This window comes from Macaca fascicularis, chromosome 1 (genome assembly GCF_037993035.2).
Source record: "Macaca fascicularis isolate 582-1 chromosome 1, T2T-MFA8v1.1".
In the NCBI taxonomy this organism is placed as follows: Eukaryota; Metazoa; Chordata; class Mammalia; order Primates; family Cercopithecidae; genus Macaca; species Macaca fascicularis.
This window is the reverse complement of record NC_088375.1, coordinates 108,837,322-108,909,410: the sequence shown is the minus strand read 5'-3', so window position 1 is coordinate 108,909,410 and position 72,089 is coordinate 108,837,322. Positions and strand designations below refer to the sequence as shown.

At 39.9% G+C, this 72,089-nt stretch overlaps 1 protein-coding gene across 1 annotated transcript; it reads right to left on the bottom strand.

The window, feature by feature from the left end:
- Positions 1-48,584: 48,584 nt before the first annotated feature.
- FLG (filaggrin) lies at positions 48,585-71,722 on the bottom strand. Its single transcript, XM_045363314.2, has 3 exons — positions 71,672-71,722; positions 61,761-61,919; positions 48,585-61,185 (listed from the first exon to the last, which is right to left on the bottom strand). Exons 2-3 carry the CDS (start codon positions 61,896-61,898, stop codon positions 49,144-49,146), a joined length of 12,180 nt encoding a protein of 4,059 aa, XP_045219249.2. The 5' UTR covers positions 61,899-61,919; positions 71,672-71,722; the 3' UTR covers positions 48,585-49,143.
- Between the last annotated feature and the right edge of the window lie 367 nt (positions 71,723-72,089).

The window sequence follows — 72,089 nt, the reverse complement described above, 5'->3', positions numbered from 1 at the left end:
TACTCTTTCTTCCAGTTGATTGAGTCAGTTACTGAAGCTTGTGCGTTTGTCACGTATTTCTCGTGTCATGTTTTTCATCTCTGTCCGTTCATTTATGGCTTTCTCTGCATTAATTATTCTGGTTATCAATTCTTCCACTCTTTTTTCAAGATTTTTAGTTTCTTTGCGCTGGGTACATAATTCCTCCTTTAGCTCTGAGAAGTTTGATGGACTGAAGCCTTCTTCTCTCATCTTGTCAAAGTCATTCTCCGTCCAGCTTTGATCCTTTGCTGGTGATGAGCTGTGTTCCTCAGTTGATAATGCAGAAATCACCTGTATTCTATGTCGCTCTCGCTGGGAGCTGGAGACTGGAGCTGTTCCTATTCGGCCGTGTTTCGCTTTTCATTTGTTTGAAGAAATTTTTTATTTCATGTTAATTTCTTTCATGACCCAATGGTCATTCAGGAGCATGTTGTTTAGTTTCCATGGATTTGTTCAGTTTCCCAAGTTCCTCTTCTTATTGATTTCTAGTTTTTTTCCTTTGTAGTCTGAAAATATACTTGATATGATTTTAGTTTTTAAAAATTTATTAAGACTTGTTTTTTGTCCTAACATACGATCCATCCTGGAGAATGTTTCTGGTGCCAATGAGAAGAATTTGTATTCTGTAGCTATTGGATGGAATGTTCTGTAAATGTCTTTTAGGTCCATATGATCTGGAGTGTAGCTTAACTCTGATGTTCATTGACTTTCTGTCTGAATGATCTGTCCATTACTGAAGGTAGCATGTTTAGGTTCCCCACTATTAGTGTATTGCAGCTAACCTCCCTTTTAAATGTATTAATACTTGACTTGTATATTTGGATGCTGTGGTGTTGGGTGTGTATATATTTACCATTGTTATATCGTTTTATTGTATTGACTCCTTTATATCATTATATAATGACCGTTTTTGTCTTTTTTCAAATTCATTCTTAATTTGAACCCTCTTTTATCTAAGTATAGCTACTCCTGCTCTCTTTTGATTTCCATTTGCATGAAGTACCTTTTTCCATCTCTTCACTTTCAGTCTGTGCATGTCTTTATAGATGAAATAAGTTTCTTATAGACAACCTATAGTTGGGTCATTTAAAAAAATCCATTCAGTCACTCTATGTCATTTAATTTTAGAAATTAATTCATTTATATTAAAAGTTATTAATGATAGGTAAAGGTTTACTATTGGCATTTTGTTACTTGTTTTCTAGTTGTTTGGTAGAATTTTCTCTCTATTCTTGCTTACCTTTGTGGTTAAGTGGTTTTCTCCCATAGTATGTTTTGATTTTGTGCTATTTATTTTTAGTGTATTTATGATAGGTTTTGCTTTTTGATTACCATGAAGCCTACAAAAACATCTTATGTTATTACAGGTTATCTTAAGCTGATAGTGACTTAACTTCATTGCAAAGAAAAGAAAAATAGCAACAACAACAAAAAACCCTCCGCACTTTAACAGTATTTCCTCCCCACTTTTTGACTTTTTGATGTTTCAATTTACATTTTTATATTACCTATCTCTTAACCAATTGTTTTAGTTATTATTTTAATAAATTTATCTGTTAGTCTTTATTCTTAAAATATAAGTGACTTACTTACGTCAATTACAGTTGAAGAAAGTAGACAATCTGAGTCCACCCATGGACATGTGTGATCCAGCACAGGAGAAAATCAAGGATCCTGCCATGGGCAGTCAAGGCATTTAGAGTATTCTGAATTTGTCTGTTTTTTTTTCTTTTAGCAGTGAGTTTAATAACTTCAGATGTTTTCTTGTACGTTAGCATCCATTTCTTTCAGATTGAAGAACTCCCTTTAGCATTCCTGTAAGACAGGTCTGCTGTTAAGGAATTCTCTCAGTTTTTGTTTGTCTGGAAATTATTTATCTCTTTTTTGTGTTTCTCTTTTTATAATGGTTATTAACCTGGAATATCAGACATATGCTGTACACTCTGCCTTGGTGAACCTTGAGACAGTATGTTTACTCCTATTATAGCACCACTAACTCTATGCAGGAGATTCTCATAGAGATTCTCACTAACTCTGTGCAGGAGATTCTCAACCCTAGACTTTTTTTTTTCTAGTCCTCTGTATCTCACTGCATATATAATCTCGCCACATGGATACTTAGATACTTAGATATCCCCATCATCTCATACTGGACCCATTATAATATTTTCCCCAGAGGTGTCTTTTCTTCTATTGTCTCCTGTCACGTATCAGTGGCATTCTTTTGTGTCTCAGACTAAGGACTGTGTAGTCATTCTTCATTTCTCCCCTTTCTTCACCCTCACACTCACATGACCACCACATTCTGTCAGTTTTACCATGATTATCTCCTGGATCTAAGCTTCCTCTCTGTCCTTGACATGGCTTATTTTATTCTGGCCCTGGCTACCTTGTGTCTGGATTATTTCCAGAATCTTTTAAATTAGTCTTTTGCTACCATCAAGATATCTTCATACCAGTCCTTCTTCTACATTGCTGCAAGATTCATTTCCTATAAACAAATATTATATCATTTTTCTTGCCTTAAAGCTCCTAGTAGCTCTCCTTTGTCTATAATAAATTCCAAATTTTTTAGCTAGGCATGCAAGCCTCCTGAAAATCAGGCATGAAACTTCACTTTTTAACCCTTCTCTACTACCCCTTGTCTTTTATGGGATTGTTCTTTGAATGTTAACAACAATCCTTGATCATTTCTTATCTAATTAATGTCATTGCACATCCTATTTCCTCTGCCATTTTTCTTCTCCACCAGACAAGGTCTCTTAAAAATCCTGTAAGATCTGCCTGGAAATGTCATCTCCTTTATGATGCTTTCTGTGACATTCTCTGCAGTTTAAGCAATTCCTTCTAGTGAAGTTATTTGCATTGAAGTAGGGCTCTCCCATAGCTCCTCTCACATTGTGTTATAATCGTTTTTGTTCATTTGCCTGTCAGCTACCCATCCTTATCACCTGGCCCCCATCTCTATGCCAATAGATATGGTTAATAGATATTTTGCAAGCAATAATCTCTAGTGGTTTGGGACCTTTAGGGAAGGCATAGATGGTCCTCCTCTTGGAGCCACAATGTACATTAGCCTATTAAAGGCTCTGACTCAGAAGCTCTGCAGAACCCAAGACCCTGTCTGTAACCAGGGTTTCCCAAATATTTTTAATCAGGGAACTCTTCTTTTGAATAACATATATTATAAGTCAAGGAATTCAGTAAGGGAAATGTTCTGTATCAAATACTCTCTGAAGCATTAAAAAATGGTAGATAAAAAGTCATGTTTTTGCTTCATTGTCAGCATTAGCGTCTTTATCTCCCTTTATTTCTTCTCTTTTCCAGAGGCTTCTATGACTTTATCACTCCAGCCACTTAGCTGAAAATGTGTGATACAGGTAATGCCCTCAGGGGACTGGTACCCTGGTTTCTGTCCTTACAATGGATAGGCTTCCAAATCTTACTGATTCATGGGTTGCTAACACAGCTTGCAGGGTGGTTAGCTATTATTTTGAAGGGCAATATCTTTGAATGTATATAGATCACCATTTTAATTGGTGACTTGAATGACAATGTGAATTGGTGGCAAATATGTTATGTATAAGATTCAGGATGCATGAAGAGGATTTTATAGGCTGGAACGAAATGGTGGGAAAATCTAGAAGAAATAATTTTAATAGTTGTATAAAAAAGTATCCTGAGCTGCGAACCTCTGTACAACTAGAATAATCAGTAAACTACAGTTCCAGAAGTCCTTCAAGTGTGGACTTGTGTCAGCAATGATGCACTTTTATGTTGAAGCCATAGATTTCTCAATCGATGCTGATCTTGTGGTGGTGAAGACTGGTTCAGTGTATCCATCAGCATTTTAATTCTTTTATTGGTGTGACCTGCTTTTACAATTTCCTATAGTTTTCCAGGAATTCATCTCTATTTTAGGATTCCCCAAACAACTTGGGGCAAAATCCTCCAAGGCTGGATCAGACATGTTAAATGGCATTCCCAGTAGTGGTAAGCATATCAGTGGAATTATGTGGAACACATACCTTTTGAGTTTTGACTGCTTCAGGGTGAATTTTTTTCTCCTATGGGGTACTTTTTGACAGGTTAGGGTATAGTCTTTGCTCTCTCCCTTTCTTCAGAATTTTTGATCTACATGCCCTGGAATCAAACTCTTTTTCCCACTTTTACGTTTCTTTGTTGGAACCCATTAGTACTCATGCAAAGTGACAGTACTTCTGTCAGTTAAAATAACGATCACTGAATTATGCATAACTCATTTGTAGTGTGGGTATATTTCAACTAATATTTGCATTTTTCTTTTGCAATTTTTATTTTTATTTTTTTTCAAAGTCAGATTTATTAAGGTATAATTTACATATTGTAAAATTCACCCTTTTTAAGTATACAGTCTGATGAATTTAATAAACATATATAATCATGTTAATAGTTTCACCACCTCTAAACATTCATGCCCCTTTATCATTAACCCTCCTTCCCCAGAAACAACACTTGGCAACCACTGACATGAATTAAGTTTCTGCAGTTTTGCTTATCCCATAATATCATATAAATGACTCATACATTATGTATTTTTTGATACCAGCTTCTTTCACCTGGCATAATGCATTTGTGATTAAGTCATATCATTGTGTGAATCAGAAGTTCATTTCTTAACATTGCTGAGTAACACTTAATTATGGATGTAGTAGTTTGTTTATCCATTTGCCATTTCAAAGACATTTGGGTTGCTTCCAATTGTTGATGATTAAGTTATACCTGATGTAAATGATGAGTTGATGGGTGCAGCACACCAACATGGCACAAGTATACATATGTAACAAACCTGCACGTTATGCACATGTACCCTACAACTTAAAGTATAATAATAATAAATAAATTAAAAAAAAAAGATGTAAACATTGAACTCATTGATGATAAGATATATATAACATATATAAGATAACAAATAAGCCCATAATAAGATGCTCAGCATTATTAAGTAGGGAAATGAAAATTAAAACTGGTATGACATATTACTAGATACCTATAAATGTGGCTAAAATAAAAAAATGTGACAATACCAAGTTTCTAGCAAGGATATGGCAAAACTGGGACTCTCATTCATTGCTGGCTAGAATGCAAACTGGCACAACCACTTTTGTCTGTTCTTTTATAAACTTTGACAGACATTTATTATATAATCCAATAATTCCACTCCAAAATTGACCGAGAACAACAAAAACTTGTGTTCATACACAACATAAAAATTGTATGCGGACATTTGCAATTTTTATTTTTTTAAAAAAACCTTTTAAAGTAAGTATATATGATTGGGTTGACTTAAATAACACAATGATCATTATATTGGTATGCTTCTTGAGTAGACCAGGTCACAAACCAGCCTGCAGCCATGTCAGCTTCAAAGGCCATTTGGAGTCTGGCTCACTTGAGTTTGCCTCCTGGCTCTTCCATTTACTGTTGTTGTATGACCTTGGGTAAATTACTTAGCCTTTCTGAGTCTGTTTCCTCATCATCAAAGTAAGGATAATAATGCCTATTGTAAAGGGCTGTTGAAGTATTAAGTAAGCTAATTATGTCAATTACATAGCACATTGTGTAACATTTTAGTTACATTAAAACTCATAGCTATTATTATGTAATTTTCAGTTTAGTTGTTATTCTAATATTGGCCATATTAATTGTGTGAACTTTTGTACTTGTATGTATTTTCAGTAAGAGAGGATCTGGGAATGTAAATGTCTTTTTCTTTTTCAGGGATTTTTCCTCTTAGGGATTATTTCCCTGGAGACCTCATGAAGAATGATGTGGGTTCTATAGGGTACAGTGTGATCTAGGTCCTGCCTAATCTCCTTTCTAAACTTCAGAAAATCATGGTAGGTTTTCATGTCTTATAGATAAAACAGAACTTCACGGAAATTGTGACTCACGAGTAGAGTTCCTTCAAATATTGTCTTTTGCTTTTTGATTTCCTATGTATTTTTATACCTGATGAATGGGAACCTTATTGGAAAAATGTAGCAAAAGGGCCAGGAACATGTTAAGAAGAAAGTAGTTAGGGGAATGGGATAGGGATGGGGGCAAATAGTGCTACTAAATGGTTAAAAACCAAAAAAAATTACATTTATCCCTTTCTCTTTTTGTACCCAGCTGACTTCAGGTGTACTATGTTCTGTGCTCTGTCTCCCTCAAATGAAGTATAATCTTCTATCTAATGTCACATTGTAAATATCAATATTTAATGTGATTTTATTTGGGAGGCATAGTTAGGGCCTTGGCCAGGGTTCTGGCTAGCTTGATCCTAGGGCTTGGAGCCTGCTCTGTAGCTTGAACACTAATCTTCCTTTTTTTTTCTGGCTATACTCTCTGGCAATACTTTCTGGTTCCTTTCTTTCTGGCTACACTCTCTTCCTTTTCTATCAAGACTTTCAGATGTCAAGGTTCCCAAGCTGAATTTCGAGGTGCCTTTTCTTCTCTTAGGCTTTCTCACCATGCTGGACTGTTCTCTTTCACTCCTAAAATTGTTTCATGATCTCACTGGGTTAATCCTTACTTTGTGCCCTAAACTTTCTGGCATCTTGAGGTCTTCAGCATTCGGGCACTGAAGCCTAATTTTGACATGTGGAACTGAAGACAGAATTAGAAAGTAATTATCAAAGTGTCCTCAAATGGTTAGAGGATGTATAGGAGAGCAAAGCATGGGGAAAATTACAAGTCAGCCTTTGGAGGGGATGGACAGTAGGACAGGGAGAGTAGGGAAGAAGCATAAGGTATTCTACTTTTGACTGGCTGTCTACATCCTCATCTGTATTTTTCTGTGAGTTTTTCATTGAAGTAATATATATAATACTTGATATATGTATGCATATATGTATATATACAGAAAAGTATACAAATCAGAAGTCTACAAATCGGTTAATTGTCTCAAACTGAGCCATCCATGTAACCAACTCCTAGATTAAAAAACATAATGTTACTAGCACCCCTAGAAGCCCCCACCTATTTTTCCTTCCAGGCACTCCCCACTCTCTCAAAGAGTAATAATTATCTTGACTTCTAACACCATAAATTAGTTTTACCTAATTTTGGGCTTTATATAAAAGGAATCATACAGTGCTTTTATGTTTGGCTTCTTTAACCTAACACCCACATCTATGCATGTAGCCACTGTTCATTCATTCTCATTGTTCTATTGTATTGCATTATATGAGTGTGGTACAAATGATACGTTCTTTCTCCTAGTGATGGCTATTTGGGTAATTTCCAGTTTTTGACTAGTAAAAATGGTGCTGTTATGTACATTGTTTTATGTGTCTTTTGATTAACATGTGTATGCATGTCTGTTCCCTTCTCTTTCTAGTGTGCTGACAGCTTTTAATCACAATTCAGTAATGAATTTTGTTATAACAATGAATATTTATTTGGTCATCAGCAAGTAGCTTGTAGAGTACATTTCCAAATGAATACATGGAAAGTGTGAGGCTAAGGCATAGAAGCAGTAAGTTATAATATTAACCATTGGTTATTTATCAGTGTTGTTAATATTAGCCATTGCTATTTATCAATGTTGTTAATATTCTTGCAAATCCAGTCATTTGAACTCATGACAACAGAGATCATGTCAATAAGTTCAAGAGTTTCTGAGTCCTGGAGGCCAGAGAATGGAGGTAGTCTATATTCCTAACCAGAAATCTCTTCATCATCCATGTATCACGTAAGGATGCAATACTGTGTAGTGGACAGGAATAGAAGCTTTGGCATTTTACTGCCTGGGAATAAAATCTGGTACCATTGGGAATGATTACTTTATTATGCTTTAATTTTCTCATCTCTAAAATATACATAATAATACCTACCTCAACATTATTAGAAGATTAAATTAGTTAATCCATGTAAAGTCCTCAGTAGAATACTTGGCATATAGTAAATAATCAACATTACATAAAACTCTATAGTGGAATATGCTACAAGGTGTACAGCAGCAGTTTTAGGTTCCAGAATTATAAATCTAGGCCTGTAGTTTTTAATTCTTTGGAGAATTGTGGCCAGCTTTTATAAAATTAATTTAAGATACCTGAAAAAGCAAGAAATTTTAGCTCAGAAATTAAAATAAAACCTTTAGCTGAATCTCAAATGAAATAAGTGTATGAGTTCCATCCAACTTGGGAAATGGTGGGCTTGGTCAGTATTAGTTTAATCTTATTTTTTCTCTCATTTTCTTCTATATTCCTCCAAGAAGCTCGGTACTTATAAAATGCCTAATGCCAAAGAATAAAGTTAAATTTTGGAATGAGCTAAAATTCTTTTTGTAAATAGCTGCAGTTTACATAAATAAAATAAGTATTGAATTCAGTGCAGTGCCCTAGGAGATGGCAAGCTCTTTAGCCCTTATATTCTATGGGATCCTGAGGTAAATCTAGGGACTTTATTCTCAAGGATTTTATTGACTCATCCGCAGTTGACTTTATTCCAAATTGGGAATTGAGTCTCAGTATCTTATAGCTTACTGTTTTTTTTCTTTGTAGTACCTTGGAGTTGTGGAAGCACGTTTAGAAGCAGATCTGAGCTTTGCCACACTGGAATTTATTTATTCATTGAACAAATATTTAACACCTACTACAGTTCTTAGCTGTAAATATTTGAAATTTATGATATGAGTTTGACCCAATTCCTGGTTTGGTTGCCACTGGTGAAATTTTGATTTGTTTGTACTCTGTTTTGTCTACTTTGTTAGATATGTAGATTGGGACATTTTGTAATGTGTCTTGGTTCTGCTATTTTTATCTTGAAGAATATCCTTCTTATACTTCATTCTTAACTTTTTCCCTCAAAGTCTCCCAACCAGGTCATCTGCACAGTATCTTCTTTTTTCTTTCCATCAGTAAAAACTGAGCTATATTTTCACCAGAAGAGGTGAAGTGAGAAGAGGGGTTGAAACTTCTGCTTTATACTCCTGAACATTCTTGGCTGTTCTAGGATGATCAGGAGACCCAGCAGTGCTATCTATAGACTTCCCAATCCATGGTATTTCTTCCTTCTCTCCAAGGGAAGTTTTTTGGTTGCTGTATAACAAACAATCCCAAACTTAGTGGTTAGAAATTCCAGTCATTCTACTGTATTTCAAGATTCTGTGGGTAAAACTTCTGGGTAAAACTTGGCTGGAGTCAGTAGTGTTCAGGCATGGGCTAGGCTGGACTTGACTCACATACTCAGAGCTCTGGCACAATGACTAGAAGGCTGGGCTTGGCTGAATATCTCCCCTTATCTATACATTCAGGAATTCTCCACATGATCTCTCCAGCAGGGTAGTCAGAATTTTTACATGGCAGCTCAGGGAACCAAGAGGGTTTAAAAATAAAGACCAACCAAATGAAAATAAGCAAATCCTATTTAGTCAGAGTTTACTATAGCAAAGGAGTCAGCTACTGTGACTTTAAAAGCCCATTCCTCCATTCTGTCAATCCAGCTGCTTCAGGATGATGGCGAACATGGTAAGACCAGTGAATTCCATGAGCATGAGCCCACTGCCACACTTCTTTAGCCGTAAAGTGAGTGCCTTGGTCGGAGGCAATGCTATATGTGATACTATGAGGATGGTAAGGCATTCTGTGAGTCCATGGATGGTAGTCTTGGCAGAAGCATTGCATGCAGGACAGGCAAACCCATATCCGGAGTGTCTGTTCTAGTGAGGACAAACTGCTTCCCTTTCCATGATGAGAGAGGTCCAATATAATCAACCTGCCACCAAATAGCTGGCTGATAACCCCGAGGAATGGTGCCATATTGAGGGCACAGTGTTGGCAAATTGCTGCTGGCAAATTGGGCACTCAGCAGTGGCCATAGCCAGGTCAGCCTTGATGAGTGGAAGTTCATGTTGCTGAGCTCATGTGTAACCTCCATCCTTGCCACCATGGACACTTCGTTCATGGGCCCATTGGGTGATGACAGGGGTGGCTGAGTAAAGAGGCTGAGTGGTGTCCATAGAATGAGTCATCTTATCCACTTGATTATTAAAATTCTCCTCTGCTGAGGTCATCCTTTGGTGAGCACTCACATTAGATACAAATATCTTTGCAGTTTTGGCCACTCAGAGAGGTCCATCCACATACCTCTTCCCCAAATTTGTCACCAATTTTCCAATCATGCTTCTTCCAAGTCCCTGACCATCCAGCCAAACCATTGGCTATGGTTCATGAATCAGTATATATTCATACATCTGGCCATTTCTCTTTCCAGGCAAAGTGTACAACCAGGTGCACTGTTCGAAGTTCTGCCCACTGGGAAGATTTTCCTCACTGCTGTCCTTCAGGATGCCCCAGAAAGGGGCTGCAGTGCTACAGCTGTCCACTTTCAGGTAGTGCCTGCATATTGTGCAGAGTCATCTGTAAACTAGGCCCTAGTCTTCTCTTTCTCTGTCAACTGATCATAGGGAGCTCCCCATGAGTCCATCAGTGCAGGCTTGGGGAGAGAAGGCAGGGTGGCAGGACTGGGGATGAGGAAACTTAGAATCATGGCAGAAGGGGAAGCAAACGCATCCTTCTTCACATGGCAGCAGCAAGGAAAAGAATGTGTTTGCTCCCCCTTCCACTGTGATTTTAAGTTTCCTGGGATCTCCCCAGCCATGCTGAACTGTGAGTCAATTAAACTGCTTTCCTTTATAAATTATCCAGTCATGGGTATGTCTTTATTAGCAGCATGAGAATGGACTAATAAAACAATAAATACTGCTCTGCTGTTTGCCTGGGTAGTGCAATGGTCTACCTAGTCTTCTTGCCACTGGTCTCATATCCTTCCTGTCTTGCTGCCAAAATATTTATCGTGTGACTTCTGATTAAAACCCTTTATTTCCTACTATCAGATTATAGAGACCTAACATCTTAGCATGGCTTATAAGGCTTCTTTTGATCTGGTTCTCATGTTTCTGGAGTCATTTTGTGCCATACCCCTCACACTCACCTCATATCTTGGCTATACCGAACTGCTACTGTCAGTTTCTTGAGCCCACCTTTGTTTTTCTTTGGGATTTTGCACAAGTAGTTTAATCCCCCTGGAATACTTTCCTTCCCAAATCAAGATGGCACATTTCCAGCCATTTCTAGAGTTTCCATGCCCATGTCTGTTAAACTCAGAAGTTTTATCTGAGCCATCTCTTCCTTACCACTAAACATGGTTAGCTGGTACCGCTATAATTTATACTACCACTGCATCTTAACAATATCTTTTTAAAATTACTTGTCACACTTTCCTCCCTGGTCAGTGAACTTCTGAAGGACAGATCTGTCTTTCCCATCTTTGTACATTCATCTAGTTTAGAGCCTGACAATTAAATGCTTAATACTTTCCTCCTAATGAAAGAATGAAGTAATATTGCATCAAGAGCCAGATATCCACATTATTTAGATTCATATTAATCTAAGCATTATTTTCAGCCTTCTATTTGAAGATATGTGGAAGTGTGTTTGGCACATAGCTAGAGCCCAGTCATGTATTGCTATGTCTTGTCCAGTCTTTCCTCACGTGATAGTGGATCAAGTATTTGAAGGGAAAGAGCAATAAAAACTGATGGCAATGTGGCCCAACTAAGAGCTAGGGACTGTGATGCTCATTTTTGTATGAAACTATTTAGATTATTTGTTAAATTGTAAACCACAATCTTATTGCCAATAGCTGAGTCACTTTTGCAATACCATAGGTGATGACTGTAAAGTTTTTTGTTTTAATACAATTTTATTTACAAAAGCAGATAACAAGCTGGATGGGCCTTTGGGCCATAGTTTGCCAACCCCTGTTCTAATCCATAAGCATGGTATCTCTCTCCATTTATTTAGGACTTCTTAATTTCTTTTAGCAATTTTTATACTTTTTGGTGTTGTGATCTTACACATTTTTTGGTAAAATTTATTCCTAGGAACTTTATGTTTTTTAAATTGACACATAATATTTACATATTTATGGGGTATGTGTGATGTTTTGTTACATGCATAAAATGTGTAATTTTCAAGTCAGGGTATTTGGGGTAGCTATCACCTTGAGTATTTATCATTTCTATGTTTTGGGGACATTTTGAGTTCTGTCTCCTAGCTACTTTAAAAAATATAATTCGTTATTGCTAACTATAGTCACCCTACTCTGCTATCAAACATTAGAACTTATATGTATATCTGTATATTTATACCCATTTACCAACATCACTTAATTCCCCCTCTCATCCATGCTTTTTTCTCAGACTCTAGTATCTATCATTCTACTCTCTGTCTTCGTGAGGTCAATGTTTTTACTTCCTACATATGAAGGAGAACTCATATTTGTCTTTCTGTGTCTGGCTTATTTAATGTAACATAATGATGTTTAGTTCTACCTATCTTGCTGCAAATGACATTATTTCATTCATTTTTATGGCTGAATAGAATTTCCTTGTATATTTATAAGTCAAGTTTCTCCAGAGGAACAGAACCAATAGTATACAAACATATATACATATGTATATGTATGTATATATGTATATTAGTATACATACATATATGCATACATATACATATACGTATGTATATATGTGTGTATATATGTGTATATCCTGCGTATATATGTATATATCTGTACATATATAATATACACATATATACATATGTACATATATGTATAATATACACATATATACATATGTACATATGTATATATGTATGTATACTATTGGTTTATTACAAAGCTATAGTAATCAAAACAGTACGGCATTGGTATAAAAACAGACACATAGACCAATGGAACAGAATAGAGAATCTGAATATATATATGCATGTATGTAATATATGTGTACATATATACATATATAACTACAAATACGTGTGTGTGTGTGTGTGTATGTATATATATATATAAAGGTGTTTATTAGTAAGAATTAGCTTAAACAACTACAAAGGCAAAGTCCCATGATAGGCCATTGGCAAGCTGGGGTTGAGAAAAGCTGCCAGCATGGCACAGTTGAACTCCCAAAAGCCTCAAACCCAGGGAAGCTGACAATGCAGCTCCCAGTCTGAGGCTAAAGGCCTGAGAACCCCCAGGCAGCTGCTAGCGCAAGTTCCAGTGTCTAAAGGCTGAAGAACCTGGAGTCTGATGTCCAAGGGCAGGAGGCAAAAAGGTGACTTGCTCTGCAAGAGAGAGAGAAAGATAAAGTCAAGCAAGCTGAATATCCTCCTCTTCTGCCTGCTTTGTTCTAGCCCCACCGGCAGTCAATTGGATGGTGTCTGCCCACACTAAAGGCAAGTCTTCTCTCCCAGTCTACTGTCATTCTCCTATGGAAACACCATAACACATATACCCAGAATAAATGCTTCACCTGCCATCTAGGCATCCTTCAATTCAGTCAAGCTGACATGTAATATTAACTATCACAGTATATATATATGTGTGTGTGTGTGTGTGTGTATGTATTTCACATTTTCTCTATCCATTTGTCCATTGATGGACACTTAGGTTGGTTTCATATCTTTGCTATTATGAATAGTGCTACAGTAAACATGTGAATGCAAGAATCTCTTTGATATACTGATTTCATTTCCCTTGGATAGATACCCAGTAGTGGGAATCCTGGATCATATGGTAGTTCTACTTTTAGTTTTTTGACAAGTGTTCCCTGCCCTGTGTCCAAGTGTTCTCATTGTTCAATTCCCACCTATGAGTGAGAACATGTGGTGTTTGGTTTTCTGTCCTTGTGATAGTTTGCTGAGAATGATGGTTTCCAGCTTCATCCATGTCCCTGCAAATGACATGAACTCATCTTTTTTATGGCTGCATAGTATTCCATGGTGTATATGGGCCACATTTTCTTAATCTGGTCTCTCATTGATGGACATTTGGGTTAGTTCCAAGTTTTTGCTGTTGTGAATAGTGCCACAATAAACATATGTGTGCATGTGTCTTTATAGTAGCATGATTTATAATCCTTTGGGTATATACCCAGTAATGGGATTGCTGGGTCAAATGGTATTTCTAGTTCTAGATCATTGAGGAATTGCTACACTGTCTTCCACAGTGGTTTAACTAATTTACACTCCCACCAACAGTGTAAATGTGTTCCTATTTCTCCACATCCTCTCCAGTACCTGTTGTTTCCTGACTTTTTAATGATCGCCATTCAGATGTGAGATGGTATATCTCATTGTGGTATTGATTTCCATTTCTCTGATGACTAGTGATAATGAGCATTTTTTCATGTGTCTGTTGGCTGGATGAATTTTTTTTTTTTTTTTTTTTTTTGAGATGGAGTCTCACTCTGTCGCCTAGGCTGGAGTGCGATCTTGGCTCACTGCAGGCTCCGCCTCCCAGGTTCACGCCATTCTCCTGCCTCAGCCTCCCGAGTAGCTGGGACTACAGGTGCTTACCACCACACCTGGCTAATTTTTTGTGTTTTTAGTAGAGATGGGGTTTTACCATGTTAGTTAGCCAGGATGCTCTCAATCTCCTGACCCTGTGATCCACCCGCCTTGGCCTCCCAAAGTGCTGGGATTATAGGCATGAGCCATCACACCCAGCCCTAAATGTCTTCCTTTGAGAAGTGTCTGTTCATATCCTTTGCCCAGTTTTTGATGGGGTTGTTTGTTTTTTTCTTGTAAATTTGTTTACGTTCTTTGTGGATTCTGGATATTAGCCCTTTGTCAGATGAGTAGATTGCAAAAATTTTCTCCCATTCTGTAGGTTGCCTGATCACTCTGATGGTAGTTCCTTTTGCTGTGCAAAAGCTCTTTAGTTTAATTAGATCCCATTTGTCAATTTTGGCTTTTGTTGCTATTGCTTTTTGTGTTTTAGTCATGAAGCCCTTGCCCATGCCTATGTCCTGAATGTTATTGTCTAGGTTTTCTTCTAGGGTTTTTATGGTTTTAGGTCTAACATTTAAGTCTTTAATCCATCTTGAATTAATTTTTGTATAAGGTGTAAGAAAGGGATCCAGTTTCAGCTTTCTACATATGGCTAGCCTGTTTTCCCAGCACCATTTATTAAATAGGAAACCCTTTCCCCATTTCTTGTTTTTGTCAGGTTTGTCAAAGATCAGATGGTTGTAGATGTGTGGTCTTATTTCTGAGGTCTCTGTTCTGTTCCATTGATCTATATCTCTGTTTTGATAGCAGTACCATGCTATTTTCATTACTGTAGACCTGTAGAATAGTTTAAAGTCAGGTAGCATGATGCCTCCAGCTTTGTTCTTTTTGCTTAGTATTGTCTTGGCAATGTGGGCTCTTTTTTGGTTCCATATGAACTTTAAAGTAGTTTTTTTTTCAATTCTGTGAAGACAGTCATTGGTAGCTTAATAGGGATGGCATTGAGTCTGTAAATTACCTTTGGCAGTATGGTGGCCATTTTCACGATGTTGATTCGTCCTATCCATGAGCATGGAAAGTTCTTCCATTTGTTTGTGTCCTCTTTTATGTCATTGATTAGTGGTTTATCATTCTCCTTGAAGAGGTCCTTCACATACCTTGTAAGTTGGATTCCTAGGTATTTTATTCTCTTTGTAGCAATTGTGAATGGAAGTTCACTCATGATTTGGCTGTCTGTCTGTTATTGGTGTGTAGGAATGCTTGTGATTTTTGCACATTGATTTTCTATCCTGAGACTTTGCTGAAGTTGCTTATCAGCTTAAGGAGATTTTGGGCTGAGACAATGGGGTTTTCTAAATATACAATCATGTCATCTGCAAACAGGGACAATTTGACTTCCTCTTTTCCTAATTTAATACCCTTTATTTCTTTGTCTTGCCTGATTTCCCCGGCCAGAGCTTCCAACACTATTTGAATAGGAGTGGTGAGAGAGGGCATTCTTGTCTTGTGCAGGTTTTCAAAGGGAATGCTTCCAGTTTTTGCCCATTCAGTATGATATTGGCTGTGGGTATGTCATAAATAGCTCTTATTATTTTGAGATACATTCCATCAATAACGAATTCATTGAGAGTTTTCAGCATGAAGGACTGCTGAATTTTGTTACAGGCCTTTTGTGCATCTGTTGAGATAATCATGTGGTTTTGTCGCTGATTCTGTTTATGTGATGGATTACCTTTATTGATTTGCATATGTTGAACCAGCCTTGCATCTCAGGGATGAAGCCAATTTGATCATGGTGGATAAACTTTTTGATGTGCTCCTGGATTTAGTTTGCCAGTATTTTATTGAGGATTTTTGCATCAATATTCATTAGGGATATTGGTCTAAAATTCTATTTTTTGTTGTGTCTCTGCCAGACTTTGGTATCAGGATGATGCTGGCCTCATAAAATGAGTTAGAGAGGATTCCCGCTTTTTCTATTGATTGGAATAGTTTCAGAAGGAATGGTGCCAGCTTCCTGTTTGTAACTCTGGTAGAATTTGGCTGTGAATCCATCTGGTCCTGGACTTTCTGTGGTTGGTAGGCTATTAATTATTGCCTCAATTTCTGAGCCTGTTATTGGTCTATTCAGAGATTCAACTTCTCCTGATTTAGTCTTGGGAGGGTGTATGTGTCCAGGAATTTATCCATTTCTTCTAAATTTCCTATTTTATTTGCATAGAGGTGTTTATAGTATTCTCTGATGGTAGTTTGTATTTCTGTGGGATCACTGGTGATACCATCTTCATCATTTTTTATTGTGTCTATTGGATTCTTCTCTCTTTTCTTCTTCATTATTCTGGCTAACAGTCTATTAATTTTGTTGGTCTCTTCAAAAAAACACCTCCTGGATTCATTGATTTTTTTGAAGGGTTTTTAGTGTCTCTATCTCCTTCAGTTCTGCTCTGATCTTAGTTATTTCTTGCCTTCTGCTAGCTTTTGAATTTGTTTGCTGTTGCTTCTCTAGTTCTTTTAATTGTGATGTTAGGGTGTCGATTTTAGGTCTTTCCTGCTTTCTCTTGTGGGCATTTAGTGCTATAAGTTTCCTGCTACATACTGCTTTATATACGTCCCAGAGATTCTGGTACATTGTGTCTTTGTTTTCATTGGTTTCAAAGAACATCTTTATTTCTGCCTTCATTTTGTTATTTACTCAGTAGTCATTCAGGAGCAAGTTATTCAGTTTCCATGTAGTTGTGTGGTTTTGAGTGAGTTTTTAAATCCTGAGTTCTAATTTGATTGCACTGTGGTCTGATAGACAGTTTGTTACAATTTCTGTTCTTTTACATTTGCTGAGGAGTGCTTTACTTCCAATTATGTGGTCAATTTTAGAATAAGTGCGATGTGGTGCTGACAAGTTTGAATATTCTGTTGATTTTGGGTGGAGAGTTCTTTCGATGTCTATTGGGTCCACTTGGTGCAGAGCTGAGTTCGAGTCCCAGATATTGTTGTTAATTTTCTGTCTCATCAATCTGTCTAATATTGACAGTGGGGTGTTAAAATCTCGCATTGTTATTGTGTGGGAGTCTAAAGGACTTGCTTTATGAATCTTTGTGCTCCTGTATTAGATTCATATATATTTAGGATAGTTACCTCTTCTTGTTGAATTGATCCCTTTATCATTCATTATGTAATGACTTTCTTTGTCTCTTTGATCTTTGTTGGTCTAAAATTTGTTTTATCCAAGACTAGGGTTGCAACCCCTGCTTTTTTTTTTTTTTGCTTTCCATTTGCTTGGTAGAGCTTCTTCCATCCCTTTATTTTGAACCTATATGTGTCTCTGCACGTGACATGGGTTTCCTGAATACAGCACACTGCTGGGTCTTGACTCTGTATCCAATTTGCCAATCTGTGTCTTTTAATTGAGGCATGTAGGCCATTACATTTAAGGTTAATATTGTTATGTATGAAATTGATCCTGTTATTATGATGTTAGTTATTTTGCCTGTTAATTGATGCAGTTTCTTCATTGCATCAATGGTCTTTACAGTTTGGCATGCTTTTGCAGTGGCTGGTACTAGTTGTTCCTTTCCATGTTTAGTGCTTCCTTCAGGAGCTCTTGTAAGGCAGGCCTGGTGGTGACAAAATGTCTCAGCATTTGCTTCTCCTTGTAAAGGATTTTATTTCTCCTTCACTTATAAAGCTTAGTTTGGTGGATATGAAATTCTGGATTGAAAATTCTTTTATTTAAAAATGTTGAATATTGGCCCACACTCTCTTCTGGCTTGGAGGGTTTCTGAAGAGAAACCTCCACTGTTTCTGATAGTCTGATAGTCTGATAGTCCACTGTTAGTCTGATAGGCTTCCCTTTGTGGGTAACCCAACCTTTCTTTCTGGCTGCGCTTAACAGTTTTTCCTTCATTTCGACCTTGGTGAATCTGACAATTATGTGTCTTGGGGTTGCTCTTCTTGAGGAGTATCTTAGTGGTGTTCTCTGTATTTCCTGAATTTGAATGTTGGCCTGCCTTGTTAGGTTGGGAAGTTCTCCTGGATGATACCTACACAAGCCTCAGCAGTGGCGGAAGCCCCTCCCTGCACCAGGCTGCAGCCTCACAGGTCGATCTCAGACTGCTGTGCTAGTAGTGAGCAAGGATCTGTGGGCATGGGACCTGCCGAGCCAGGCATGGGAGAGAATCTCCTGGTCTGCCAGTTGCTAAGACCATGGGAAAAGTGCAGTATTTGCACGAGAGTGTCCTGTTTTTCCAGGTGCAGTCTGTCACAGCTTCCCTTGGCTAGGAAAGGGAAATCCCCTGACCCCTTGTGCTTCCCGGGTTAGGTGATGTCCCACCCTGCTTCAGCTCACCCTCTGTGGGCTGCACCCACTGTCCAACCAGTCACAATGAGACAAGCCAGGTACCTCAGTTGGAAATGCAGAAATCACTCATCTTCTGCATCATCAGGCTGGGAGCTGCAGACTGGAGCTGTTCCTATTGGGCCATCTTGGAAAAGAGTCACATTTAAGTCTTTAATCCATCTTGAGTTAATTTCTATATATGGTACACCATAGAAGTCCAGTTTCATTCTTCTGCATATGGATATCTAATTTTCCAAGTACCACTTATTGAAGGGGTTGTCGTTTTCTCAATGTATGTTCTTGGTGTCTTAATTGAAATTCAATTGACTGTAAATATGTAGATTCATGTTGGATTCTCTATTCTGTTCCATTGGTCTATGTGTCTCTTTTTATACCAATGCCAAATTGTTTTGATTACTATAGCTTTGTAATATATTTTGAAGTCAGGCTGTGTGATGTTTCCAGCTTTGATCTTTTTGCTTAGGATTGTTTTGGCTATTTGTGTGGTTTTTTTTTTTCTTTTTGTTGTTGTTCCATACAAATATTAGTTTTTATTTTTTCTATTTCTGTGAAAGACTGGCATTGGTATTTTGATAGGTGTTACATTGAATCTGTAGATTGTTTTGGGAAGTGTGTCATTTTACCCATGTTAATTCTTCCATTCACGAGCATGAAATATCTTTCCATTTGTTTATGTCCTCTTCAATTTCTTTCATCATTGTTTTCTAGTTTTCTTTTTAGAGATCATTAATCCCTTGGTTAAATTAATTCATTGGTTTTTTTTTTTTTGGTCACTATTGTAAATGTGATTGACTTATTGATTTCTTTCTCAGCTAGTTCATTATTGGCATATAGAAGCACTATTGATTTTTGTATATTAATTTTTTATCCTACAATTTTATTGACTTTATTGATCAGATCTAAGAGTTTTTTTGGTGGTGTCTTTAGGTTTTTCTAAATATAAGATTATATCATCAGCGAAGAAGGATAATTTGTCTTCTTTTCTGATTTAGCTATTATTTCTTTCTCTTGATTGCTCTAGCTAGGACTTCTAGTACTGTGATGAATAGGAATGGTGAAAGTGAGCATTCTTGTCTAGTTCCAGTTCTTAAGAGAAAAGCTTTCGCCTTTTCCCCACTCAGTATGATGTTAGCTGTGGGTTTGTCATATTTGGCCTTTATTTTGTTGAGGAATGTTCCCTCTCTGCCTAGTTTATTGAGTTTTTTTGTGTGTGTGTGTGTGAGAGTGTTAAAGTTTATCAAATGCTTTCTTCTGCATCTATGCAGAAGAAATGATGATGATATAGTTTTTGTCCTTCATTCTGTTGATGTGATGTATCATGTTTACTGATTTGCATATGTTCAATGATCCTTACATTGCTAGGATATATGCTACTTAATCATGATATGTGTGTGTGTTTTTTGGTGTGCTGTTTGATTTAGTTTGCTAGTATTTTGTTCAGGACTTTGCATCTATGTTATCATGGATATTGGCCTGTAGTTTTCATTTTTTGTTGTTGTTTCCTTGTCTAGTTTGGATATTAGGGTAATGCTGGCCTTGTGGGATAAGGGAGAATTCCCTTCTCTTTAATATTTTGGGATAGTTTGAGGAGAGTTGATGTTAGTTCTCTTTTGAAAGTTTTGTTGAATTTGGCAGTGAAGCCGTCTAGTCCTGGAGTTTTCTTTGTTGGGAAACTTTTTATTACTGATTACATCTTAATCATTATTGGTTTGCTCAGGTTTTCTATTTCTCCCTGATTCAACCTTGGTGGGTTGCATGTGTCCAGGAATTTTTCTATTTCCTCTAGATTTTTCAATTTGTTAGCTTATAGTTGTTCTAAGAGCCTCTAATCATTTGTATTTCTGAAGTAGATTTTTCAATTTGTTAGCTTATAGTTGTTCTAATAGCCTCTAATCCTTTGTATTTCTGAAGTACATTGCAGTTGTAATGTCTCTTTTTTAATCCCAATTTTATTTTTCTTTTTTTCTTAGTTAGTCTAGATAAGTATTTGTCAGTTTCATTTTTTTCAAAAGCCAACCTTTAATTTCATTGATCTTTTATATGTATAAAATAAAAAATCCAGACTCTGTGTGTGTGTGTGTGTGTGTGTGTGTGTGTGTATGTATTTAGTCAGTTCTACTCTGATCTTTGTTATTTTTTCCCTCTACTGATTTTGAGTTTAGTTTGTTCTTGCCTTTCTAGTTTCCTTAAGTTCATCTTTAGATTATTTATTTGAAGTCCTTCTGCTTTTTTCATGTAGGGCATCTATTGCTGTGAACTTACCTCTTAGAACTGTTATAGAACCTACATTCTATGGTTTTGGTATGTTGTGTATCCATTTTTTTTGTTTGTGTCAAGGAACCTTTTAAATTTCTTTTAAATTTTTTCATTGACCCATTCATTTTTGAGGAATTCATTCATTTCCATCAATTTGTACAACTTCCATTGTTCCTTCTGTTATTGATTTTTAGTTATATTCCAATGCGATCAGAAAAGGTGCTTGATATGATTTTGACTCTTTAAGACTTGTTTTGTTCTTCTTTTAAAGTTTGGTTGTATTTGGCAATGAAGCCAGGCAGTCCTGAACTTTTACTTCTTGGTAGGTTGTATGTGTCCGTGAATTTACCTATTTTTCTCTAGGTTTTCTAGTTTGTTAGTATATCATTTTTTATAGTCTCTGATGAACTTTTGTATTTGTGCAGTATTAGTTGTGCTGTCTCCTTTTTCATTTTTCATTTTGTTTATTTGGGTTCTTTTTTCTCATTTTTGTCTTGGTTAGTCTAGCAAGTGATTTTCTTTATTTGGGTTTTTTTTTCTTGGTTAGTCTAGCAAACACTTTATTGATTTTGCTTATGTTTTCAAAAAACAACTTTTCATCTCATTGACCCTTTCTGTCATTATTTTAGTCTATACTTCATTTAGTGGTGGACTCTGATCTTTATTATTTCTTTCCTTCTACTAATTTTGGATTTGGTTTGTTCTTAGGTTTTTAGTTATTCGAACTATATTTCAGGATTGTTTATTTGAAATCTTTCTACTTTTTTGATGTAGGTGTTTATTGCTATGAACTTCTTTCTTATCACTGCTTTTGTTGTATATCAAAGGTCTTGTTATGTTTTGTTTCAGTTTTCATTTGAAGAAATTTTTAAAATTTTATCTTTAATTTCTTTCTTGACCCAGTGGTCATTCAGGAGCATGTTGTTTAGTTTCCATGTATTTGTACAGTCTCCCAAGTTCCTCTTGTTATTGATTTCCAGTTTTATTCTATTGTAGTTTCAGAAGATACTTGGTATGATTTTAATTTTTAAAAATTTATTGAGACTTTTGTTTTGTCCTAACATATGATCTACCTCGAAAAATGTTTCTGTGGTAATGAGAAGAATCTGTTCTGTAGTGTTTGGATGAAATATTCTACAAATGTCTGTTAGGTTTATTTTGTCTAATGTGAAGTTTAAATTCAAGCTTCCTTTGCTGATTTTCTGTTGGGAAGATCTATCTAATACTGAGAGTGGTGTGCTGAAGTCCCCAGCTGTTATTTTATTGGAATCTATTTCTCCTTTTAACCCCAATAACATTTGCTTTATCTAATGGGTGCTTCAGTTTTGAGTGCATGTCTGTTTAAAATTGTTATATATTCTTGTTGTATTAATCCCTTTATCATGACATCATTACCTTCTTTGTCTCTTCTTACTGTTTTTTACTTCAGTCTGTTTTATCTGATAGAAGCATAACTATTTCTGCTCACTTTTGTTTCTTTTTGCATGAAATATCTTTTTTTCATCCCTTTATTTTCAGTCTATATGTGTCTTTAGAGGTTAGACAAGTTTCTTGTAGGCCACGTATAATTAGGTCTGAGTTTTTAAAAAATCCATTTAGCCAGTCTGTATCTTTTAAGTTGAAAGTTTAATTCCTTTACATTCAAAATTATTACTCATGTGTGAAGGCCTATTTCTTTAATTTTATTGTTTTCTGATTTTTTCTACATCCTTTGTTACCTCATTCTATAGTGGTAATATTCAAGTTTTTAAATCTTCTTTGTGTGTTTTATATACCAGTAGTTTTTGCATGCTCATGTGTTTTCATGATGCTAGTAACTGTTCTTTCTCTTCCTGGTATAGGACTCTCTTAAGCATATCTTGAAGGACTGGTGTAGGGGTGATAAATTTTCTCAGCTTTTGCTTGTATGGGAAAGCTTTTATTTCTTCTTTTTTTTTTTTCAGGTCATCTGTATTTTTATTGCCTGTCATTTTCTTTTTTTTTTTTTCTTTTTTTTTATTTTTTATTTTTTAAATTTATTTATTATTATTATACTTTAAGTTGTAGGGTACATGTGCATAACGTGCAGGTTTGTTACATATGTATACTTGTGCCATGTTGGTGTGCTGCACCCATCAACTCGTCATTTACATCAGGTATAACTCCCAATGCAATCCCTCCCCCCTCCCCCCTCCCTATGATAGGCCCCGGTGTGTGATGTTCCCCTTCCTGAGTCCAAGTGATCTCATTGTTCAGTTCCCACCTATGAGTGAGAACATGCAGTGTTTGGTTTTCTGTTCTTGTGATAGTTTGCTAAGAATGATGGTTTCCAGCTGCATCCATGTCCCTACAAAGGACACAAACTCATCCTTTTTTATGGCTGCATAGTATTCCATGGTGTATATGTGCCACATTTTCTTAATCCAATCTGTCACTGATGGACATCTGGGTTGATTCCAAGTCTTTGCTATTGTGAATAGTGCTGCAATAAACATACGTGTGCATGTGTCTTTATAGCAGCATAATTTATAATCCTTTGGGTATATACCCAGTAATGGGATGGCTGGGTCATATGGTACATCTAGTTCTAGATCCTTGAGGAATCGCCATACTGTTTTCCATAATGGTTGAACTAGTTTACAATCCCACCAACAGTGTAAAAGTGTTCCTATTTGTCCACATCCTCTCCAGCACCTGTTGTTTCCTGACTTTTTAATGATCACCATTCTAACTGGTGTGAGATGGTATCTCATTGTGGTTTTGATTTGCATTTCTCTGATGGCCAGTGATGATTCTCCTTAAGCTGATAAGCAACTTCAGCAAAGTCTCAGGATACAAAATTAATGTGCAAAAATCACAAGCATTCTTATACACCAGTAACAGACAAACAGAGAGCCAAATCAGGAATGAACTTCCATTCACAATTGCTTCAAAGAGAATAAAATACCTAGGAATCCAACTTACAAGGGATGTAAAGGACCTCTTCAAGGAGAACTACAAACCACTGCTCAGTGAAATAAAAGAGGACACAAACAAATGGAAGAACATACCATGCTCATGGATAGGAAGAATCAATATCGTGAAAATGGCCATACTGCCCAAGGTAATTTATAGATTCAATGCCATCCCCATCAAGCTACCAATGAGTTTCTTCACAGAATTGGAAAAAACTGCTTTAAAGTTCATACAGAACCAAAAAAGAACCCGCATCTCCAAGACAATCCTAAGTCAAAAGAACAAAGCTGGAGGCATCACGCTACCTGACTTCAAACTATACTACAAGGCTACAGTAACCAAAACAGCATGGTACTGGTACCAAAACAGAGATATAGACCAATGGAACAGAACAGAGCCCTCAGAAATAATACCACACATCTACAGCCATCTGATCTTTGACAAACCTGAGAGAAACAAGAAATGGGGAAAGGATTCCCTATTTAATAAATGGTGCTGGGAAAATTGGCTAGCCATAAGTAGGTAGCTGAAACTGGATCCTTTCCTTACTCCTTATACGAAAATTAATTCAAGATGGATTAGAGACTTAAATGTTAGACCTAATACCATAAAAATCCTAGAGGAAAACCTAGGTAGTACCATTCAGGACATAGGCATGGGCAAGGACTTCATGTCTAAAACACCAAAAGCAATGGCAGCAAAAGCCAAAATTGACAAATGGGATCTCATTAAACTAAAGAGCTTCTGCACAGCAAAAGAAACTACCATCAGAGTGAACAGGCAACCTACAGAATGGGAGAAAATTTTTGCAATCTACTCATCTGACAAAGGGCTAATATCCAGAACCTACAAAGAACTCAAACAAATTTACAAGAAAAAAACAAACAACCCCATCAAAAAGTGGGCAAAGGATATGAACAGACATTTCTCAAAAGAAGACATTTTATTTCTTCTTTACTTATGAAAGATAACTTTTCTTTGTTTAGCATCCTTGGTTGGGAGTTTTTTTTTCTTTCAGCACTTTGAATATAGCATTGAATTGTCTCCTGGCCTATGCGGTTTCTGCTGAGAACTCTGCTGTTAGTCTGATTTCTTTTTTAGATAAGTGATTAAACATTTATCTTATGCTGTTTTTAGAATTTTCTCTATATCTTTGACTTTTGACAGTTTATAATGTGCTGTGGTTCACTACAATTCTTTTAAAAAATTGTATCTATGAGGGCGCACCCAAGATGGTGAATAGGAACAGCTGTAGCCTCCAGCTCCCAGCATGAGCGACACAGAAGATGGGTGATTTCTGCATTTTCAACTGAGGTACTGGGTTCATCTCACTGGGGCATGTTGGACAGTTGGCGCTGGTCCGTGGGTGCAGCCTGACCAGCGAGAGCTGAAACAGGTGAGGCACCACCTCACCTGGGAAGTGCAAAGGGGAAGGGAATTCCTTTTCCTAGCCAAAGGAAATTGAGACACACAACACCTGGAAAATTGGGTAACTCCCACCCCAATACTGCGCTTTACCAAGGATCTTAGCAAATGGCACACCAGGAGATTATATCCCACACCTCACCCAGAGGATCACACGCCCACAGAGCCTCCCTCAATGCTAGCACAGCAGTCTGAGATCTAACTGCAAGGCAGCAGTGAGGCTGAGGGAGGGGCACCCACCATTGCTGAGGCTTAAGTAGGTAAACAAAGCCACTGGGAAGCCTGAAATGGGTGGAGCCCACCACAGCTCAAGGAGGCTGGCCTGCTTCTGTAGACTCCTCTTCTGGGGACAGGGCATAGCTAAACAAAAAGCAGCAGAAACCTCAGCAGAGGTAAATGCCCCTGTCTGACAGCTTTGAAGGCAGCAGTGGATCTCCTAGCATGGAGGTTGAGATCTGAGAAGGGACAGACTGCCTGCTCAAGTGGGTCCCTGACTCCTGAGTAGCCTAACTGGGAGACATCCCCCACTAGGTGCAGACCAACACCTCACACCTCACACGGTGGGATACACCCCTGAGACGAAGCTTCCAGAGCAAGAATCAGACAGCAACACTCGCTGTTCAGCAATATTCTATCTTCTGCAGCCTCTGCTGCTGATACCCAGGCAAACAGGGTCTGGAGTGGACCTCAAGCAAACTCCAACAGACCTACAGCTGAGGGTCCTTACTGTTAGAAGGAAAACAAACAGAAAGGACACCCACACCAAAACCCCATCAGTACGTCACCATCATCAAAGACCAAAGGCAGATAAAACCACAAAGATGGGGAAAAAGCAGTGCAGAAAAGCTGGAAATTCAAAAAATCAGAACCCGTCTCCCCCTCCGGAGGAACACAGCTCATCACCAGCAATTGAACAAAGCTGGACGGAGAATGACTTTGACGAGTTGAGAGAAGAATACTGCAGTTGCTCAAACTTCTCAGAGCTAAAGGAGGAACTACGTAACCAGCACAAAGAAACTAAAAACCTTGAAAAAAGAATGGAAGAATGGATAACTAGAATAATCAATGCAGAGAAGACCTTAAAAGAACTGATGGAGATGGAAACCATAACACAAGAACTATGTGACAAATGCACAAGCTTCAATAACTGACTCGATCAACTGGAAGAAAGAGTATCAGCGATTGAAGATTAAATGAATGAAATGAAGTGAGAAGAGAAGTGTAGAGAAAAAAGAGTAAAAAGAAATGAACAAAGCCTCCAAGAAATACGGAATTATGTGAAAAGACCAAATCTGCATCTGATTGGTGTGCCTGAAAGTGACGGGGAAAATGGAACCAAGTTGGAAAACACTCTGCAGAATATCATCCAGGAGAACTTCCCCAACCTAGTAAGGCAGGCCAACATTCAAATTCAGGAAATACAGAGAATGCCACAAAGATACTCCTCGAGAAGAACAACCCCAAGACACATAATTGTCAGATTCACCAAAGTTGAAATGAAGGAAAAAATGTTAAGGAGAGCCAGAGAGAAAGGTCGGGTTACACCCAAAGGGAAGCCCATCAGACTAACAGCAGATCTGTCAGCAGAAACTCTCCAAGCTAGAAGAGAGTGGGGGCCAATATTCAACATTCTTAAAGAAAAGAATTTTCAACCCAGAATTTCATATCCAGCCAAACTAAGTTTCATAAGAGAAGGAGAAATAAAAACCTTTACAGACAAGCAAATGCTTAGAGATTTTGTCACCACCAGGCCTGCCCTACAAGAGATCCTGAAGGAAGCACTAAATATGGAAAGGAACAACCGATACCAGCCACTGCAAAAACATATCAAAATGTAAAGTCCATCGATGCTAGGAAGAAATTGCATCAACTAGCAAGCAAAATAACCAGCTAATATAATAATGACAGGATTAAGTTCACACATAACAATATTAACCTTAAATGTAAATGGACTAAATGGTCCAATTAAAAGACACAGACTGACGAATTGGATAAAGGGTCAAGACCCATCAGTTTGCTGTATTCATGAGACCCATCTCACATGCAGAGGCACACATAGGCTCAAAATAAAGGGATGGAGGAAGATCTACCAAGCAAATGGAAAACAGAAATAAAGCAGGGGTTGCAATCCTAGTCTCTGATAAAACAGACTTTAAACCATCAAAGATCAAAAGAGACAAAGAAGGCCATTACATAATGGTAAAGGGATCAATTCATCAAGAAGAGCTAACTATCTTAAATATATATTGACCCAATACAGGACCACCCAGATTCATAAAGCATGTCCCTAGAGACTTACAAAGAGACTTAGACTCCCATAAAATAATAATGGGAGACTTTAACACCCCACTGTCAACATTAGACAGATCAACGAGACAGAAAGTTAACAAGGATATCCAGGAATTGAACTCAACTCTGCACCAAGCAGACCTAATAGAGATTTACAGAATTCTCCATCCCAAATCAACAGAATATACATTCTTCTCAGCACCACATTGCACTTCTTCCAAAACTGACCACATAGTTGGAAGTAAAGCACTCCTCAGCAAATGTACAAGAACAGAAATTATAACAAACTGTCTCTCAGACCACAGTGCAATCAAACTAGAACTCAGGACTAAGAAACTCAATCAAAACCACTCAACACATGGAAACTGAACAACCTGCTCCTGAATGACTACTGGGTGCATGAGATGAAGACAGAAATAAAGATGTTCTTTGAAACCAATGAGAACAAAGATACAACATACCAGAATCTCTGGGACACATTTAAAGCAGTGTGTAGAGGGAAATTTATAGCACTAAATGCCCACAAGAGAAAGCAGAAAAGATCTCAAATTGACACCCTAACATCACAATTAAAAGAACTAGAGAAGCAAGAGCAAACACATTCAAAAGCTAGCAGAAGGCAAGAAATAACTAAGATCAGAGCAGAACTGAAGGAGATAGAGACACAAAAAACTCTCCAAAAAATCAATGAATCCAGGAGTTGGTTTTTTGAAAAGATCAACAAAATTGACAGACCGCTAGCAAGACTAATAAAGAAGAAAAGAGAGAAGAATCAAATTGACGCAATTAAAAATGATAAAGGGGTTATCACCACCGACCCCACAGAAATACAAACTACCATCAGAGAATACTATAAACACCTCTACGCAAATAAACTGGAAAATCTAGAAGAAATGGATAATTTCCTGGACACTTACACTCTTCCAAGACTAAACCAGGAAGAAGTTGAATCCCTGAATAGACCAATAGCAGGCTCTGAAATTGAGGCAATAATTAATAGCCTACCAACCAAAAAAAGTCCAGGACCAGATGGATTCACAGCTGAATTCTACCAGAGGTACAAGGAGGAGTTGGTACCATTCCTTCTGAAACTATTCCAATCAATAGAAAAAGAGGGAATCCTCCCTAACTCATTTTATGAGGCCAACATCATCCTGATACCAAAGCCTGGCAGAGACACAACAAAAAAAGAGAATTTTAGACCAATATCCCTGATGAACATCGATGCAAAAATCCTCAATAAAATACTGGCAAACCAGATTCAGCAACACATGAAAAAGCTTATCCACCATGATCAAGTGGGCTTCATCCCTGGGATGCAAGGCTGGTTCAACATTCGCAAATCAATAAACATAATCCAGCATATAAACAGAACCAAAGACAAGAACCACATGATTATCTCAATAGATGCGGAAAAGGCTTTTGACAAAATTCAACAGCCCTTCATGCTAAAAACACTCAATAAATTCGGTATTGATGGAACGTACCTCAAAATAATAAGAGCTATTTATGACAAACCCACAGCCAATATCATACTGAATGGGCAAAAACTGGAAAAAAATCAGCCCAAAATCTTAAGCTGATAAGCAACTTCAGCAAGGTCTCAGGATAGAAAATCAATGTGCAAAAATCACAAGCATTCCTACATACCAATAACAGATAGAAAGCCAAATCATGAGTGAACTTCCATTCACAATTTCTTCAAAGAGAATAAAATAGCTAGGAATCCAACTTACAAGGTACATAAAGGACCTCTTCAAGGAGAACGACAAACCACTGCTCAGTGAAATAAAAGAGGACACAAACAAATGGAAGAGCATATCATGCTCATGGATAGGAAGAATCAATATTGTGAAAATGGCCATACTGCCCAAGGTAATTTATAGATTCAATGCCATCCCTATTAAGCTACCAATGACTTTCTTCATAGAATTGGAAAAAACTGCTTTAAAGTTCATATGGAACAAAAAAAGACCCCACATTGCCAAGTCAATCCTATGCCAAAAGAACAAAGCTGGAGGCATCACACTACCTGATTTCAAACTATACTATAAGGCTACAGTAACCAAAACAGCATGGTACTGGTACCAAAACAGAGATATAAACCAATGGAACAGAACAGAGCCCTCAGAAATAATACCACACATCTACAGCCATCTGATCTTTGAGAAATCTGACAAAAACAAGAAATGGGGAAAGGATTCCCTATTTAATAAATGGTGCTGTGAAAATTGGCTAGCCATAAGTAGGTAGCTGAAACTGGATCCTTTCCTTACTCCTTATATGAAAATTAATTCAAGATGGATTAGAATGTTAGACCTAAAACCATGAAAACCCTAGAAGAAAACCTAGGGAATACCATTAAGGACATAGGCATGGGCAAGGACTTCATATCTAAAACACCAAAAGCAATAGTAACAAAGCCAAAATTGACAAATGGGATCTAATTAAACTAAAGAGCTTCTGCACAGCAAAAGAAACTACCATCAGAGTGAACAGGCAACCTACAGAATGGGAGAAAATTTTTGCAGTCTACTCATCTGACAAAGGGCTAGTATCCAGAACCTATAAAGAACTCAATCAAATTTACAAGAAAAAAAACCAAACAACCCCATCAAAAAGTGGGCAAAGGATGTGAACAGACACTTCTCAAAAGAAGACATTCATACAGCCAACAGCAGATGAAAAAATGCTCATCATCACTCGCCATCAGAGAAATGCAAATCAAAACCACAATGAGATACCATCTCACACCAGTTAGAATGGCAATCATTAAAAAAATCAGGAAACAACAGGTGCTGGAGAGGACGTGGAGAAATAGGAACACTTTTACACTGTTGGTGGGACTGTAAACTAGTTCAACGATTGCAGAAAACAGTGTGGTGATTCCTCAAAGATCCAGAACTAGAAATACCATTTGACCCAGCCTTCCCATTACTGGAGATATACCGAAAGGATTATAAGTCATGCTCCTATAAAGACACATGCACACGCATGTTTATTATGGCACTATTCACAATAGCAAAGACTTGGAATCAACCCAAATATCTATCAATGACAGATTTGATTAAGAAAATGTGGCACATATACACCACAGAATACTATGCAGCCATAAAGAAGTATGAGTTCGTGTCCTTTGTAGGGACATGGACACAGCTAGAAACCATCATTCTCAGCAAACTATCACAAGAATAGAAAACCAAATACCGCATGTTCTCACTCGTAGGTGGGAATTGAACAATGAGATCACTTTGACACAGGAAGGGGAACATCACACACCGGGTCCTATTTTGGTGGTGGGGGGAGGGTTAGCATTAGGAGATATACTTAATGTAAATGATGAGTTAATGGGTGCAGCACACCAACATGGCACATGTATACATATGTAACAAACCTGCATGTTGTGCACTTGTACCCTAGAACTTAAAGTATAAAAAAAAATGTATCTATTTCGGGATCATTGCAAATCCTGTATCTGGCTGTCTAAATCTCTTGTTAGACTTGGGAAGTTTTCAGCTATTATTGCATTAGGTAGATTTTCCAACCCTTTTGTTTTCATTTTGCCTTTTAGGAAACCTGAAATTTACAGATTTGGTGGTTTTTTTTTTTTTTTTTTTTTGAGATGGAGTCTCACTGTGTCACCCAGGCTGGAGTGGAGTGGCATGATCTCAGCTCATTGAAACCTCTACCTCCTGTGTTCAAGTGATTCTTCTGTCTCAGCCTCCCAAGTAGCTGGGACTACAGGCACCCACCACTGTGCCTGGCTAGTTTTTGTATTTTTAGTAGAGATGGGGTTTCACCATATTGATCAGGCTGGTCTCAAATTCCTGACCTTGTGATCCGCCCACCTCAGCCTCCCAAAGTGCTGGGATTACAGGTATGAGCCACCACGCCCGGCCCTGCTCATTCTTTCTTATTCTTTTTTCTTCATTTTTATCTGACCTACTTATTTCAAAAGATCATCTTCAGATTCTGAGATTATTCTGCTTTATATAGTTTATTGTTAAAGCACTTGAATGCATTTTATACTTCAGTCAATGAATTCTTCTGTTCCAGAATTTGTATTTGGTTCTTTTCATGTTACCTATCTCTTTGGGAAATTTCCCATTCATATCCTGAGTTATTTTTTCTTATTTCCTTGTATTATTTTTCTGTATTCTCTTGTATCTCATTGAGCTTCTTTAGTATTGATATTTTGAATTATTCTTCTGAGATTTTATGAATTTCTTTTTAAATTGAGATCTGCTGCTGGAGAATTATTGTGATCCTTTTGAGGTGTCATGTTTCCTGTGTCCTTACATTGATACCTGTACGTTTGGTATAACAGTCACTTCTTTTAATTTTTAAATTTGCTTTTGTAGGGGAAGATGTTTTCCGGAAGATATATCTGTGGTGTTGGCTATGTAGGGCACTTTGGTTTTCATTCTGGGTGCATGTAGTAGTGTAGTCTCTTTCTAATTTATTTGGCTGTAAACAGAATCAGTGGTATCTGTGATATCCTCAGTAGCTTAGAGTGTGGTTGTTACTGGAGGCTGTGATGTAGTTTTGCTGGAGACTGGGATACTAGTGAAGCCAGTGTTTGGAGCTCATTATTGGGATGAATCTGCCTATCTTTGGGCCTCAGAATGACCTATGCTGGCATCAGTTAGTGGATTAGATTAGGCTGATTCCTGGGCCTCCAAGTGGCTTTCTTGGGTTCTGGAAATGGCAACAGTGGCCTGGGGGATAGGCAGGTTCTCTAGCCCCTAAGCAGCAAGCATAGCATGGGTAATAGCAGTAGCATTGGTGGGATAGCCCTCTAGAACCCAAGTAATCCATGCTGGTGTTAGCATTAACTGCAGTGGGCTAAGTGGGCCAGTGTCCAGGCTCATAGGTGCTAGCTATGGTAGCAGCAAGAAAAGAGATAATAAAGATTAGAGCAAAAATGAATGCAGTTGATGCAAAAAAAAAAAAAGTATGAAAGATCGACACAATGAAAAGTGGATTTTTTTGAAAAGATCGACAAAGTTGACATAGCTAGAATAAATAAGAAAAAAGAAAGATGACCTAAATAAATAAAATCAGAGATGGAAAAGAAGATATTGCAACTGATACTGTGGAAATTCAAGGAACATGAAAGACTACTATGAACAACTATGTGCCAATAAATCAGAAAAGGTATGAGAAATGGATAAATTCCTAGATGTATACAACCTGTCAAAATTGACCCATGAATAAATAAAAAACCTGAATGAATAAATAACAAGTAATAAGATTGAAGCTGTAATAAAAAGCCTTCCAGCAATGAAAAGCCCAGGCCGAGATGGCTTCATTACTGAATTTTACAAAGTTGGGGGCCTGGCACCACCACACCAGAGTGACAGCACATAGACTAGGAGTGCTGAGCTGAGCCTCAGCTTTCTAAAATTTTCCAGAAATGAACCCAGTCAATTGAACTCATGTTATACCACAATTAAACCCACAGGGGTATCAAAGACGATACCTCCCCCCAAAAAATCTGAAGGACAGCTTCAAAGATTGAAGGAACATCAGCACACACAGATGAGAAAGAAACAGTGCAATAACTCTGGCAACTCAGAAAGTCAGAGTGTCTTTCTACCTCCAGATGACTGCACTAGTTCCCCAGCAATTGTTCTTAGCCCAGGCTGAAATGACTGAAGTGACAGAAATACAATTCAGAATATTCATAGGAATGAAGATCATCAATATTCAGGAAAAAATGGAAACACAATCTAAGGAATCTAAGGAATGCAATAAAATAATACAGCATATAAAAGACAAACTGGCCATTTTAAAAAAGAATCAAACTGATCTGGTGGAGCTGGAAAACTCACTTTAAGAATATCATAGCCGGGCGCGGTGGCTCAAGCCTGTAATCCTAGCACTTTGGGAGGCCGAGACGGGCGGATCATGAGGTCAGGAGATCGAGACCATCCTGGCTAACACGGTGAAACCCCGTCTCTACTTAAAAAATACAAAAAAAAAGCTAGCCGGGCGAGGTGGCGGGCGCCTGTAGTCCCAGCTACTCGGGAGGCTGAGGCGGGAGAATGGCGTAAACCTGGGAGGCGGAGCTTGCAGTGAGCTGAGATCCGGCCACTGCACTCCAGCCTGGGCGACAGAGCGAGACTCCGTCTCAAAAAAAAAAAAAAAAAAAAAAAAAAAAAGAATATCATAATACAGGAGTGTGGAGGATCATGGTGGATGGGAGGCAGGACTAGATTGTAGCTCCAGACAGAGCAGCACCTGGAGGCTTGCACTGTGAATTTTAGCTCCAGATCGACTGAAATAACAAACCACCAATCCTGAGAGGACCCACAGACCCTCTGAAGGAAGTGGACTGTTCCTGAGGAACCTGGAAGATACCCCAAATATTGTGAGTGCCCCAACTGTGGAAGTGGGAAAAGGAGACCCTCCTCTCCCAAACCCACACCCCAACTAGAGAAACTGAAAATCTGTTTGTGGGAGAAGTTTCTGACTTTACCTGAAGCTGAGTCAAGTTAAGAGAGCTGAGCAAAATACAGGGGTAGAGGAAGCATTAGGAAGGCCCTGGGAGCTCACTGGGTCCCCAAGCAACCCATTTCTGCTTGGCATCACCAGGATCCATTGGGAGGGTGGCCAGAGGAGCAGGGGGTAAAACTCCACAGGGAGACGGAATTCGCTAGCCAAACTTTGTAACAATTTGAACGCGTCAAGAATTCTGGCCAGAATTCAGGTAAGGGCACAAATCTGTCATGCAGACTTCACCAGTTGGGGAAGAATTAAAGCCCCTTTCTTTTGCACCTGTGAAGCAGATAGCCTTGGGCAAGTTTTCAAGCCCCTCTTGCCCTCCACCTGGAAACAGACTCGGGGCTGTTGGGGAGGGCACAGTGGGAGTGAGACCAGCCTTTTAGATTGTGTGGGAGCTGGGTGAGGCTTGTGACTGCCGGCCTTCCCCAACTTCGCTGACAACCTGCATGACTCAGCAGAGGCAGCCATAATCCTCCTAGGTACACAACTCTAGTGACCTGGGAATCTCACCCCAACCCTTGACAGGAGCCACAGCAAGGCCCACCCAAGGAGATTCTGAGCTCAGGCATGCCTAGCCCTGCCCCCAACCTGATGGTTCTTCCCTATCCACCCTGGTAGCAGAAGACAAAAGGTATATAATCTTGGGAGTTCTAGGGCCCTGCCCACCGCCCATTCCTTTTCACGCTACTGCAGCTGATGCTTTCTGGAAAGCACCACCTCCTGGAAGGAGGCCAACCAGCACAAAAATAGAGCATTAAAACACCAATGCTAAGGACCGCCACAGAGTCCATTGCACTCTCCGCCACCTCCAAAGGAACAGTTGCTGGTAACCATGCTGAGAGACCCGTAGACACTTCACATCACAGGACTCTGTGCAGACAACCACCAATAGCAGCCAGGAGCTGGGTAGACTCACTGGGTGGCTAGACCCAGAAGAGAGACAATATCACTGCAGTTTGGCTCACAGGAAGCCATATCCATAGGAAAAGGTGGAGAGTAGTATATTGAGGGAACACCCCATGGGACAAAATAGTCTGAACAACAGCCTTTAGCCTTAGACCTTTCCTCTGACAGAGCCTACCCAGATGAGAAGGAACCAGAAAACCAATTCTGGTAGTATAACAAAACAAGTCTCTTCAACACCCCGCTCACCCAAAATCACAGTAGTTCACCAGTAATAGATCTAAACTAAGAAGAAATTCCTGATTTACCTGAAAAAGAATTCAGGAGATTAGTTATTAAGCTAATCAGGGAGGGACCAGAGAAAGGTGAAGTGCAATGCAAGGAAATTCAAAAAATGATACAAGAAGTGAAAGGAGAAATGCTCATTTAATTAGATAGCTTAAATAAAAATCCAATATCCAGGAAACATTGGACAAACTTTTAAAAATGTGAAATACTTTGGGAAGTCTCAGCAATAGAATTTAACAAATAGAAGAAAGAAATTCAGAGCTTGAAGACAAGATCTTCAAATTAACCCAGTCCAACAAAGACAAAGAAAAAAGAATAAGAAAGTATGAACAAAACCTCCAAGAAGTCTGGGATTATGTTAAATGACCAAACCTAAGAATAATTGGTGTTCCTGAGGAAGAAGAGAATTCTAAAAGCTTGGAAAACATATTTGGGGGACTAATCGAGGAAAAATTCCCTGGCCTAGCTACAGAGGTAGACATCCAAATACAAGAAGCACAAAGAACACCTGGGAAATTCATTACAAAAAGATCTTCACCTAGACAGATTGTCGTCAGATTATCCAAAGTTAAGACAAATGGAAGAATCAGGATCTGTAAGACAAAAGCACCAGGTAACCTATAAAGAAAACCTATCAGATTAATAGCAGATTTCTCAGAAGAAACCCTACAAGCTAGAAGGGATTGGAGCCCTATCTTCAACCTCCTCAAACAAAACAATTATCAGTCAAGAATTGTGTATCCAGTGAAACTAAACATCATATATGAAGGGAAGATACAGTCGTTTTCAGAGAATTCGCCATTGCCAAGCCACCACCACAAGAACTGCTGAAAGGAGCTCTAAATCTTGAAATGAATCCTGGAAACCCATCAAAATAGAACCTCTTTAAACCATAAATCACACAGGACCTGTAAAACAAATATACAAGATAGAAAGGAAAAGCAAAAAAGCAAACAAAAAAACCCCAAAGTACACAGGCAACAAAGAGCTTTATGAATGCAATGGTACCTCACATTTCAATAATAACGTAGAATGTAAATGGCCTAAATGCTCCACTTAAAAGATACAGAACTGCAGAATGGATAAGAACTCACCAACCAACTATCTGCAGCCTTCAGGAGACACAGCTAACACATAAGGACTCACATGAACCTAAAGTAAAGGGGTAGAAAAAGGCATTTCATGCAAATGGAGACCAAAAGAGAGCAAGGGTCTCTATTCTTATATCAGACAAAACAAACTTTAAAGCAACAGCAGTTAAAAGACACAAAGAGGGACAGTATATGGCAAAAGGCCTTGTCCAACAGGAAAATATCACAGTACTAAACATATATACACCTAACACTGGAGCTCCCAAATTTGTAAAACTATTACTAATGGGCCTAAGAACTGAGAGACAGTAACACAATAATAGTGAGGGATTTCAATATTCCACTGACAGCACTACAGAGGTCATTAAAACAGAAAGTCAACAAAGAAACATTGGATTTCAACTATACCTTGGAAAAAATGGAATTAACAGATACATACAGAACATTTCATCCAACAACCACAGAATACACCTTCTATTCAACAGTGCATGGAACTTTCTCCAAGATAGACCATATGACAGGCCATAACATGAGCCTCAATAAATTTAAAAAAATTGAAATTATATCAAGTATGCTCTCAGACCACAGTGGAATAAAACTGAAAGTCATCTCCAAAAGGAACCTTCAAAACTATGCAAATACATGGAAATTAAATAACCTGCTTCTGAATGAGCAATGGGTCAAAAACAAAATTGAAATGGAAATTAAAAAATTTTTCAAACTGAATGACAATAATGACACAACCTATCAAAACCTCTGGGACACAGCAAAGGTGGTCCTAAGAGGAAAGTTCACAGCCCTAAATGCCTACATCAAAAAGTCTGAAAGAGCACAGACAACCTAAGTTTACACCTCAAAGAACTAGAGAAACAAGAACAAACCAAACCCAAACCCAGAAGAAGAAAGGAAATAACAAAGATCAAAGTAGAACTAAATGAAATTGACACAAACGAACAAAAAAAAAAAAAAAAAATGCAAAAGGTAAATGAAACAAAAAGCTGTCTCTTTGAAAGATAAATAAAATTGATAGACCATTAGCAAGATTAACCAAGAAAAGAAGAGAGAAAATCCAAATAACATCACTAACAAACAAAACAGGAGATATTACAACTGACACCACTGAAATACAAAAGATCATTCAAGGCTATTATGAACATCTTTATGCACATAAACTAGAAAACCTAGAAGAGATGGGTAAATTCCTGGAAAAACACAACCCTCCTAACTTGAATCTGGAATAATTAGATACCTGAGCAGACCAATAACAAGCAGTGAGATTGAAATGGTAATTTAAAAATTACCAACAAAAAAAAGTCCAGGACCGGATGGATTCACAGCAGAATTCTACCTGACATTCAAAGAATAATTGCTACCAATCCTTTTGACACTATTCCACAAGATAGAGAAATAGATAGCTTAAAGAAATAGACAAGAAAGAAGGAACCCTCCCTAAATCATTCTAAGAAGCCAGCATCACCCTAATGCCAATAACAGGAAAGGACACAACCAAAAAAAAAACAAAAAACAAAAAACTATAGACTGATATCCTTGATGAACATAGATGGTAAAATCCTTAACAAAATACTGGTTAACTGAATCCAACAACATATAGAAAAGGTAATCCACCATGATAAGTGGGTTTCATACCAGGGATTCAGGGGTGGTTTAGCCTACACAAGTCAATAAATGTGATACACCACATAAACAGATTAAAAAAAAATCACATGATCATCTCAATAGATGGAGAAAAAACATTCAACAAAATCCAACATCGTTTTATGATTAAAGCTCCCAGCACAATAGACATACAAGGGATATACCTTAATGTAGTAAAAACCATCTATGACAGACCCACAGCCAACATAATACTGAATGGGGAAAAGTTGAAAGCATTCCTGCTGAGAACTGGAACAAGACAAGTATGCCCACTCTCACCACTCCTCTTCAACATAGTACTGGAAGTCCTAGCCAGAGCAATCAGACAAAAGAAAGAAATAAAGGGCATCCAAATCAACAAAGAAGAAGACAAACTGTCACTGTTTGCTGATGATATGATCATTTACCTTGAAAACCCTAAAGACTCCTCCAGAATACTCCTAGAACTGATAAAATAATTCAGCAAAGTTTCCAGATACAAGAATAATGTATGCAAATCAGTAGCTCTTCTATACACCAACCGTGGCCAGGTGGAGAACAAAATCATGAACTCAACTCATTTTACAATAGCTTCAGAAAAATATAATACTTAGGAATATACCCAACCAAGGAGTCAAAAGAGCTCTACAAGGAAAACTACAAAACACCGCTAAAGGAAATCATAGATGACACAAACAAATGGAAACACATCCCATGCTCATGGATGGGTAGAATCAATATTGTGAAAATGACCATACTGCCAAAAGCAGTCTACAAATTCAATGCAATCCCCATCAAATATCACCATCATTCTTCATATAATTAGGAAAAACAAATCTAAAATTCATATGGAACCAAAAAAGAGCCCACATAGCTAAAGCAAGACTAAGCAAAAAGAACCAATCTGGAGGCATCACACTATCTGATTTCAAACTATACTGTAAGGCCATGGTCACTGAAATAGCATGGTACTGGTATAAAAATAGGTATATAGACCAATGGAACAGAATAGAGAACCCAGAAATAAACCCAAATACTTACAGCCAACTGATCTTCGACAAAACAAATAAAAACATAAAGTGGGAAAAGGACATCCTTTTCAATGAATGGTGCTGGCATAATTGGCTAGCCATATATAGGAGAATGAAACTGGATCCTCATCTCTCACTTTATACAAAACTCAACTCAAGATGGATTAAAGACTTAAACCTAAGACCTGAAACTATAAACATTCTAGAAGATAACATTGGAAAAACCCTACTAGACATTGTCTTAGACAAGGATTTCATGACCAAGAACCCAAAAATAAATGCAATAAAAACAAAGATAAATAGTTGGTACCTAATTAAACTAAAGAACTTTTGCATGATAAAAGGAACGTCAGCAGAGTAAAAAGACAATCCACAGTGTGGGAGAAAATCTTCACAATCTATACATCTGACAAAGGACTAATATCCAGAATCTGCAATGAACTCAAATAAATCAGTAAGAAAAAAAATCTCATCAAAAAGTGGACTAAGGACATGAATGGAAAATTATCAAAAGAAGATATACGAATTGCCAATAAACATATTTAAAAAAACTCAACATCACTAATGATCAGGGAAATGCAAATCAAAACCACAATGTGATACCACCTTACTCCTGCAAGAATGGCCGTAATCAAAAAATTAAAAAAAACAAACAGTAGATGTTGGCGTGAATAATAGACGTGGTGAACAGGGAACACTTCTACACTGCTGGTGGGAATGTAAACTAGAGCAGCCACTATGAAAAAGAGTGTGGAGATACCTTAAAGAACTAAAAGTAGAACTACTATTTGATCCAGCAATCCCACCACTGGGTATCTACCCAGAGGAAAAGAAGTCATTTGAAAAAGACACTTGCACATGCGTATTTGTAGCAGCACAATTCGCAATTGTAAAATCGTGGAGCCAATCCAAATGCCCAAATGAGTGGATAAAGAAACTGTGGTAGGTATATATATGATGGAATACTACTCAGCCACAAAAACGAATGAATTAACAGCATTTGCAGTGACCTGGTTGAGACTGAGACTATTACTGTAAGTGAAACAATGCAGGAATGGAAAACCAAACATTGTATGTTCTCACTGATATTTGGGAGCTAAGCTATGAGGATGCAAAGACATAAGAATGATACAACGGATTTTGGGGACTTGCAGGGAAGAATGTGAGGGGGGCAAGGGATAAAAGACTACAAATATGGTGCAGTGTTTACTGCTTTGGGTGCACCAAAATCTCACAAATCACCACTAAAGACTTACTCGTGTAACCAAATACCACCTATACCCCAATAACTTATGGAAAAAAAATTATAATGCAGTCACAAGTATTATCAGCAGAATCAACCAAGCTGAGGAAAGAATTTCAGAGGTGAAATACTGGTTCTCCAAAATAATTGAGTCAGACAAAAGTAAAGAAAAAAGAATAAAGACAAATGAACCAAACATCTGAGAAATATGGAATGATGTAAAGAGACCAAGTGTATGATTCATTGGCAAGCCTGAAAGAGAGGGAGAGAAAGCAAGCAACTTGGAAAACATATTGAGGATGTCATTGACAAGAATTTATCCAACCTCTCTAGAGAAACTGACATTCAAATTTGGGAAATGCAGAGAACCTCTGTGAGATACTACACAAGATGATCATCCTCAAAATAAACAGTCATTAGATTCTCCTAGATACAAATGAAAGAAAAAGTGTCAAAGGCAGCTAAGAGAATGGGCAGGCAACCCACAAAGGGAACCCCATCAGCCTAAGGTGTATGTTTCAGCAGAAACTCTACATCAGAATATATTGATGACCCATTTTCAGCATTATTAAAGAAAGCAAATTCCAATCAAGATTTTAATATCCAGCCAAAGTAAGCCTTAGAAGTGTAGGAGAAATAAGATCCCTTTCAGGCAAGCAAATACCATAGAAATTTGTAACCACCAGATCTGTCTTAAAAGAGGTCCTTAAGGGAGTGCTAAATATGGAAAGGAAAGACCATTACTGGCTACCACAAAAATATGCTTAACTACATAGACCACTGACACTATGAAGCAACCGCACAATCAAGTCTGTGTAATAACCAGCTAATATGATAATAGGATCAAATCCGCACATATCAGTATTAACCTTCAGTGTAAATGGCTAAATGTTCCAATTAAAAAGCACAGGATGGCAAGTTGGATAAAGAAGCAAGACAAAAAAAAGAAAAGAAAATTTCAGCAATATCCCTGATGAATATTGTTGCAAAAACCCTCAATAAAATACTGGTAAATTGAATCCAGCAGCACATCAAAAAGCTTATCTACCACAATCATGTCCACTTCATCCCTGGGATACAAGGCTGGTTCAACATACACAGATCAATAAACGTAATCTGTCACATAAACAAAACCAATGAAGAAAACCACACGATTATCTCAATAGATGTAGAAAAGGCCTTGGATAAAATTCAACACCCCCTCATGTTATAAAACACTCAATAAACTAGGTATTGATGGAACATGTCTCAAAAAAAAAGAGCTATTTATGACAAGCCTGTAACCAATATCATACTGAATGGACAAAAGCTGGAAGCATTCCCTTTGAAAACCCACACAAGACAAGGATGCCCTCTCTCACCATTCCTATTCAACATAGTATTGGAAGTTCTGGCCAGAGAAATCGGGCAAGAGTAAGAAATAAAGGGTATGCAAATAGAAAGAGAGGAAGTCAAATTGTCTCTGTTTTCTGATGACATGATTGTATATTTAGAAAACCCCATCGTTTCAGCCCAAAAGACTCCATAAGCTGATAAGCAACTTCAGCAAAGTCTCAGGTTACAAAATCAATGTGCAGAAAATCACAAGGATTCCTACACACCCATTGCAGACAAACAGAAAGTCAAGTCACGAGTGAACTGCAATTCACAATTGCTACAAAGGGAATAAAATACGTTGGAATCCAACTTACAAAGGATGTTAAGGACCTCTTCAAGGAGAACTACAAACCACTGCTCAAGGAAATAAGAGAGGACACAAACAAATGGAAAAACATTCCATGCTCTTGGATAGGAAGAATCAATTTTGTGAAAATGGCCATATTGCCCAAAGTAATTTATAGATTTAATGCCATCCCTATCAAGCTACCATTGACTTTCTTCACAGAATTAGAAAAAACGACTTTAAATTTCATATGGAACCAAAAAGAGACCATATAGCCAAGACAATCCTAAGCAAAAAGAAGAAAGCTGGAAGCATCACACTACCTGACTTCAAACTATACTACAATGCTACAGTAACCAAAACAGCATGGTACTGGTACCAAAACAGATCTACAGACCAATAGAACAGAACAGAGGCCTCAGAAATAACACCACACACCTGCAACCATCTGATCTTCAACAAACCTGACAAAAACAAGTAATGGCAAAAGGACTCCCTGTTTAATAAGTGGTGTTGGGAAAACTGGCTAGCCATATGCAGAAAACTGAAACTGGACCCCTTCCTTACACTGTATACAAAAATTAGCTCAAGGAGGATTAAAGACTTAAATGTTAGACCTAAAACCGAAAAAACCCTAGAAGAAAACCTAGGCAATACTATTCAGGACATAGGCATGGGCAAAGACTTCATGACAAAAACACCAAAAGCAATTGCAACAAAAGCCGAAATTGACAAATAAGATCTAATTAAACTAAGGCACTTCTTCACAGCAAAAGAAACTATCGTCAGAGTGAACAGGCAACTTACAGAATCAGAGAAAAATTTTGCAACCTACCCATCTGACAAAGGTCTAATATCCAGAATCTACAAGAAACTTAAAGAAATTTACAGGAAAAAAATGAACAACCTCATCAAAAAGTGGGCAAAGGATATGAACAGACACTTCTCAAAAGAAGACATTTATGCAGCCAACAAACATGAAAAAAAGCTCATTATCACTGGTCATTAGAGAAATGCAAATCAAAACCACAATGAGATACCATCTCATGCCAGTTAGAATGGCGATCATTGAAAAGTCAGGAAACAACAGATGCTGGAGAGGATGTGGAGAAATAGGAACACTTTTACACTCTTGGTGGGAGTGTAAATTAATTCACAATTAATTACAATTAATTCAGTGTAATTAATTGTGAAAGACAGTGTGGCGATTCCTCAAGGATCTAGAACTGGAGATATTTTTTATTATACTTTAAGTTTTGGGGTACATGTGCAGAATGTGGGGGTTTGTTACATAGGTATACATGTGCCATGGTGTTTTGCTGCACCCATCAACCTGTCATCTATGTTTTAAGCCCTGCATGCATTAGGTATTTCTCCTAATGCTATCCCTCCCTACCCCACCATCCCCCGACAGGCCCAAATGTCATTTGATCCAGCAATCCCGTTACTGGGTATACACCCAAAAGATTATAAATTATTCTACTATAAAGACACATGCACATGTATGTTTATTGCAGCACTATTTACAATAGCAAAGACTTGGGACCCACCCAAATGCCCATCAATGATAGACTGGAAAAAGAAAATGTGGCACATATATACCATGGAATACTATGCAGCCATAAAAAAGAATGAGTTTATGTCCTTTGTAGGGACATGGATGGAGTTGGAAACCATCATTTTCAGCAAACTAACACAGAAAACCAAACACCACATTTTCTCACTCATAAGTGGGAGTTGAACAATGAGAACACATGAACACAGGGAGGGGAACATCACACACTGGGACCTGTCAGGGAGTGGGGGCGGGGGGGGGGCAAGGAGAGAGAGCATTAGGAGAAATACCTAATGCATGCGAGGCTTAAAACATAGATGACAGGTTAATGGGTGCAGCAAACCACCATGGCACATTTATACCTATATAACAAACCCCCACGTTCTGCACATGTACCTCGGAACTTAAAGTATAATAAAAAAGTAATTTTATTTATAATAGTTGCAAATAAGGCCAGGCATGGTGGCTCATTCCTGTAATCCCAGCACTTTGGGAGGCTGAGTTGGGCAGATCACCTGAGGTCAGGAGTTCAAGACTAGCCTGGCCAAAATGACAAAACCCCATCTCTACTAAAAATACAAAAATTAGCTGGGTGTAGTGGCATGTGCCTGTATTCCCAGCTACTTTGGAGGCTGAGGTAAGAGAACTACTTGAACTCGGGAGGCGGAGGTTGCAGTGAGCCGAGATTGCACCACAGCACTCCAGCCTTAGGGACAGAGACTTTGTCACACACACACACACACACACACACACACACACACACACACACACACACAGTTGCAAATAAAATAAAATACCTAGAAATAAACTTAATCAAAGAAGTGAAAGATCCCTACAATGAAACTATAAAACATTAGTGCAAGAATGGAAGAGGACACAAATGGAAATATACTTTACATTTATAGATTGGAAGAATAAATATTGTTAAAATGTCCATACCACCCAAAGCAATCTAGAAATTCAGTGTAATCTCTATCAAAATATCAATGACGTTCTTCACGGAAATAGGAAAAATAATTCTAAAATTTATGTGGAACCACACGAGACCCAGAATAGACAAAGTTATCCTGAACAGAAAGAACAAAACTGGAAGAGTCGCATTACCTGACTCAGTATGCTACTGGCATAAAAGCAACAACATAGATCAATAGAACAGAAGAGAGAATTCAGAAATAAAGTTATATATGCACAGTGAACTCACTTTTAACAAAGGTGCCAAGAACATACACTGGGGAAAGGAGAGTGTCTTCAATAAATGGTGCTGAGGAAATTGGATACCCATATGGAGAATAATAAAATTAGACCCTCATCTCTCACCATATGCAAAAATAAAAAATGTATTAAATACTTAAATCTAAGACCTACAATTATGAAACTACTAAAAAAAAAATTGGGGAAACCATCTAGGACATTTTGAAAGATTTCTGGGCAAAGATTTCTCAAGTAATACCCTAAGCACAAGCAACCAAAGCAAAAGTGGACAAATGGGATCCACATCTAGTTAAAAAGCTTCTGCACCACAAAGGAAACAATCAACAAAGTGAAGAGACAAACCACAGAATGAGAGAAAATATTTGCAAACTCTCCATCTGATAAGGGATTAATAACTAAACTATGTAAGTAGGTTAGACAACTCAATAGAAAAAAAATCTAATAATCCAATTAAAATATGGGCAAAAGATCTGAACAGGCATTTCTCAAAAGAAGACATACAAATGACAAACAGGTATATGAAAAGGTGCTTACCATCATTGATCATCAGATGCAAATGAAATGCAAATCAAAAATACAACAAGAAATCATCTGAGTTAAAATAGCTTTTATCCTAAAGCAGGAAATAACAAAAGGCAAGGATGTAGAGAAAAGGGAACAGTAGTATGCTGTTGGTGGGTGTGTAAGGGCAAGAGATCTGAATAGGCGTTTGTCAAAAGAAGACATACAAATGGCAAACAAGTATATGAAAAGGTGCTTACTATCATTGTTCATCTTAGAAATGCAAATCAAAAATATAAGGAGATATCATCTCACTGAGTTAAAATAGCTTTTATCCAAAAGCAGGAAATAACAAACAAAAGGCAAGGATATAGAGAAAAGGGAACAGTAGTACACTCTTGGTGGGATTGTAAATTACAGCTACTGTGGAGAACAGCATGAAAGTTTTTCAAAAAACTAAAAATAGAGCTACTACATGATCCAGCAATCCACTTCTAGGTAGATACCCAAAATAAAGTAAGTCAGTATATTGAAGAGATATCTGCACTCCAATGTTTATTGCAGCAGTATTCACAGTAGCCAAATTTGGAAGCAACCTAAGTGTCCATTAAGAGATGAATGGATAAAGAAAATGTACCTACACACAATGGAGTTATAGAAAAGAATGAGATCCTGTCATTTGCAGCAACATGGATGGAACTGGAGGACATCATATTAAGTAAAGTAAGTCAGGCAGAGAAAGATAATCTTCACGTGTTCTCATTCATTTGTGAGATCTAAAAATTAAAACAATTGAACTCATGGAGATAGAAAGTAGAATGATGGTTACCAGAGGCTGGGAAGGGTAATGGAGGGTAGAGGGTAAGTGGAGATGGTTAATGGGCACAAAAATATAGTTAAATACAGTGAATAAGATTTAGTATTTGGTAGCACAATAGGGCAACTGCAGTCAACAGTAATTTATTGTGCATTTGAAAATAAGTAAAATAGTATAATTGGATTGCATGTAACACAAATGATGAATGCTTGAGGTGATGGATACCTGATTATTTTGATATGATTATCATACATTGTATGCCTATATCAAAATATCTCATGTATCCCATAAATATATGTATACCTACTATGTACCCACAAAATTTTTTTTTTTTTTTTTTTTGAGACGGAGTCTCGCTCTGTCGCCCAGGCTGGAGTGCAGTGGCCGGATCTCAGCTCACTGCAAGCTCCGCCTCCCAGGTTTATGCCATTCTCCTGCCTCAGCCTCCCGAGTAGCTGGGACTACAGGCGCCCGCCACCTCGCCCGGCTAGTTTTTTTTTTTTGTATTTTTTAGTAGAGATGGGGTTTCACCGTGCTAGCCAGGATGGTCTCGATCTCCTGACCTCGTGATCCGCCCGTCTCGGCCTCCCAAAGTGCTGGGATTACAGGCGTGAGCCACCGCGCCCGGCCGTACCCACAAAATTTTAAAAAAAATTTTCCCAAAGAAAAACTTAGAAACGTAGTTATCTTGCAGAAAAATTGTTGATTTATATGTGAGAGAATTGGTCGACCAAGTTAAGGAAAAAGGTAAAAAAACAAATTTTATAAAGGAAGGAGAGAGGACAGAGAAAACTTGATGTTCCAAGTGAATCTTGTTGGCATCTTTTTGTGTAAACTGATTTTCTCTCAAAGAACAAAAAGGAGTGTCTGGTAATTTTATCCTTGAGTGGGCAGGGATATGAAAGAAAAGTTTCAGTTGTTTATGGGTTCTTCAGAAAACTTGAGAATTTAGGTGTCTAAACGTCTGGCTAAAACTATTTTAAGGTCTGTGTGTCCTTCTATCAGTACCTCTCCCATAGTTAGACTAGGTCTGCACTGTTTTCTTATTATATATTTTTTTCTTAGCCTGTTAGTTATGCCTGGCTCCTTTAGACAGGAGCTACAGGAGGTAGCCGCATAAGCTGGTTGTGAGACTGGGGGCAAGGTGGCAAAGTGTATCAGAGAAATGGACAAAGGCATTCTCTCTGTGTATGTCTGTGGAAGTTCAATGAGGCCTGAAGGTATGGAATCTTATGGAGTTTGCAGCTTTTTAGGGGCATTTGGGGAAGCACTTCAAGCAGGAAAGCATGACACTGGTGGGAAGGAAATACCATCTTCAAGTGGCTTGTGGAAAACAAATATACACATATTGTTTGAGGCTAACTAGAAAAATGAGTTTGTTTGTTGCTTTTCATTCAGTCCCTGCACCTATTGGGTATTATTGTAACTCTGACAATTTTACTTTATCTTGGTTTACTGAAGTGTAAGTTCAATAAAGGCAGCTTTTTGGAAGTGCTTTTATAAAACCACGAAACGTAATTTGGAGACTTGAGATCTAAGTGCTACTTTGGTGTGGATTATTTGCGTAATAGATTCATCTGCAAAATGTGACCACTGCCCTACATATCACTTCTAGTGTGATATTATGGGAATGAAAATTTGGGTATGATTCTTACAGAAGCATATTCCTTCTAATGGTAGAACTTCATTCATATTTTTACTATTCTTTTTTCAGCCTTTTCATCTACTTGCTTAAATTATAAAGATACAAATATTTTCCTTCCAGGCCAGGAGGGCACTTCTTTTTAATTCTTTTTCCTTTGTCAGGATATATCAGCACAACTTCTCTGCTCCAACTAGTCTCCATTGCAAAGCATCTTCTAATGTCTTTGGAAGAAGGATCTGTGGTCAATAATTTCTGTTTCCTGATCTTCCTTTGACATGGCTTGATCACCACCTAAGTTGATAATTCCATATTAATAATAGTGATTCTCATGATTGAACAAAGTGTGTTTTTTTGTTTTTTTTTTCCTGAATGTGATTGTGGGACAGTGATTATGTTGGAGAAAAATATAGGCCTTGGTTAAATTTTGTCTTTCATTATTTATTACTTGTTATTTTGAATGTACTGTATCTGCTCTATGTTCATATAGCTTTCCAGCGATATAGAAGACATCTAATTCTGGCCATGGGGAAGTATGTAATTTGGGTTTATGACAAATAAGCATACAAGAGACAAACAGTATTAAATGATCAATAGTTTATTTTTAATTTAAATGCAGTTTACTAAAATACTAATTATGTCCAAGATTATTTATTTGAATACAGAGTAATAGAATTCCAATAGAAGGATAATAGAGAAAGATGTGCTAGCCCTGATGTTGATACAGCCACTTTGGTATACAGAATTGTTTTATATTTTTGGCTCCTTCGATATTTCTGGAAAAGATTAATTCAGAAATTCAGAGAGTATCTAAAACTTAAACTTTCAAAAACATAAAACATTACTTGAACCCCAATCTCCTGAAATACTCCTAGTTTTCTTTCTTTTTCTTCTTCTTCTTCTTCTTTTTTTTTTTTTTTTTTTTTTTTTTGAGATGGAGCCTTGCTCTGAAGCCCAGGCTGGAGTGCAGTGGCGTGATCTCCACTCACTGCAAGCTCCGCCACCCGAGTTCATGCCATTCTCCTGCCTCAGCCTCCCGAGTAGCTGGGACTACAGGCACCTGCCACCATGCCTGGCTAATTTTTTGTATTTTTAGTAGAGATGGGGTTTCACTGTGCTGGCCAGGATGGTCTTGATCTGACCTCGTGATCTGCCTGCCTCGGCCTCCCAAAGTGCTGGGATTACAGGTGTGAGCCTCCGCACCCGGCCAAATACTCCTAGTTTTGTAAAGATAGCTCTCCATGATATTGATTTCTTCTATTTAATATTTCTGAAATATAGAGCTTAAAGATCACTACACAATAAAAATAAACTACCACCAAACTAATGAAATACTGTAGCATATTTTAAACAGATTGACAGGAAAAGATAACTTCCCTGAAAGTATTACGAAGTTTCTTGATTGAAAGTGATCTTGTTTCATTCTTCTATTCGTGGATTAATTCCTTTGCCATTAATTTCTTACTCATAGTAATAGTATCTCTGTGACTGACTAAATCCCAGTTGTTTTGATATATCACTAGAATGGCTATATAAACCTGGTTGCCTATTAACATATCTTGCATAATACCTTGGATGATCTTCACCAAATGCACTTGCTTTTCGGATATCAGATCTTTCCTTGAAAACAACAGGATTGGAATTGTAACTAACACTTCCATGCTGAGAGTGTCTAAACCTGGATTCACCATAATCATAATCTGCACTACCATAGCTGCCATGTCTCCAAACTAAACCTGATTGACCTCTTTCCCTTTCAGTGCCCTCAGAGTGATAATTATAAGAACTAGAACTGTGAGGACTGCCACGTGACTGTATTCCGGAATGATATGCAGAATCTTGTGAAAGACTACCAAAGTGACCATGTTCTTTACTGGTAGTAGTGTCTGAATATACAGAGGAAGATTGAACATGATTGCCTGTATCGTGATGATAGGATCGGGGGTGTCTGGATACATCTCTTGACTGCTCCCGAACAGCTCCATGAGGATTTCTGGAAGCAGACTCAGACTGCCTCTCAGAGTCTTCTGAGTGTCCCTCACTGGCACTGTCCTGGTTAACACTGGATCCCTGAAGTGTGCTTCTCCTGGACCCCGCTGATTGTCCCTGGCCGGAATGTGAGTGTCTAAAGCTGTCGGCCTGAGGGGAAGCCTCGTGGAGACGTGACCCTGAGTGCCTGTATCCATCTCCTGATTGTTCCTCGTGACGTGTTTGTCTGCTTGCACTTCTTGATCCTGACTGCCCACGGGAGGCATCAGACCTTCCCTGGGAGGTGGTGTGGCTGTGATGGGACCCTGAGTGTCCAGAGCTGTCTACCGATTGCTCATGGTGGGATCCCTGCCTTCCTCCTATGCTTGACCCTGAGTGTCCATGAATTGTGTCCTGACCCTCATGGGACACTGAGTGCCTGGAGCTGTCTCGTGCCTGCTCATTGCGGGACCCTTGTCTTCCACCAGTGCTGGGCCCAGTCTGTCCATGGGTGGACTCAGACTGTTCATGAGTGCTCACCTGGTAGATGAAAGACCCTGAACGTCCAGACCTTTCCCCTGACTGGCCACGTGCAGACTCTTGGTGGCTGTGCGGATGGGGTCCAGCCTGTCCGTGGCCTGACACTGACTGTGTGTCTGAGTGTTCTGAATGTCCCTCACTGTCACTGAACTGACTACCGCTTGGTCCCTGGTGTCCATGTTCACTGACTGCAGATGAAGCTTGTCCACGCCCAATGCCTGAGTGTCTGGAGCTCTCCGCTGACTGCTGGTGGCGGGATCCGTGTCTTTCTCCTGGACTTGATCTCGTCTGCTCATGGGATGATGCAGCCTGTCCATGAGAGGAAGTCTCCACGTGATGAGTTCCTGATTGTCTGGGGCTGTCTGCAGAGTGCCCGTGACCGGCTCCGTCTTCGTGATGGGATCTGGGGTGTCTGGACCCATGTCTTGACTGCTCCCGAACAGATCCATGATGGTTTCTGGAAGCAGACTCAGACTGCCTCTCAGAGTCTTCTGAGTGTCCCTCACTGTCACTGTCCTGGCTAACACTGGATCCGCGGCGCGTGCTTGTCCTGAACCCCGCTGATTGTCCCTGGCCGGACTGTGCGTGTCTGGAGCTGTCGGCCCGATTGGAAGCCTCATGGTGACGTGACCCTGAGTGCCTGGATCCATCTCCTGATTGTTCCTCGTGACGTGTTTGTCTGCTTGCACTTCTGGCTCCTGACTCCCCACGGGAGGCATCAGACCTTCCCTGGGAGGTGGTGTGGCTGTGATGGGACCCTGAGTGTCCAGAGCTGTCTACCGATTGCTCATGGTGGGATCCCTGTCTTCCTCCTCTGCTTGACCCGTGGTGTCCATGAATTGTGTCCTGACCCTCATGGGACACTGAGTGCCTGGAGCTGTCTCGTGCCTGCTCATTGCGGGACCCTTGTCTTCCACCAGTGCTGGGCCCAGTCCGTCCATGGGTGGACTCAGACTGTTCATGAGTGCTCACCTGGTAGACGAAAGACCCTGAACGTCCAGACCTTTCCCCTGACCGGCCACGTGCAGAGTCTTGGTGGCTGTGCGGATGGCGCCCAGCCTGTCCCTGGCCTGACACTGACTGTGTGTCTGAGTGTTCTGAATGTCCCTCACTGTCACTGAAGTGACTACCGCTTGGTCCCTGGTGTCCACGGTCACTGACTGCAGAAGAAGCTTGTCCACGTCCAGTTCCTGAGTGTCTGGAGCTGTCTGCTGACTGCTGGTGGTGGGATCCATGTCTTTCTCCTGGACTTGATCTCGTCTGCTCATGGGATGATGCAGCCTGTCCATGAGAGGAAGTCTCCACGTGATGAGTTCCTGATTGTCTGGAGCTGTCTCCAGAGTACCTGTGACCGACTTTGTCTTGGTGATGGGACCCGGAGTGTCCAGAGCCATGTCTTGACTGCTCCCGAACAGATCCATGATGGTTTCTGGAAGCAGACTCAGACTGCCTCTCAGAGTCTTCTGAGTGTCCCTCACTGTCACTGTCCTGGCTAACACTGGATCCCCGGCGTGTGCTTGTCCTGAAACCTGCTGATTGTCCCTGGCTGGACTGTGCATGTCTAGAGCTGTCGGCTCGATTGGAAGACTCGTGGTGACGTGACCCTGAGTGCCTGGATCCATCTCCTGATTGTTCCTCGTGACGTGTTTGTCTGCTTGCACTTCTGGCTCCTGACTCCCCACGGGAGGCATCAGACCTTCCCTGGGAGGTGGTGTGGCTGTGATGGGACCCTGAGTGTCCAGAGCTGTCTACCAGTTGCTCATGATGGGATCCTTGTCTTCTTCCTCTGCTTGACCCGTGGTGTCCATGAACAGTGTCCTGAACCTCATGGGATGCTGAGTGCCTGGAGCTGTCTCGTGCCTGCTCATTGCGGGATCCTTGTCTTCCTGCACTGCTGGGTCCAGTCCGTCCATGGGTGGACTCAGACTGTTCGTGAGTGCTCACCTGGTAGAGAAAAGACCCTGAACGTCCAGACCTTTCCCCTGACCGGCCACGTGCAGACTCTTGGTGGCTGTGCAGATGGGGTCCAGCCTGTCCGTGGCCTGACACTGACTGTGTGTCTGAGTGTTCTGAATGTCCCTCACTGTCACTGAAGTGACTACCGCTTGGTCCCTGGTGTCCACGTTCACTGACTGCAGATGAAGCTTGTCCACGCCCAATGCCTGAGTGTCTGGAGCTCTCCGCTGACTGCTGGTGGCGGGATCCGTGTCTTTCTCCTGGACTTGATCTCGTCTGCTCATGGGATGATGCAGCCTGTCCATGAGAGGAAGTCTCCACGTGATGAGTTCCTGATTGTCTGGGGCTGTCTGCAGAGTGCCCGTGACCGGCTCCGTCTTCGTGATGGGATCTGGGGTATCTGGACCCATGTCTTGACTGCTCCCGAACAGATCCATGATGGTTTCTGGAAGCAGACTCAGACTGCCTCTCAGAGTCTTCTGAGTGTCCCTCACTGTCACTGTCCTGGCTAACACTGGATCCGCGGCGCGTGCTTGTCCTGAACCCCGCTGATTGTCCCTGGCCGGACTGTGTGTGTCTGGAGCTGTCGGCCCGATTGGAAGCCTCATGGTGACGTGACCCTGAGTGCCTGGATCCATCTCCTGATTGTTCCTCGTGACGTGTTTGTCTGCTTGCACTTCTGGCTCCTGACTCCCCACGGGAGGCATCAGACCTTCCCTGGGAGGTGGTGTGGCTGTGATGGGACCCTGAGTGTCGAGAGCTGTCTACCGATTGCTCATGGTGGGATCCCTGTCTTCCTCCTCTGCTTGACCCGTGGTGTCCATGAATGGTGTCCTGAACCTCATGGGATGCTGAGTGCCTGGAGCTGTCTCGTGCCTGCTCATTGCGGGATCCTTGTCTTCCTGCACTGCTGGGTCCAGTCCGTCCATGGGTGGACTCAGACTGTTCGTGAGTGCTCACCTGGTAGAGGAAAGACCCTGAACGTCCAGACCTTTCCCCTGACCGGCCACGTGCAGACTCTTGGTGGCTGTGCGGATGGGGTCCAGCCTGTCCGTGGCCTGACACTGACTGTGTGTCTGAGTGTTCTGAATGTCCCTCACTGTCACTGAATTGACTACTGCTTGGTCCCTGGTGTCCACGTTCACTGACTGCAGATGAAGCTTGTCCACGCCCAATGCCTGAGTGTCTGGAGCTCTCCGCTGACTGCTGGTGGCGGGATCCGTGTCTTTCTCCTGGACTGGATCGTGCCTGTTCATGGGATGACACAGCCTGTCCACGAGAGGAAGTCTCTGTGTGACGAGTGCCTGATTGTCTGGAGCTGTCTGCAGAGTGCCCGTGACCGGCTCTGTCTTCATGATGGGATCCGGGGTGTCTGGACCCATGTCTTGACTGCTCCCGAACAGATCCATGATGGTTTCTGGAAGCAGACTCAGACTGCCTCTCAGAGTCTTCTGAGTGTCCCTCACTGTCACTGTCCTGGCTAACACTGGATCCGCGGCGCGTGCTTGTCCTGAACCCCGCTGATTGTCCCTGGCCGGACTGTGCGTGTCTGGAGCTGTCGGCCCGATTGGAAGCCTCATGGTGACGTGACCCTGAGTGCCTGGATCCATCTCCTGATTGTTCCTCGTGACGTGTTTGTCTGCTTGCACTTCTGGCTCCTGACTCCCCACGGGAGGCATCAGACCTTCCCTGGGAGGTGGTGTGGCTGTGATGGGACCCTGAGTGTCCAGAGCTGTCTACCGATTGCTCATGGTGGGATCCCTGTCTTCCTCCTCTGCTTGACCCGTGGTGTCCATGAATGGTGTCCTGAACCTCATGGGATGCTGAGTGCCTGGAGCTGTCTCGTGCCTGCTCATTGCGGGATCCTTGTCTTCCTGCACTGCTGGGTCCAGTCCGTCCATGGGTGGACTCAGACTGTTCGTGAGTGCTCACCTGGTAGAGGAAAGACCCTGAACGTCCGGACCTTTCCCCTGACCGGCCACGTGCGGACTCTTGGTGGCTGTGCGGATGGGGTCCAGCCTGTCCGTGGCCTGACACTGACTGTGTGTCTGAGTGTTCTGAATGTCCCTCACTGTCACTGAACTGACTACCGCTTGGTCCGTGGTGTCCACGTTCACTGACTGCAGATGAAGCTTGTCCACGCCCAATGCCTGAGTGTCTGGAGCTCTCCGCTGACTGCTGGTGGCGGGATCCGTGTCTTTCTCCTGGACTGGATCGTGCCTGTTCATGGGATGACACAGCCTGTCCACGAGAGGAAGTCTCTGTGTGACGAGTGCCTGATTGTCTGGAGCTGTCTGCAGAGTGCCCGTGACCGGCTCTGTCTTCGTGATGGGATCCGGGGTGTCTGGACCCATGTCTTGACTGCTCCCGAACAGATCCATGATGGTTTCTGGAAGCAGACTCAGACTGCCTCTCAGAGTCTTCTGAGTGTCCCTCACTGTCACTGTCCTGGCTAACACTGGATCCGCGGCGCGTGCTTGTCCTGAACCCCGCTGATTGTCCCTGGCCGGACTGTGCGTGTCGGGAGCTGTCGGCCCGATTGGAAGCCTCATGGTGACGTGACCCTGAGTGCCTGGATCCATCTCCTGATTGTTCCTCGTGACGTGTTTGTCTGCTTGCACTTCTGGCTCCTGACTCCCCACGGGAGGCATCAGACCTTCCCTGGGAGGTGGTGTGGCTGTGATGGGACCCTGAGTGTCCAGAGCTGTCTACCGATTGCTCATGGTGGGATCCCTGCCTTCCTCCTATGCTTGACCCGTGGTGTCCATGAATGGTGTCCTGAACCTCATGGGATGCTGAGTGCCTGGAGCTGTCTCGTGCCTGCTCATTGCGGGATCCTTGTCTTCCTGCACTGCTGGGTCCAGTCCGTCCATGGGTGGACTCAGACTGTTCGTGAGTGCTCACCTGGTAGAGGAAAGACCCTGAACGTCCAGACCTTTCCCCTGACCGGCCACGTGCAGACTCTTGGTGGCTGTGCGGATGGGGTCCAGCCTGTCCGTGGCCTGACACTGACTGTGTGTCTGAGTGTTCTGAATGTCCCTCACTGTCACTGAACTGACTACCGCTTGGTCCCTGGTGTCCACGGTCACTGACTGCAGATGAAGCTTGTCCACGCCCAATGCCTGAGTGTCTGGAGCTCTCCGCTGACTGCTGGTGGCGGGATCCGTGTCTTTCTCCTGGACTGGATCGTGCCTGTTCATGGGATGACACAGCCTGTCCACGAGAGGAAGTCTCTGTGTGACGAGTGCCTGATTGTCTGGAGCTGTCTGCAGAGTGCCCGTGACCGGCTCTGTCTTCGTGATGGGATCCAGGGTGTCTGGACCCATGTCTTGACTGCTCCCGAACAGATCCATGATGGTTTCTGGAAGCAGACTCAGACTGCCTCTCAGAGTCTTCTGAGTGTCCCTCACTGTCACTGTCCTGGCTAACACTGGATCCGCGGCGCGTGCTTGTCCTGAACCCCGCTGATTGTCCCTGGCCGGACTGTGCGTGTCTGGAGCTGTCGGCCCGATTGGAAGCCTCATGGTGACGTGACCCTGAGTGCCTGGATCCATCTCCTGATTGTTCCTCGTGACGTGTTTGTCTGCTTGCACTTCTGGCTCCTGACTCCCCACGGGAGGCATCAGACCTTCCCTGGGAGGTGGTGTGGCTGTGATGGGACCCTGAGTGTCCAGAGCTGTCTACCGATTGCTCATGGTGGGATCCCTGCCTTCCTCCTCTGCTTGACCCGTGGTGTCCATGAATTGTGTCCTGACCCTCATGGGACACTGAGTGCCTGGAGCTGTCTCGTGCCTGCTCATTGCGGGACCCTTGTCTTCCACCAGTGCTGGGCCCAGTCCGTCCATGGGTGGACTCAGACTGTTCATGAGTGCTCACCTGGTAGACGAAAGACCCTGAACGTCCAGACCTTTCCCCTGACCGGCCACGTGCAGAGTCTTGGTGGCTGTGCGGATGGCGCCCAGCCTGTCCCTGGCCTGACACTGACTGTGTGTCTGAGTGTTCTGAATGTCCCTCACTGTCACTGAAGTGACTACCGCTTGGTCCCTGGTGTCCACGGTCACTGACTGCAGAAGAAGCTTGTCCACGTCCAGTTCCTGAGTGTCTGGAGCTGTCTGCTGACTGCTGGTGGTGGGATCCATGTCTTTCTCCTGGACTTGATCTCGTCTGCTCATGGGATGATGCAGCCTGTCCATGAGAGGAAGTCTCCACGTGATGAGTTCCTGATTGTCTGGAGCTGTCTCCAGAGTACCTGTGACCGACTTTGTCTTGGTGATGGGACCCGGAGTGTCCAGAGCCATGTCTTGACTGCTCCCGAACAGATCCATGATGGTTTCTGGAAGCAGACTCAGACTGCCTCTCAGAGTCTTCTGAGTGTCCCTCACTGTCACTGTCCTGGCTAACACTGGATCCCCGGCGTGTGCTTGTCCTGAAACCTGCTGATTGTCCCTGGCTGGACTGTGCATGTCTAGAGCTGTCGGCTCGATTGGAAGACTCGTGGTGACGTGACCCTGAGTGCCTGGATCCATCTCCTGATTGTTCCTCGTGACGTGTTTGTCTGCTTGCACTTCTGGCTCCTGACTCCCCACGGGAGGCATCAGACCTTCCCTGGGAGGTGGTGTGGCTGTGATGGGACCCTGAGTGTCCAGAGCTGTCTACCAGTTGCTCATGATGGGATCCTTGTCTTCTTCCTCTGCTTGACCCGTGGTGTCCATGAACAGTGTCCTGAACCTCATGGGATGCTGAGTGCCTGGAGCTGTCTCGTGCCTGCTCATTGCGGGATCCTTGTGTTCCTGCACTGCTGGGTCCAGTCCGTCCATGGGTGGACTCAGACTGTTCGTGAGTGCTCACCTGGTAGAGAAAAGACCCTGAACGTCCAGACCTTTCCCCTGACCGGCCACGTGCAGACTCTTGGTGGCTGTGCGGATGGCGCCCAGCCTGTCCCTGGCCTGACACTGACTGTGTGTCTGAGTGTTCTGAATGTCCCTCACTGTCACTGAAGTGACTACCGCTTGGTCCCTGGTGTCCACGTTCACTGACTGCAGATGAAGCTTGTCCACGCCCAATGCCTGAGTGTCTGGAGCTCTCCGCTGACTGCTGGTGGCGGGATCCGTGTCTTTCTCCTGGACTGGATCGTGCCTGTTCATGGGATGACACAGCCTGTCCACGAGAGGAAGTCTCTGTGTGACGAGTGCCTGATTGTCTGGAGCTGTCTGCAGAGTGCCCGTGACCGGCTCTGTCTTCGTGATGGGATCCGGGGTGTCTGGACCCATGTCTTGACTGCTCCCGAACAGATCCATGATGGTTTCTGGAAGCAGACTCAGACTGCCTCTCAGAGTCTTCTGAGTGTCCCTCACTGTCACTGTCCTGGCTAACACTGGATCCGCGGCGCGTGCTTGTCCTGAACCCCGCTGATTGTCCCTGGCCGGACTGTGCGTGTCTGGAGCTGTCGGCCCGATTGGAAGCCTCATGGTGACGTGACCCTGAGTGCCTGGATCCATCTCCTGATTGTTCCTCGTGACGTGTTTGTCTGCTTGCACTTCTGGCTCCTGACTCCCCACGGGAGGCATCAGACCTTCCCTGGGAGGTGGTGTGGCTGTGATGGGACCCTGAGTGTCCAGAGCTGTCTACCGATTGCTCATGGTGGGATCCCTGTCTTCCTCCTCTGCTTGACCCGTGGTGTCCATGAATTGTGTCCTGACCCTCATGGGACACTGAGTGCCTGGAGCTGTCTCGTGCCTGCTCATTGCGGGACCCTTGTCTTCCACCAGTGCTGGGCCCAGTCCGTCCATGGGTGGACTCAGACTGTTCATGAGTGCTCACCTGGTAGACGAAAGACCCTGAACGTCCAGACCTTTCCCCTGACCGGCCACGTGCAGAGTCTTGGTGGCTGTGCGGATGGCGCCCAGCCTGTCCCTGGCCTGACACTGACTGTGTGTCTGAGTGTTCTGAATGTCCCTCACTGTCACTGAAGTGACTACCGCTTGGTCCCTGGTGTCCACGGTCACTGACTGCAGAAGAAGCTTGTCCACGTCCAGTTCCTGAGTGTCTGGAGCTGTCTGCTGACTGCTGGTGGTGGGATCCATGTCTTTCTCCTGGACTTGATCTCGTCTGCTCATGGGATGATGCAGCCTGTCCATGAGAGGAAGTCTCCACGTGATGAGTTCCTGATTGTCTGGAGCTGTCTCCAGAGTACCTGTGACCGACTTTGTCTTGGTGATGGGACCCGGAGTGTCCAGAGCCATGTCTTGACTGCTCCCGAACAGATCCATGATGGTTTCTGGAAGCAGACTCAGACTGCCTCTCAGAGTCTTCTGAGTGTCCCTCACTGTCACTGTCCTGGCTAACACTGGATCCCCGGTGTGTGCTTGTCCTGAAACCTGCTGATTGTCCCTGGCTGGACTGTGCATGTCTAGAGCTGTCGGCTCGATTGGAAGACTCGTGGTGACGTGACCCTGAGTGCCTGGATCCATCTCCTGATTGTTCCTCGTGACGTGTTTGTCTGCTTGCACTTCTGGCTCCTGACTCCCCACGGGAGGCATCAGACCTTCCCTGGGAGGTGGTGTGGCTGTGATGGGACCCTGAGTGTCCAGAGCTGTCTACCAGTTGCTCATGATGGGATCCTTGTCTTCTTCCTCTGCTTGACCCGTGGTGTCCGTGAACAGTGTCCTGAACCTCATGGGATGCTGAGTGCCTGGAGCTGTCTCGTGCCTGCTCATTGCGGGATCCTTGTGTTCCTGCACTGCTGGGTCCAGTCCGTCCATGGGTGGACTCAGACTGTTCGTGAGTGCTCACCTGGTAGAGAAAAGACCCTGAACGTCCAGACCTTTCCCCTGACCGGCCACGTGCATACTCTTGGTGGCTGTGCGGATGGGGTCCAGCCTGTCCGTGGCCTGACACTGACTGTGTGTCTGAGTGTTCTGAATGTCCCTCACTGTCACTGAACTGACTACCGCTTGGTCCGTGGTGTCCACGTTCACTGACTGCAGATGAAGCTTGTCCACGCCCAATGCCTGAGTGTCTGGAGCTCTCCGCTGACTGCTGGTGGCGGGATCCGTGTCTTTCTCCTGGACTGGATCGTGCCTGTTCATGGGATGACACAGCCTGTCCACGAGAGGAAGTCTCTGTGTGACGAGTGCCTGATTGTCTGGAGCTGTCTGCAGAGTGCCCGTGACCGGCTCTGTCTTCGTGATGGGATCCGGGGTGTCTGGACCCATGTCTTGACTGCTCCCGAACAGATCCATGATGGTTTCTGGAAGCAGACTCAGACTGCCTCTCAGAGTCTTCTGAGTGTCCCTCACTGTCACTGTCCTGGCTAACACTGGATCCGCGGCGCGTGCTTGTCCTGAACCCCGCTGATTGTCCCTGGCCAGACTGTGCGTGTCTGGAGCTGTCGGCCCGATTGGAAGCCTCATGGTGACGTGACCCTGAGTGCCTGGATCCATCTCCTGATTGTTCCTCGTGACGTGTTTGTCTGCTTGCACTTCTGGCTCCTGACTCCCCACGGGAGGCATCAGACCTTCCCTGGGAGGTGGTGTGGCTGTGATGGGACCCTGAGTGTCCAGAGCTGTCTACTGATTGCTCATGGTGGGATCCCTGTCTTCCTCCTCTGCTTGACCCGTGGTGTCCATGAATGGTGTCCTGAACCTCATGGGATGCTGAGTGCCTGGAGCTGTCTCGTGCCTGCTCATTGCGGGATCCTTGTCTTCCTGCACTGCTGGGTCCAGTCCGTCCATGGGTGGACTCAGACTGTTCGTGAGTGCTCACCTGGTAGAGGAAAGACCCTGAACGTCCAGACCTTTCCCCTGACCGGCCACGTGCAGACTCTTGGTGGCTGTGCGGATGGGGTCCAGCCTGTCCGTGGCCTGACACTGACTGTGTGTCTGAGTGTTCTGAATGTCCCTCACTGTCACTGAACTGAATACCGCTTGGTCCCTGGTGTCCACGGTCGCTGACTGCAGATGAAGCTTGTCCACGCCCAATGCCTGAGTGTCTGGAGCTCTCCGCTGGCTGCTGGTGGCGGGATCCGTGTCTTTCTCCTGGACTGGATCGTGCCTGTTCATGGGATGACACAGCCTGTCCACGAGAGGAAGTCTCTGTGTGACGAGTTCCTGATTGTCTGGAGCTGTCTGCAGAGTGCCCGTGACCGGCTCTGTCTTCGTGATGGGACCCGGGGTGTCTGGACCCATGTCTTGACTGCTCCCGAACAGATCCATGATGGTTTCTGGAAGCAGACTCAGACTGCCTCTCAGAGTCTTCTGAGTGTCCCTCACTGTCACTGTCCTGGCTAACACTGGATTTCTGGCGCGGTCTTCTTCTGGGCTCTACCAATGGTATCTGGCTTGTATTTGCATTTGGTGACCTGTTCACTCGAAGTGAGGATTTGTCATGAGGTGACCTTGATGTCTCATATCTTCTGTTTTCTTCCAATATATTTTCAGTGGTGTCATCAACTTCATCCTGGATGGCGTGATATATGGCAATATGGCCTGATTCTGTCCATTTTTCATCCATTCTTCCTGCATTTTCATAATCAAATTGTCCGTCCTCTTTTTCTTCTTTCTTTTCTGGTCTTTCACTTATCCTCTTCCCCTCGTGTTCTAATCTAGTTATTTCAGTCTTGTTTTTCTCTTTTTTACTTGACTTATGATGGTTTTGTCCATATTCTTCTTCTTCATATGTAGGTGAATATCCTTTTCTTTCCTTTTTTTCAAAACTAGATTCATGCCTCTTTCCCCCTCTTTCTCTTGGGCTCTTGGACCTTCCCGTATTCCCTTTTCTATTGTTTCTTCTTTCCAGACTTAACGGTCTCTTTCTCTTTTCTTTGTTTTCTTCCTCTTTATTATCTTCATGTTTATCATGATGACAGTGCTTTCTGTGCTTGTGTCCTGCTATTGGTAAATTCTGTTTTCTCGTAGACTCATAGTATGCTTGCGCCAACTTGAATACCATCAGAAGAAACTCAGTGAAGTCAATTTTCTTATTGTGGTCTATATCCAGGTGATCCATGAATACCTCAACCGTATCTGGGTCATCTGGATTCTGTACAGAGGGAAGTCACAGAGGGAGACTGCATCAGAGAGAATCACATTATCAGCCAATTAATTCAAAGTTAATTTAGGCACTATGATCTTTGAGTATCAAATAGTGGGACAAAATCTTTTTGTTTTTTTAAGACTTTTTCATCTCATCCTCGCTCAGGTGTTATATGTGAACAAAGATGTAAAGACTAGTAAGGTGTCAACATATGATGGGGTAGGTGACCCTTTTTCTTATTTTAAAAGTCATAAGTATATATAATTCATTGCTTAATTTTATTTAATAAATACCCCCTTATAATGTTGATGTTTGGCAGAATGTTATAAATACCAAATACTAAGAACTAATTTACATTAATTTTTAAATATTTATATATTTTTTTCTCTGAGTGTGTCTGTGTGTTTATAATGTACATCCAGGTATAGGGGAAGAAAATAAAATCTATCTCTTTTGAGACAAGATTAACTCTGTTCCTATTTTAAATGAAATAGTTTACAAAGAGCTCAAAATAACCCTTGGTTAGATTATTGATGAGAAACACAAATGCTGTATCATTCGGTCTTGTCAGAGACTCTTACCTTCAGGATTGGCCGAAACTCCTTTTCCAGAAGTTCCTTCAGCTCTTTTTTGCTCAATGTGTCAGTGTTTTTATCTTTTTTTGAATATTGCTTGAAAAGATTAATTATGGCAAAGATGTTTTCCAGGAGAGTAGACATCTTTTGGCAATAAATGTGAACCTAGAAAGAAGAAATGAAAATGTACTTTTTTTGTACGTCTTTTTTTCTAGGTTATATTAATTATTACAATCATTTTCCACATTTTAAACCTACATTTTCCTGTAAGTAATCCATCTTTAAGAATGGAAGATGGCCATGAGAAACTTTTCTCTACCATCTACGTAAAGAAAATGAATAGAGTTTTACTTACTTAAATAAAATTGCCCATTTTTTTTTGCCTTGTGCCCACTTACAGCTGGACTTAGCAGTCTCACAGACCTTAGTGTGCTCTAGGTAAGATCATTCCTCTTGCTGATCTTGCCATTGCTAATAACAAGAATTTAGAAATGCTGACTGGTTTTAAGCAGTAAAATTTACTCATATAAATTTACTGAAAATTACTTCCCCAAAAGCTATCTTAATAAATGATTAATTTGCTAAGATACAATTCTCTGAAAGCCAGTTAGCCATATGACAAGATACTCAATGAACATTCATTCAAATTTTCATTTTTTTTGAACATTTCATGAAGTTTGTAATGTTTAATTGTATAGGATGGATTTAATAGCTCTTCAATATTTAAAGAGAAAGGTTTTTCTGACTGGGTTTCATTTTGCCATTTAAGGAATGTTCACTTTATCTCATTGGTGAAGAAATTAGTAAGCATGTCAATAAATCTAAGCGTGTATTATAAAGAATTATAACTTTATTAGGACTTACAAAACCAGGTGAAACTAAAATACTGTAGAAAACAATGTGAAGGAGATTACTGTAGCAGTCAGAACTAAAACATTTTTGGACCTTGGGTTGTTTGGTAAGAGGAATTAGATATTAATGAATTTTGCTGTGGTTAAGTCATATATGTATTTTGGTAAGTTTATGGGTAGTTACTAAAAGAACAGAATTCATAATTTCTAAACTATTAGAGATGAAAAAGGGGAATTAAGAAACTTTAATAATTCAACAGAAGCCAGGAAAGAAGAAAATAAGAAGCACAGAAAAAGAAAGGTAAACAGAAAGTGTAAAATAAATCAATAGAATTATAAGTAATTTTATTATTATTAATTATAACACATGTAAAATAGACCAGATCTTGCCAGTTAAAATATAGATTGTAAAGACTGAATTTAAAAAATGACAGTTATATGCTTCTTATAAACCCTTTTAAAATTTATGATTATTTTCAGCCAGTCTTATTTATGATGATATTCTATTTCCTGAACTTATCTTTACTTGCAACATATGCAAAATCTCTGTCTCAAGGATCTCACTCTTTGACCTCCTCTTCCACCCTGATGTCAATAATTCTTTAACCTCTCTATTTACTGCTTTATGTACTCACTTCCCTTTTTACCTTGGTTAGACATTATGGTTAATCTCCCCGATTAATCCTTGGATACATCCACTTGTCCCACTCTTTCTTATACCCACTGGCCAAAGCTTCAACAACTTGTTCCTTTCCTTTATCTCTGATGTCCTTGATTTTGATTCCTGAGAACTTGGAAGCCATTGGAAAAGAGTTTCCTCATTCTCCTAATATCTGATCTCCAAACCTGCTGCATTTCTATCCATGTACCTTGCCTTCACTGAATTCAGGGTGAATAAACTGTCTGCGCTCCTCCTGTCCTTTACTTTGGCACTAAGCCCCATTCTCTCTTGCCTACCCAGACACTTTGCTTTTGCAGTTGCCTACTTTCTCATATGCAACATTAATTCTTCTTTGTCTACTGGATCATTCCCTTCAGTATATATTCATGCTGAAATATCTATCTAATACTTACCTTCCCATCTCCACCCCACCCCCAATCTCACATCTGCCTTTAGGTACCATCTGATTTATCTGTTCCCTTTTATAGCAAAATTCCTCAAAACATATGCCTATACATTCTGTCTTTACTTCCTCATTCTTGTTTTCCTTTACTCAAAGTATTTTTCTTTCTAAAAAAAAGTATGAAAACTCTCACCAAGTAAAAATATCCTTCATATTTCCAAATCCACGTATCCATGTTTATTTTACATATTACTTGACATATCAGCAGCATTTGATGCAACTGGCTGCATCCTTCTTTAGAGACCCCGCATTCTCAAGTTTCTCCTCCAACATCAGTGGCCACTTTTTTCTTAGCCTCCTCGTTCAGCTCCTAATGTTGCTATGCCCAATGATTCACTCCTTAGCTTCTTTTCTCTATTATACTCCCTTGGGTCATCTCATCTACTTCTATATAACTTTTTAAATAAGTTGACAACTCACAAGTTTATGCCCCCAGTCACTGACTATCCCCTAAACTTGAGATGTGTATGTCTAAATGCCTATCTGATATTCTTACTTGAGTCTTGTAGAGATCTTAAATTTTTCATGTTCAAAACAGAAGTCTTGATTTTCAACTGCTTTACCCTAACAAATGTCCCACACCTTTTATCCTCATCAGTGATTCCTGTCTTCCTGAAGGCCCAAGTCACAAACCTGAAAATTATTTCTGATTCTCCTTTTCTTACATCCAATATCTATTCTGTCAACATGTTTTATTGATTCTGCTTTCAAAATATCCGTAAAATTAGTCACTTTTCCCTACCTTCACTCTGTTGCCTTCTCTAGTAGTTTATTTTTATCACCACAGAAATATACTGGAGTATCTTCCATCTTAAAACCCTTCCCTTGAACCATTGTTACCCCCTCCCCCAACATTTCTCCTAACATCTTACTAGCCTAATTAACTGCTTCATTTCACAGGAGTCTTGGAGAAGTTTTCTCTGCTTTCTCTCTTAAAATGTTTACCACCCACTTTCTTTTTAACCTGCTTCTCTCAATTTTCTATCACCAAAGCTCTACTGAAACTGCTTCGTGTCAAATCATCTGTGATCTCCAAGTTGTTGAATACAGTGGACTTTCTCCATCATCACCTCATCATCATCATCTTACTTAATATCTTGGTAGGTGAAATAGAATTAACCATTTCTTTCTTAATGGAGTCTTTTTGTTTCTTGGATCTCATGACACCATATTCTTCTGATATTCCCCTTACCCATTGAATGCTGCTGTCTCTCAGTATTCTTTACTAACCTCTCTTCTGCTCAATCTCAAAAGGTTGGAAATACCTGTGGCTGCGTCTTAGACCTTCTTTAAAAAAAAAAAAAAATCTACACACCTTTCTGAGGCAATCTCATTGGATCCCATGATTTCAGATACCGCCTATCTGATGACTTCAAAATTGATACCTCTAGGCATACTTTTCTCTGAGCTTACATTCATTCATTCATTCCTTCATTTATTTAACAAATACTGAACAGCTACTAAAGAGTTAGGCACTGTTTCATGCTTTGGAGATATAGTAGTTTACAAGATAGCTGAGATGCCCGCCTACTTTTGTGAAGACAATAAACAATAAATGAATTCAATAATTAGATATTGATAAGTGATATGTACATAGTTAAAATAAGAGTGATATTATACAGAATATTTGGGGGTACTTTAAGGAAAGGAGGTTTTGTGGTAGAGGGGACATTTGAGCTTAAAATGGAAAAATAAGAAGGAAGTAGCCTTGTTAATTAATTGAAGAATTTTAGCAAAGGGAACGGTGCAAAGATTCCAAGATGAAAATCAACTTGGCATGTTAGAGATATAGAAAAAGACCAACTCAGAAAATTGCGGACAAATCAGGAATAATACAACATAAAGTCAGAGATACAGACAGGGGTCAGATAATGATGCTTTTCTAAATAAGGTGACATTTGTGCATTTTATTTTAGGTGTGATGAGACTAGATGATATCTTTTGGTAAGACAGTGATCTAATATGGTTTGATTTTTAAAGATTGCTTTGTGCAATTGTTTATTAGTTTGTTTCAGACTAACTCTGAATACAACTAGAAAATGTGTGTGTGTGTGTGTGTGTGTGTGTGTGTGTGTGTGGTGTATGTGTTTGAAGGTATCACACAGCTATCAAGATTGTGATAATTTATTGGGGCTTACATTTGGATTTAGAGGGAAATACAGTATTTTGGGAATTAAGAGACAAAATTTTCTAAAACTGATGAAAAATATCAAGGTACAGGTTCAAAAGGATATTATAAACTCCAAGCAGGAGATATAAAAGAAAACCAAAGCAAGACATATAATAATAAAACTGCTGAACATTTGAGGCAATGAGGAATTGTATTACCTTCAAAGGAAAACAATAAGATTGATATCTATCTTTTCAAAAGAAACAATGGGAGCTAAAAGACAATGAAATGTTATATTCATCTTTCTGAAGAAAAATAAGTTATATGTTAACAGTGAAAATGTCCACCAAAAAAGAAACATATAAAGATATTTTCAAGCAAAGAAAGACAGAGCTAATCACCAGACACCTGCTGTAAAGGAACTATTAAAGGATAATTCTAGTTGGAAGCACAGAGGAGCAAGAAAGAATAAGAACAATGGAAAGAGCGTATGTGTGGAAAAATATAGCTAGATATTGATTGCATAAAATAATAATAGTAAGCTTTCAGGATTTAAGATGAATAGAATTAAATACATAACAATCCCAGATAAGGCAGTGAGAAAATGGAGTTAAGTATCGTAGGATACTTGTATTATTTGGGTAGGGATTAAAGTATGTTTTTCTTAATAATATACTCTAACAAATCAAGGATGCATGCTATAATTTTTAGGGCAAGCATGCAGATAATAAAAGAGTATATAATTAATAAACTTTTGTGTAAAGATAATTAACTGGTAAATATTTACTTAATCCAAAAAAGTCAAGAATAGAAAAAGAAATATAAAACAGGTGAGACAGTAGAAACCAAGTAGTAATATGGTAGAGATGTAAATCAAATAGTTTCATAATAACACTGAATATAAATAGAGTAAATATGCTAATTAAGAGACAAGACTGTCAGAGTGGATTAAAAAAAAACAACAACTGTATGCTGCTTATAAGAGACACACATAAAATGTGATTAAAGTGATTGTAAATGAAAGGATGGAAGAAAGAGATACCATTCAAACTCTAAAAGAAAGCTGTTGTTATTATAATAATATCTGTCAAGTAGAATTTAGGCAAAAAATATTGCTAGAAGGAAATTTTATAATAATAAAAGATCAATTCTCCAGGAAGCCTCAAAATATATAAATAAAAATTTACAGAAGTATAAGGAGAAATAGGCGATCTACAATCATAGTGGGCTTTTTAAATACACCTCTCTCAGCAACTGATAGAACAAGTAAAAAATATGTAAGAATGTAGAATATTTCTATAAAATATTAATAAAACATCAACATACATTAAACACTATACCTAACAACTGCAGAATACCTATTCTTTTGAAATTGACCATATACTGCGCCGTAAAGCAAGTTTCAATAAATTTTAAAGGGGTGAAATCACATAGTTTGTTCTGTAAGACAGTGGGATGAATTAAATAATAGTAATTAAATAATTAAATAATTAAATAAGCAAGAATTAAATAATAGGAAGATAACTAGAAAAATCTTAAAGTGTTTGAAAATTAAGCAATAACTTCTAAGTAATCAATGAGTCATTGAATAAATTACAATGCAAAATTAGAAAATATTTTGAACTAAATGAAAATGAGAAAAATATGAAATAGCATAACTTGTGGAATACATTAATTCTATGCCTAATGGATATTTATAGCCTATATATATATACACACACACACAGATATATACACATATACACTCACATATATATATACACATACATATATATGAATGATATCTCATCTTTCCATCCTTTCATTTTCAATCACTGTTATCATTTTTTATGTGTGAATCTTATAAGCAGCATACAGTTGTGTGTATATATATATAAAAAAGACTGAAAAATTAATTACCTAAGCATGTATCTCAAGAAGTTTTAAAAAGAACAAATTAAGCCCTAAGAAAGTATAATGAAGGAAATAATAAAGATAACTAAAAATTAATAAAATAGAAAATTTAGAGAATCAACAGTGCCAAGATTCAGCCTTTGAAAAATATAGTAAAACTGATAACCCCAGCAAGATTAATCAAGAAAAGAAGAATACAGGCATAAGTACCAGTGTCAGGAATGTAAAAGGGGACATTGCTCTCGAGGTTTTGGACATTAGATAGATGACAAAAGCATATTATATAAACATACCAGTTAATTTGAAAATTTAGACGACATAGAAGAAGTGTTTCCAGAAAAACACTTGTTAACAAAACTGAACCAACAATAAATAGAAAACCTAAATAGTCCTATGTTTATTAAAGAAATTGAATCTTAAATGCATTCATTTCCAGTAGGGGAGAAACCGCAGGTCAGATGGCTTTACTGAATTCTATTCAATGTGAAAGAAAGAAATAACTGTAACATCATGTAGATTATTTCAGAGAAATGAAAAAGAGGGAACACCCGTTTTATTAATCCAAACTGGCCTCAGTACCATAACCTGACAACAATATAAGAATCAAAATTTTCAGGACAATTCCTTTCATATAGATGCAAAACTCTGAAAGAAAATAATAGTAGACTGAATTCAGTGGTATATAAAAAGAATATACGCTATTCCTAACTACATTTTATTCCAAAATTCATGTTTGGATTAACATTTGAAAACCAACCAATTAAGTACTGAAATAGAATAATGGGGAAAATTATATGAACCTCTCAATAGATGAAAAATTGATAAAATCCAACATTAATTCTGATTAATAAATAAAAGATTGATTGTCTTTGAAAAATGTAATAGCAAAAATTATATTTAATGGTGAAATGAAAGCTTTCATCTCCAAGTTTGGGAAAGAGACTAGTATGCCTGTATCATCCTATTGATATATACTATGTATAGTACGATCCTATTTGACGTTGTACTAAAAGTCCTAGCTAGAGCAATACATTAGGAAAAGGAATTAAAAGCTGAGTAATTGGAAAAGTAATAAAGCTGTTATTACTCACAGAATGATGTAACTTTTGTATGTGGAAAATCCAAAAGAATGTATAGCTAAACTATTAGAGTAATAAACTAAACATGCTTCTGGTTATAAGTATATAAAAATCAATTGTATTTCTATATAACTGCAATAAACACTTAGAAAATGAAATAAGAAAGGATGCTATTTACAAAAGCATAAAAAATCAGGAAAATTTTAGGAATAAATCTAAAGATATGAAATGACTGTACTCAGAATATTATAAATGCTGAGATTATAAGTGCTGAGAAAATGAAATAAGAAAAGATGCTATTCAGAAAAGCATAAAAAATCAGGAAATTTTTAGGAATAAATCTAATGAAAACATGAAAGCTAAACTCAGAAAATTATAAATGTTGAGATAAACTAAAGATTTAAATAAATGGAAGAATATATAGCTTGTTTATGAATTGAAAGTCTCAATAGCATTAAGATATCATATCTCCTCAAATTCATTTATAGATGCAATGAAATCCCATTCTGAATATCTGAAGTTTTTTTAAAAATAAAGATTAATAAGGTGATTTCTAAAATTTATATGAAAATGTAGAGGACCAAGATTAGGTAAGACCGTCTTGAAGAAGACTAAGTTGGAAGACATACCAGATAGCAAGGTGTGTTATAAAGGAAGACAATATGGCATGGTGCAAGGCTAAACAAATGTAATGATAAAAGATAATAGTACAAAGTCAGTCTTATATCACTCTGGACATTTGGTTAATGGCAAAGATGGTAGTGTAGGTCAGTAGAGAAAGAATAGTCTTTTGAATAAATGGTGCTGTGTTAATTGAATTTTCAAATGGGAAAAAAAAATAGTTTGCAGGTAGATTTTACATGTGAGAGATAAAGGAAGATAACATTGGAGAATATTTTCAGGACCTTGGGGTGGGGAAATACTCAAATAAAATTCAAAAAGTACTAATTACTAAGAAAAAGACTGATAAATTGTACTGCATTAAAAGTAGGAATGTTTATTCTTTTAAAGATACCATTAAAAGAGAGAAGGACAAGCCACACAGTGGGAGGATACACAAAACACATTTAACCAATAAAGGAATCTGTCCTGAATATAAAAATAGCTCCTATAAATCAATAGAAAAAAATATAGTTAAGCCAATAGAAAAATGAATCTCTACCTTAGGAACTTTACAGAAAAGGATATCCAAATGGCCAATAAGCATATCAAAAGTTCTCAACCTTGTTATGCACCAGGGAAATGCAAATTGAAATAATGTGTGAGACCACAATACACCCACCAAAGTGACTAAAAAGATAAGACAGAAAAAAAATCCTTGACATACCAAATATTGGTGAGAATGTGAAGAATTGAGGTTTTTTTAATATACTGCTAAAGGCAGCATAAGCTGACAGAAGCACTTTGGAAAATTGTTTGACAGTATCTAAGTCCTAGTGATTTACTCTTAGGAATATTCCCAACTGAAATATGTATATATGTGTAACCAAAAGTAATATACACAAAAGTGCATAGCCCTATTATTTATAATACCCCTTAAAATGGAAGAGACCCAAATATCTATCCATAGAAAAATGGATAAATAAATTGTTGTATTTTCAGATAACATAATAGGCAGTGTTGGGAGATAAAGGTAGCCTGGACTAGGATGATAATGGCAGAGAGGGGGATAAATGGATAGATTTGGCATGTTTGTAGGCAGAGTTGACTGGATGCGGTGATGAATCAGTGTGATGAGAAAACAGGAATTGTGGATAACTTCTAGATTTTGGTATGAGCAAACAGTTATTTCTCATTGTTTCTATTATTTCCATCATCTTTCACATAAAAGACAGCAGTCTCTCCCTGTTCCTGCTCTTGCCTTCCTATAATCCTGTTTTCCACATAGCAGCCCAGAATGGTCTTTTAAAAACATAGATTATCTTACTCCTCCTGCTTAATACCCCTTTAAGCACACGTTAAAATCTAATATGTACTGTTTTAATTCTACTGTGCCCCTCTTTACATGGCCTACCCCTGTCTAGCTCTCTGACATCACCATATACCACTGGTCCTCTTTTTAATTATGTATGCTCTAAGGTACACTACCTTCTTTGTGCTCCTTGGAAGAAGTTTACTCTTGCTTAGAATCTTGCCCTTTGCCTTGGCTAGTTTCTTTTGTGTTTAAGATTTCAACTCAAAGATAATTTCCTGGAGAGTCTTCCCCTGGCCATCTAATTTAAAGCACTCTCCTCCTCCCACCCATCACTTTACTACAAGCTTGTCCAATCTGTGGCCCAGGACAGCTTTGAATGTGGCCCAACACAAATTTGTAAACCTTCTTAAAACATTATGAGTTTTTTTTTTTAAGCTTATCAGCTATTATTAGTGTTAGTGTGTTTTATGTGTGGCCCAAGACAATTCTTCTTCCAATGTGACCCAGGGAAGCCAAAAGATGGGACACCCCTGCTCTACTACATCACTCTTTTATTTTCTTCATTGTTCTTATCACTATTTGAAATTATCTTATTCATTTATTGTTTACTGAATGTTTCCCCCTACTAAAGGTAAGCTGCTAGGAAGTTTATGTAGCTCACTGCTGCATAGTCAGAGCCAAGACCAAATAGAAGGTAGTTAATACATATTTGTTAAATAAATGAATAAATAGACTAACAATACAGAGTATTGAATAGCTCCACGGAAAGCAAATTTATGCCCTCGTTTTCCTTCTACATAGAAATAAAGCTTTTAGTGACAGTGCCACTAAAAAGAAAGAGAAAAACCCTAAACTTTCAGAACCTTTTGCCTTACAGTACACATACATTCAGATTTCCACCTTGGTTAATAGTAAGTAGGCAAAATTAAATGTATTCCTTCTTACCTTGTTCACCAAAAGAGCAAATAGAATGTAGCCTGAAGGAACCTGCTGGGTATTGAAGGCTGAGATAATGGCCCTTTTATAGCAGGCTGCATGCAGGGAGGAGTCACCCTCTGTGGGATGGTCTGATTCATTCCTAACCAAACCTAGATCCACCCATATCTCCACCTCTATTTCTCCAGCACCATGTGTTTACTTCCCAGCTTCCTCACGTACTCATCTGTACTTGTTTTAGCAAGTTCCAAATTTAGGTTTATGTATTGGAAATTTTATGGAAGGGTCCCTTTGGCCAAAACAGGTTTTTTGTATGCAGGGCACACACCTACTTTTTTGTAACCCCACTTTGGCTTGGCAGGTGCTTGATAAATATCTATTGATAAATACACTTCCTGATCCTTGTCTCTAGAAGAGTAGGACATAT

Coding starts and splice junctions, on each gene's coding strand:
- FLG (XM_045363314.2), bottom strand. CDS start 61,898: ATGTCTACTCTCCTGGAAAACATCTTTGCCATAATTAATCTTTTCAAG. Junction 61,186..61,760: donor AGTTTCGGCCAATCCTGAAG/GTAAGAGTCTCT, acceptor CCCTCTGTACAG/AATCCAGATGACCCAGATAC.